The sequence below is a fragment of the Protopterus annectens genome, chromosome 15.part0 (genome assembly GCF_019279795.1).
Source record: "Protopterus annectens isolate FY-2018-M chromosome 15.part0, PAN1.0, whole genome shotgun sequence".
In the NCBI taxonomy this organism is placed as follows: domain Eukaryota; kingdom Metazoa; phylum Chordata; order Ceratodontiformes; family Protopteridae; genus Protopterus; species Protopterus annectens.
In genome coordinates this window covers 575341062-575413150 of record NC_056749.1, presented here as the reverse complement: position 1 = coordinate 575413150, position 72089 = coordinate 575341062, and the positions used below count along the sequence as shown (strand labels likewise).

The 72089-nt window shown below is 39.0% G+C and overlaps 1 protein-coding gene across 1 annotated transcript; it reads left to right on the top strand.

Annotated features, from left to right (window-relative positions):
• The first annotated feature begins 11546 nt into the window (after positions 1 to 11546).
• On the top strand, positions 11547 to 54964 carry LOC122789927 (cationic amino acid transporter 3-like). Its single transcript, XM_044057399.1, has 12 exons — positions 11547 to 11691; positions 25988 to 26385; positions 27829 to 27987; positions 30511 to 30691; positions 38830 to 38942; positions 39872 to 40094; positions 45422 to 45561; positions 47678 to 47780; positions 48100 to 48245; positions 48969 to 49135; positions 49587 to 49695; positions 53860 to 54964. Exons 2-12 carry the CDS (start codon positions 26016 to 26018, stop codon positions 53961 to 53963), a joined length of 1815 nt encoding a protein of 604 aa, XP_043913334.1. The 5' UTR covers positions 11547 to 11691; positions 25988 to 26015; the 3' UTR covers positions 53964 to 54964.
• The last annotated feature ends 17125 nt before the right edge of the window (positions 54965 to 72089 follow it).

Below are 72089 nucleotides of genomic sequence, written 5' to 3'. Positions count from 1 at the left end.
TCTGTTTATTAGTTCCATGATGATATGCTCCATAGCTTTGCAGACCAGGCTAGTCAGGCTTATAGGGCGATAGTTTCTGGGGTCCATTGTGGCACCACCTTTGTGGAGTGGGACCACTGTTGCTGTACGCCATTCCTTGGATACATATCCTGTAATAAGGCTGAGATTGAACAGTGACTTTATGTGAGGGTTCAGTACTTCTTGGAGCTCATGTAAGACGCAGCCTGGGACACCGTCCGGTCCCATTGATGCTGTGTTTTTTGCTTTGGAGAGGGCAGCTCTCACCTGTGCATCTGTGATGTCAGGGAGGCTACACTCTGTTGGGATAGACATTTGTTCTTTTGGGGGGGAAGGGGGGGAGAAGTTTGCACTGAACCTGTCTGCCAGGATGTTGGCAATGTCTGTAGGTTCAGTGTATTTTTTGTCATTTTGCACAAACTCAGAGCATATCTGGGAGTTGCCACCCAGGTTCCTGACATAACTAAAGAAAACCTTGTGATTATCTTTAGCGTCTTGTGCAATTTTTCTTTTGAAGCTGGCCTTAGATGATTTTATGAGGGATCATAGTTTCTTGCTAGTACTGGTCAGAGATGCCTTCCCTTTTTGGGATTTTGCTCTATCATGTAGTGGCTTCCTCCTTCTGTTGTATAGCTTATTTATGGCTGGGGTCCACCAGACAGGTCTCCTGCCTTTGGAGGAGTGAATCTTGGTTTTATTTGGGATAGCATGATCCATGCATTCCTGTAGGTGTCCATAGAATGTGTTTGTAAAGGATTCTGTGGTTTGGGCCGTATTTTCCACTGGCCCGGGGGCTTTGAAGGATTCCACCTTGGTTTTGAGAAATGTGAAGTTTACTTCTGAGAAGTTCTTCACTGTGGTTTCCTTGGCTGAGGGTGGGGACGGGATATGGATGTCCAGTGAGATTAATTTATGGTCAGATTTTACCAATGAGGGGTGTACCTCTGGTATGGAACACAGAGTCCCCATGTTGGTGATAATCAGGTCCAATATGTTTTCCCCTCTTGTGGGAGTGGTGCCCAGTTGTTCCATAGCATCTGAGTTTATAAATTCTAGTAACCGTTGGGCAAGGGTGTTGGGGCTTGAGTAGTGCTCCCAGTCTATGTTTGGGTAGTTGAAGTCACCCAATATAATGGTGTTTGGAGAGACCTTCATATTCTCCAGTGCTCTCAGGAAAGCCAAGTGGGGTTCCTGAGTTTGGGAGGGTGGTCTGTAGCAGGCTACAGTTTTGCCCACTGTTAGTTGCACATGGATGGTCTCCGATGCTTTGTGCAGTGCCACTAACCTGGAGATGTGGGTATCTTTGATGAATATGGATACTCCCCCTACTTTTGTGGTTCAGTCTGAGTTTTGGGGCCGAAAAGCATGGTATGAGGTATAACCTGGAAGTGCTGGGGTGCTCTCGGGAGCCTTGAACCAGGTTTCTGTTACTGCACAGATATCGATATTCTCCATACTGAGGAGAGCCTCAAGTGCGTGCATCTTGAGGTTTAGACTTTTGGCATTGAGCAGCATTACCCTTAGTTTCTTTTTCCTTGTGTTGTCTATGGAGGTGGGTTTGTCTTTTGAGCCTTGCCTAAAAAGGCACTATGGGGGTGGCAAGAGCCTTAGCCAGTATTCGAAAGCCCAGGGGTGACAGGTGCAAGCCATCCCTAACGAAGCAAAGTGGCTTGTCGAGCATGTCATCCCAGGCTGACAGACACTGGATCCCCTTTGAATGACACCAATACTTTAGCCATTTGTTAAAATTGATCATTTTGTCTTTATACTGTGGCATCATTCTTGGTGAGGGTAAGATGCTACTCAAGGTCAGGGTCATACCGGCCTGGGCTGCATGATCAGAGAGCTCCTCTATGTCTCTTTTCATGTAGTCCAGGGAGGTACGTCTCAGGTTATTCACACCAGCATGGACAATGACGGAGTCATATTTGTACTTGCTTTGGAGTGACCTGAGTGCTTGTGTTATGTGTCGGATCCTGGCACCTGACAGGCAGCTTACAGTGACCTTATCCTTGTTCAGCCTGGTAAGTGGGACGTCAGTGTGTCTGACAACAGAGTCACCTATTACAAGTGTATTAGGTGCGTTGTTTAGCCTTAAGGGCTGTGACTGTGTGGCACACTGACTTTGTGAACTATGTGATACATGGGTATTGTTGTGGGGTAGCGGTTGCTTGGATGTCTGCTTTGGAGGTCTCTGCTGCTTGGGCAGATTTTTATTTAGAGCCTCTGAGTATGTTTGTCTGTGTTCATGTGTTTGGTTTGCTGTTGCGATAGGTCTATGTGAGACTGGATTTGTGGTGTGTGTGTGGTTACCTTCTCCTCCTGACTGACTGCACCAGTACTGGGTTGAGAGAGCTCAGCCTTCAGTTTGGCTATATAGTTGCATCTCTCACATATATTTGAGCTTGTTGGGAGGAGGAGAGGGTGGTCTGTGTACATAAGGCAGTAGTAACATTGCCTCAAGATTCCCAGATTCACCAGCTGGACTGGAGATTAAACCCAAAACTGACTTTTGGACATGCCAGAATAGTATAAGGAACTACTTTTTGATTGATCAAAAAGGACCAATAGGGAGCCAAGTACTTAAAGGGAGTATAAGAGGGTGTAGTGCTTTTGTTTATTAGTGCTTACTTATAAGATTACTTATACGAGCAACTGCAGGGCTTTAGAATGAAAACAGAGTGCTTACTTTGAGATTTAGAACAGTTCTAAGGGAAAAAGTGAAGAGCAGACTTTGTGGAGCCGGGAATACTTTAAACCCGTTTAAGCGGCACTGCCCGATGCTCCGCTATGCGCAAAATCATGCAAAACCACGCAAATGCGGGTTTTAAAGCAGGGAATACACACACACACACACACACACACACACACACACACACACACACACACACACACACACACACACACAAATACAGTAAACTCTCAGTTAATCGGAACTCAAGCAACCAGCACAAAAAAATTGAAGAAATACAGTACAGTATGACAAATTCAATTCAATTTTCATATCTTGCACTTTCTGTCCCCCCCAACCAGGCTTTTAATTACTGTATTTCAATATTAAAATCAAATCAGTACAGTGTTTATGGTATGGTTTGGTATGGTATGGTATGGTATGGTATAGCGTACAGTATTAGTCAGGCCTTTTTTTAATAGTAACTCGCAAGCAACCAAAACTACAGTTATCCGGCATCAACCAGTCCCCATGGGTGCCAGTTAACTGAATGTTTACTGTATACACATGTACATATATGGATATAATCTACTTGTTTGAATGGCATTCTGTTCAGATATATTTTGTGATGAGTAAACACATGAATGGAATGGCTTTTGAATGCAATAACCGAGACACCTGTATTTTTTGCAAGATCACTGAATGCCAGAGATAGGGAAATTTCTCCCATCTCTGCATTGTTCAGTCTCATATATGGTATACTTAATTTAGCAGGGGTGTTGGGGTGTTTTTTTTCGATTAGCTTATTTTTTTTCTTTTAAAAGTTTTGCTTGATTAAACAAACATTATAGTGGTTGCTTTTGACAATTCATCATGAATATATATATATATATATATATATATATATATATATATATATATATATATATACACACACACACACACACACACACACACACACACACACACACACATACATATATATAGATATGGGTTCATGTCAAACCCACGACACGTTAAAATATCGAAAGTCACTACACCGAAACGAAACCATCAACATTGCAAAACATCGACAGTACAGGTATACGAAAGTACAGCGCTAACATGGGTCCTGCAAGGGGGAAGTAAAGGATATGGTATGATACTGTACCCATACTACTCCCCCCTTGCAGGACCCATGTTAGCGCTGTACTTTCGTATACCTGTACTGTCGATGTTTTGCAATGTCGATGGTTTCGTTTTGTGTAGTGACTTTCGATATTTTAACGTGTCGTGGGTTTGACATGAACCCATAGATATATATAGATATAGATAAACACACACACACACACACACCTATATATATATATATATATATATATATATATATATATATATATATATATATATATATATATATATATATATATATATATATATATATATAGATAGATAGATATAGATACACACACTCACAAATATATACATTCTCATTCAAATGGCTGGCATCTTATTTGGTTAACAAGTTTGTGTGGATGTAAAAATGAGTGACTGCACAAATATGGGAATGTTCATTTGTGTGAATCACATTTTGTTGAATTTAACTTTCATACAGTATAGATACAAAGGATTGTACAGTAAAATGAATGTTTGACTCTATAGATCAATGATTTGAAAATGTGTAAGATCACATTATAGTGGTTAGTATGTATGTATGTGTGAGTGTTCGCAGGTTAAGGTTAGAGTAAGTGCCAGGCAAGGGGACAGATTTACTATTGTGCCTGCTTGGTGCTGTGTGTGTGTTCTGTTTTATTTTGTTATGTGTAGTGGTACTGTTAAGGAAAGGGTTCTTGGTAATATAACGTGTAGGTTGACGTTAGGGGAAGGGGTACTATTAGATTTAGCACATATGAGTAAGGTGATACTGGAGCCGTCACTCATTTGTGTTGTTGACCAATTATGATTTAATCGTATATGTTCGGAAAAAAAAAACATGTTTTTGCATCCCCTTCAAATTATATATATATTCTAACTCTGAGATTGCACTACAGTGATAAAACGGTTCATTCCCAAACCGCAGGAACTCTGCAGTCTTGCACACTTCTCGACCATCTGTTTATTCAGTCAAATTGTACAGACTAAACAGATGCCGCCTATAAGTAAAATCGCTCATATGAAGCAGTTCCATAATTTTGCAGGAAAATGAATGACTGAAAAGGTGGAGATTTTTTAAAATGTGCAAGATCACATTATAGTGGTTAGTGTGTATGTGTGAATGTTCGTAGGTGAGGGTTATATTAAGGGTCAGATAAGGAGATACATTTAGCTTCATGCCTTTCTAGTGTTTGTGTTCTGTATCCTTTTGTCTTGTGTAGTGGTACTCTTAGGGGAAAGTGTCTTTAGTAACATAATGTGTAGGTTGGGGTTAGGAGCAAGGCTAGTGTTACATATAAATTACATGAGTAAGGTGGTGCAGGAGGTGTTACTCAATTCTACCTTTGACTATTCATGATGCAAGACATAAACACTGATATATGTGCAACTGGAATTGCTTCTTAATGATACCTAAGACTTCCATTCCCTATAATTCCTGATATTGCACTGCAAGCTTTATAATGCCGACAGCAAAAAGTTCTGATCCTGTTAGAAAAAACAGAAGCATTAACAGAGGATAAATCATTCCTAGAGAGCAGATGTTTGAGGTTCAAGTTGTTTTAATCACTATGAAATGCAAGCAAGCTTCAAAATGGAATTGCTGCCACTTAAGTATAGTAATGACATTGCTGGGATTTGTGATATAATTAGAAAGAACTAGAAAATCTTGACTTCTGATAACCATGTTAAACAGATTGTGGGGGAACAACCGAGGTTCTCTTTTAAAAACAACTTGAACCTTAAATGTCTGCTTTCTGGGAATGATTTATCCTCTGTAAATGCTCCTATTTTTTCTAACAGGATCAGAACTTTTTGCTGTCGACATTGTAAAGCTTGCAAGTACATTGCTATGGACAAGAGTTGTACACACCCCGTTACAGGCAAGATATGCCAACCAAAAATATATGCTAATTGTTGCACAGAGAATGTTGCATACCTTGCCAGATGTGATGCCTGGGCTAGTTTTTATGTAGGCAAGACTAACAGAAGATTGAAAGATCTCATCTTACAACACTTAAGTGACATAGACTAAAGAATAATAAGAACGCACTATTTCAACATAAGAACAGTTATCCACAACATGATTTTTCTTTTTTAGTCTTTCAGATCTGCAGATTGACCAGAAGAGGTGGTGATTTATGCAACTTCACTGAAGTTGCAGAAGCACAATGGATAGCAGATCTACAAGCTGATAAAGCTCCTGGTTTAAATACATACTTTCCTTTGAAGCCTGTGTTGAGAGAACACAGGCTTCAACATTGAGTTGTTATTGGTTTGGACTTGATTTTGGGTTGGTTTCGACTGGCCAATGACATTCTGGATGAAGAAGGTGTGGTCCAAATGGCATCATTTGATTGGTTGTTATGTTCTATTTAATTACTTTTTTTTTGTGAATGACGATCCGATGAAGGAAGTTTTTGAAAGCGCTTATTCACTCTTTTATGTTTTTATGCATGTTTTAGCCACAGGTTTTAATTAAATTCATGCTCACATCCTTGGGAGTCTTATTTGGTCTTGTCTTTACGATTGTTTGTTTGGTGGATCCGGACAGACTTCTTGACTTCGTTAGTTGGTGTATTTTTCTTCCTCATTTATCTATATATTACAAAACATCTAACCACTGATCAATAGCAATTCCAATAAAGGTGAGCATTTTAGCTTTCTCCTTTTAAATAATACAAACATTCCAGAACATTACTCATGCCTTAGAGACCATAGTCTATTTAATATAAAACTTGATTCCTTCAAATTCAGAAATAATTCTTACATCACTCACCTCATTGAAAATGTCTTTGTCTACAGATGTACTAGTTAAAATTAAATGCCTTATTTCAATTTTAAAACTGTCCCCATTAACTGATCACATAGCAGCTCTCTCATCTAACATTCCTTCATTTTTTTCTAGCTTTTTGTTTTCTTTTTATGTTATGCTTAATTACTCTTTGCATTATAACTTTAACATCTTCAGTTCCAGATGTTCCTACCATACTTTACTTCCCTCACTTTGCAAACAGTCATATCCATTTTCTACTTCTACTTTTTCTCCATACCTTTCAGTTGTCCCTAATTTTGTATAAAGTCCCTGATTTTGACTTATGTTTTGCCCTGCCCCTTGTATTTTGTTCCTGGTAACCTACTGAGAACTACAATGAGCCATGTAAGACACTGGAGTTTCATACTTCCTACTGTTCAGAAAATACATGCTGATGCAAAATATGTCATTCTATCAACTTTTTACATGAATTGGAATAACATTTTAAGAATTGTCCCTGATTCCACTTTGTCTCCTTTTATTTTTGGCTTTGCTCCAAGTTCTTTAACAAATAGAGAAGTATGTTTCTCTTTTACTCTCTTGAACTTCTTTCATTACTTTTTTTTAGCTGTGCAAACTCACCTTGAGCATTTCATTGATTTCTGATGTGCATCCCTGCACATTTTCTAGTTCTGCAAATCAGTATTAGTTACTGAAGAATTTCACGTTATCAAATCACAGCTGGAACTCATACCTCGTAAACTCTTAGAGCAAGACATCTGGACAAAGCCATAAATAAAAGTGGGACAAAGGTCCAAAAATTGGGGCAAGTTTTAAATATCGGGCTTACAAACTTAGAATGTTAATGGAATAACAGGTTTTGCATTAGCATGAGTTTTCTGAAGGGCATGAAGTCTGAAACTCAAATCTCTGTCATTTTCCAACTTCAGTCTTTAATGATTTGCCACTAATTTGCCTGAGAAACACAATTTTATGAAAAACAGACCAAAAATATGAGGCAAAACTCTGGACATTCTCTGAAAATCTGTACATTTGAGAGGTATGCTGAAACTTCAGATAGCAGACTCCCCAGCAAAAAAAAAAAAAAAATAAAACAACACTGATCAACACTGCCAGGGAAACCTAAACATAATCCCAAGAGTTGCCACTATTCATTAAATTTTCCCTGTGTTATTTTAAACTGGAAAGACTGGCATAGCTGTCAAAATCTTTATCTGTAATTATAATTTATTTATTTGTTTTTTTGTTTACCAAGAAAGTCTGACTGGGTTACATAACCCATGGTGAAAAACTCCAAGAAAAAGCAGATATAAAATACAGTATGCTTAGACAAACTGCAGAGAAAGGATAGCATACAAAATAATGATATTCATTAAAAATTGAATAAGCAGGAATGGATCTATTATTCAACGGTATAGTGTGATGTAAGTTTTAGAAAGTGACATTGGTGCAAGTTGCAGAGCATCAGTGGTGGAAGAAATTATTAGCACAAATCATATCTCTCAAACTCTTAGCACAAAAAATCTGGACAAAGCTAAAATTAATGGGGGGACAAAACCCCAAAAATAAGGACAAAATATAAATATTGCTCTTATAAACTTAGAAAGTTGCTAGAACAAAAGGTATTTTGTTACTGTGCATTTTCGGAAGCCTATGAGGTCTGAAATTCGAATGTTAGTCATTATTTAGTAAATTCAGACTTCACTGATTTATCCCAAAAATCCAGAAAACCACAAATTTCATGAGGAACAGACCAAAATATGTGGCAAAAAATGTGGATAGTTGAAAGTTATGGTACAAGTGTGCATTACTACGAATTACATTTACAAGAAATGTGTTTCTGAAATAATCAGGCAAAACAGGCATGCATTTAGGATGCCTTAAAATGTCTTCACTAAAAAACTGGCAGGATAACAACATTTGAAATATTTTTTTTTCTCTGTGAAAAACAGAAAATTTAAAACTGTAGATTGTAAATAATGATTGCAATTTTCATGGTATTGTCCCACAATACCTCTCAATTGTCCATATTTTCATAGAATGTCCAGATTTGTGCCACATGTTTTTGTTTCTCATAAAATCTGTGTTTTCAGGTAAATCACAGAGGACTGAATTCACTGAATTATTAAACACATTTGAGTTTCACACTTCAAATCCTTCAGAAAATACTCCATAATGCAAAACCTGCTATTCTGTTTAAAAATTGTCCCTAATGTTGGGTGGAAAAAACAATCAGGTAAAGTCAAATACAGGTAGGCCCCAGATAAATCACTGGTCAAAACACCCCAATAGAAAGATTTTGCTGTCTTCTGGCTAAGCACAAAACATGCATAGGTACAAAGGTAAATTTTCTTTAAAGCTGTTAGCTATTCAGTGACTATTATTTAGCAAAGCTTCACTAAGCACGAATGAATGTTTGTGGCCCCAAAGTATAGAAGAGATGAAACAGAGGCACAAACCATGCCAGGTGCTAGTGACTTTGGCATCAAATTTGTGCTAATGGGCACCCACAACACAGAGTGACTGCACTCCTACCACAACTGCTGCAGCTGTAAATCAATTGTATGTTATTATGCTAATGTTATCACCTGTCTTTCTTTGTGAGGGACACAATCCCTCTTTGGGCAGTTGTGTACTGCAGAAAAAACTAAAAAATGGCAAATGTCCTGAGATTTTGGGACAAAAAATATTTCCAAAGTTTTCTTAAATAGTTGCATAAAACATTTATTTTCTATCTGAAGCAGACAAATGTAATGGAATAGCATAAACAATTCTAAAATTACAAGAATTAACTTTTATTTGGGGAAAAAGGTGAAGTTCTGTACTTTGCAGTGGCCATGGGTATGTTTTGTCTTGCAAAAAAGTACCACTTTGGGCATTTGAAAAGGTGGCAGTCCTATAAACGTTGCTCATTAAGTCTTAAAACTTCTATGCTCCAGTGTTCCACACAGAAAGGGTTTGCCACACATGACAAATTCAACTGAATACTACTGAATCATGTTAATGCATCAAAATAACTCATTTTAAAAAATTAAGAAAATGTTAATAACCAAGCTGTGAGCTTCCTAGTTGAAGCTAGTAGCAAGAACTTCACATTTTTCCCATTTGTTCTGCCACATTGAGATATGGGAGACATTATCCACATTTTAGAAATGGAAGGCTGAAAGCTATGCTGTTAATAATACCCTTTATGAGGCCCGTATAACATTATACATTACATCAGTTGGTAGTCCGTTTAAATTCCCATTATTTCACTACCTGCGGAAATGTTGTAGCGTCAGCACCTCTGGTGCCTGCATAAAGTTGAACTGCTCTTCAACATGCTCACTTCTACCATCGCAGATACATGAACCTGTTCATGTCGAGGCTTGTCACCAGATTCCCGAATGCACTCCTAAATTCAACATTTAAAGCTAGACATGTTTTAATTTGTCATTTATTTAAAAAGTGTACTAATAAAAAAGAGGGAAAAAAACAGTTCAGAAATAGGTTAGACTAGAAACTGGAATACATAGAAAATGGCATCTGGCCAGATGAGTGAGTGTCATACCTCTCAAGTGTACCTCATTACAAGGAACGTACCTCATTTGGTGTCTTCAAAAGTTTATGTTCCTCAAAGTTCCACATTGAAAGAGTCTGTCACACATTCAGTGTTAGGAATTTTTTTAAGTGAAATCCATGGTAAATAGAAATTAATCATATTAATTCATTAAAGGATCTTCTTTATAAGTAAAACCAGTATATTTTAACCATCATATGACCTTCCTAGTTGAAATTGTTAGTAAGCCATTAGTATGTGTTCCACATTTTGTCCATTTGTTCCACATTATGAAGGCAAGTGTTCCTCATTTTGGAGATGGAAGGTTGAGAGCTATATGTCCCCACCCACACTCCCCCAAATCTCTCTCTCGCTGTGTGCCATTGTCATCCACACCATTCCGTCATATTTTATTATTGCTTCATGTTGTTGTGTCTTTCGGCTTTTACCGGTTAGGGGTTGCCACAGCGGAACTGCGGTCCGCTAATGATTGGCGGTGGATTTGTACGTGCCGAGTTGCTAGCCCTGACTCACAACCTTCAATGAAGGTATGCCCATTCACGCATGTCTCCACACAGAAGGCGCTCTAGCTGAGAATCGAATAGGACGTCTTATTGTGAGACGACAACGCTACCGCAGCACCACCACTGCAGTTGCTTCATGTGACGCCCCAAAAAATGTCAGATGATGATTTGCCAGCATAGCTCTCAAACCTCTTAGAGCAGGAAATCTGGACAAAGCAATACACAAAAGTGGAACAAAGGCCAAAAAATAGGGACAATTTTTAAAAATTGCTCTTACAAACTTAGAAAGTTGATAGAATAACAGGCACAGTTCTCAACCTTCCATTTCCAAAATGAGGAACACTGGCCATGATAATGTGGAAAAAATGGGCAAAATGTGGAACACATACCAACTGCTTACAAACAACTTCAACTAGGAACGTCATATGATGGTTAAAATATGCTGCTTTTACTTATAAAACGATCTTTTAATGAATTAATACGATTCAGTTCTATTTACCATGGATATCAGCAAAAAAAATCCTAGCACTGAATCAGTGACAGGCCCTTTTAATGTGGAACTTTGAGGAACATGAACTTTTTAAGACCCCAAATGAGGTACGTTCCTCGTAATGAGGTTCACTTGAGAGGTATTTGCAGGCTTTGTATTAGCATGAGTTTTCTGAAGGGTATGAAGTCTGAAACTCAAATGGACATCATTATTTTCTAACTTCAGTCTTTAATGATTTGCCACTAACTTACTTGCCAGAAAAAAACAAAAGTAAGAAGAGGCAAAAATCTGGGCAATCTCTGAAAACCTGTACACTTGCGAGGTACGTTTGCCAGTTTCGATTCAGTCTGCCAACACACTCTCATGCGTCACGGTGACGTCACCAATATATACTATTACTACAATCCTGCCCTGCCTTCCCACGTCTAAATAACAGACTGTCTGTAGTACAAAGTGTGGATGTTTATTTAACTTTAACCACTGTAGTTAGAGGTCCCGCTCTGCCCCTGGCCCTTCATCTTGCTAGCGATTTGAGAAAGACAGGTATGTATGTCTTTTGTTAACAAAGAGGGATTATAGGTCTGAGTTATGGGGTACAATGTGGTTCTGCCTAACACGCACTATTACTACTCTGTAAGCGTGAGTAAGACAGAATTTAGAAAAATGCATACTATCATAATGTTTTTGTAGCGGTGCCTGGATGTATGTTGATCTGAAGATGTGCATACAACTAAGTGAACGATGATGGGGTGCCAAGCTTTCGCACCCATTCGGTGGTGGCAGTAAGGACAACGACAATGGGTGGTAATAGGTAGCATGGCTACAATACCACCGGTACAGTTTGTTTAAACTTGCGGCTCCTGTTGCTCTCTGTTATTAGCGATGTATTCTCAGATTAACACATTTTGGCTAAGGAAGGTAGGTGATCGTGCCCGGTATGTTAAGAGCTGTCTAAACTTATGTCATTTTAGGGAAGTTAATACTACTGTAAAAACTGCACTGTATGTTTCTGGGGAATAGGAATATTCCCCCCAAAACCGAGTTTTATAGTTCTAAGGGATAGAAATGCCTCTTTAAAACTGCATTTTAGGTGCAACATGCTGAAAATGACACTGAGGTAATGCTTGCAGACTTGTATACACTTTTAATAGTACACGGGTTGTGGAGCAGTACGAAGTCAGGACAAGACGGATATTTGTGATAACGTTCGTTCGTCTTCTGGTGTGACAAGACAAGAGTTTTGTCTGTTGGCGTGGTCAGTTGTTGTTGCTTAAATGTTCTTCTTGCAGCCAAGACTGAGTGAGGTTTGTTGCAATCCTTTTATGTTGAATAAAATATTTGAAAAAATAGCGGGGAGTAAGGCATTGTATTAGAAAAGTATTCATCTGAATACATTGCAAGACTGTAGTCTGATGGGGACACTGGGAAGCAAAATTTCAGATCAAGTTGAAAGCTGCGTAATAATTACAGTCGCGTATTTCCTCGTGAATGACACAGTGGAGTAATACTATACTAACTATTTAACTATTTTACAAAGTTAATGCTTCAAATCATTGCTTCTATTCATATATTCTGACATCTGGTGTGTTAAGAACAATCTTTTCTGTCTAGAACTCCCTTGAATCTTATATTTGTGTTTATTGGTGTGTCAGGGGAAGGATAGCCATTCCCCCCACCGAAAAAAAAACCAGGGAAATCTGAACCTTAGTAAATAATTGCCTTCAAAAGCTGTCTGGCCAGGTAGCATTTTAATTTTGAGGTGCTAAGTATTGAAAGGAACAAAACATTTTTCTCATAGCTCATCCCATATACTAACTGTGCATTCTTATTTTAAATGCAGTTTGAAGCATAATGTTAAACTTAATCAGGCTTCTGTAATCCCAGTTTTAAATCCCAGTGCCAAAGAAAGGTGGGGATACAGAAACTGTATTGCTTCATGTTTTTTGTATTTACAAGGATGTTAGCACTTTCTGTTTTAAGGGTCTTGACAATTAACTTGTTCACGTAAGTTAATATGTATTCTGATTCTTATGATTTATAATTTTTATGCTGTCCCAACCCCCCATGCCCGAACTTTGCTGCCCTTTGTGTAGGACATCCTCACATTGTAAATGGCGGTTTTCACTTCATTGGGTGATGTCATAATCTGCATTAGTCACATCTCCTCAACAGGGTATGCTAAAATGTTACTGAATGGCATTGTTATTGTGGACATGTGCAATGCGATGTTAAACACTGTGAAATTTCTACACACAGAAACCAATCACCAGTTGAGTTCTCCAGGTTTCTGTGCTGGGACCTGTCCTGTTTGACATCTACTTTTCTGAAGTAAACATCAATACCAAAGGGCTCTGGCTGACTACGTTTGTAGACTGCAAGCTAGGAGTAGTCACTGAATCCCCAAATGACTTAGCATCTATATCACATTATCGAAATGTGAAAATATCGAACGGCTGAAATATCGAATATGCCGTTCATTGAAGCCGTTCTTGTCCCACTAATTATATATACCAACTCCAAGATCACACTACAGTGAAGAAAGGGTAAATTTTCTGATCCTCACTGTACAGCGATCTCACAAAAAACATTTTGATGAACAGCATATTCAATATTTCAGCCTTTCGATATTGTCACTTTTCAGTAATGTGATATAGACCCATGACTGCGCCATCCAGAAGGAAGGTTTGTCTCAAACAAATAACTGGTGCCAAAATCATGGACTGAAACTAAATGTCAAAAATACATTACTGTAGAATTTGGGAAGTTATCTACCCCAAGGAACTACCACAGTGGCAATACACTCCTAGGGTTGACCTAGTTGTTCAAAATTTAGTAATATGTGTGGACAGTGGCCTATCTTTTGACCAACATGTGTCTCTTGTTGCAAGAAAGTCTTTCTGTATTGCACAACTTATAAACAAAGGGATTGTGTCTAGATCTAGAGACATCATTGCCCCCTTACTCAGTCCTCATTAGCTCAGTAATTAAATATAATGCCCCCTTTGGCATGTATCTGTCCAGACACATGCAACAACTGGAACACTCACAGAGATACTTCACTAAAAGAATACAAGGCCAGAATGACATGTCCTACATTGACAGACCTAAAGCCCTGTCTCTATACTCTGTATCCTAGAGACTGTCAGAGGTGACTTGTGTCTGGCATACAAGATGACCTCCAACCCATTACAGATGAATTTAATGTACATATGGTATCATAAATAATCAGTCTAGGGGTCTAAACCTCATTTGCAACATAAATAGAATGGTTTGGAGGGACAGGTATACCTCGCAGAGGACACCACTGCTATGGAATAGACTCCCAGCCACATAAAACAAAGTTTATCCCTGTCCATATTCAAGTGCACCTCAGTTCTATGGAAAGTGAACAGAAAATTTACTCTAGCAGACCCCCTGTACTACTAATGGACAGAGGCACCTCCTAAATGCTGTATCCCATGCGTGATGTGATGATGTGAGGTATTGCCATCTATGTCAGGGAGAATAGGGCAGTGCATGTATAACATATGCTAGCATAGTTAGCTGGAGTTTTGTAAATAATTTTGTGTCATTTGACTATCACACTGACTTGTACAGATGCCTGTGTTAAAAATGCATCAACAGTATTATTATAACTGATTAAATATATATCTAACAAAAAAAATTCTGGAAAGGAAGAGTAGACATTTTTGAAATTGTTCTGCAATTTTCAAATACTGCAGCAGATCTTAGCAAACTTCTGAGTGTGTGTTGTATCAGAGTCAGGTGATCAAATGTTATGTCATTCTATAACCACCACTGAGAGAATGGAACACATACATCAGCTTGCATTGTTTTGTTTTCTTTGGAACCTGATATAAACATCTATGACAGTTATCACAGTTAGTTGTTAGTAGATTTAATTTCAGAGTAAGTTGGAAGCTCATCACCTTGCCTTGTGGAAGTAAGCATCTCAGCATCTAATCTTACCTTGCTGTATTAACCAAGGTAGCTAGGGAACAGCTATTCTTTAAACAGTCAGGAAATGCAGTGAGATTAGTTAGGTGGTGTTTTTCTGCATCTGTTTGAATCTGTCTAACTGTGTTATTTTTGTTTCTCCTGTGATTGGAATTCTGGTGTTTATTGTACTTAGATATTTAGTATTTTTATGGTTTCTATTTTATTATTTATTATTAAATATTTTTATACCTTTCATTGTGGCTGGTTTTTCAGTGGTTACTTTTAACATCTTGAGAGTACTTGTGCTTATTTTAGTGACACCTTGGCCACTCCCAAAAGCATGGCTGCTTTGGTTACATTCTACCATTTATGTTAGTGTTGATGTTACTCACTATAATTGGATACTCTTGTAAGAGCCTGAGAGTATTTGACTGGTGATAGCGAGGTTACCTTATAGTCTGGGCAGAAGGGGCATAGCTAGTAAATCTGTACTAGCCTTTCCCAGGCGTGTGTGTGTGTGTGTGTGTGTGTGTGTGTGTGTGTGTCAAATACCTAGGTTTGTCAGTTACTTAGAAGTGAACACAGTGTCCTAAAGTGAGTCTCGTTTGGGATCTGGAGAGAGAGAGAGTCCAGTCCAAGTGGAGTGTGTTTCCTGTCTGCTCTTGGGGGTAATTGCGTTTGATGCTGAGAGCTGTATTTGAATATAGTGTGTAAATCCATTCCTGTTTTTAGTGACCGTCTGTCACCAGTGTTAGTGGTGAGGATTGAGGCTCCTTGATTACTGGCCCGGAATAAAGAGGCCATCACATATTAATGGCAGAGCGATGGGATATTAATTGAACTTCAGTAGCCTGTGTGCAGTTGTCACTTAAGGTGTGTGTACTTTTAACAGCCGCAAAGTAAATATTCAGATTTTCATTTTCACAACAGTTTTATTTATTTTTTGTTAGTTTAGTTTAGTCAGAGAAAGCAGGCAAAGATGTCAACAAAGGATTATGGTAAGCTCACAAAGAACCAGTTGGCTAAAGTGTGCAAAGCCAAAGGACTGGTGCATGCTAACTGGACTAAAGAAGAACTGATTTTAGCTTTAATTGCAGCTGCAGTCAAGACCAGTGGCCAGGAGGGCAACCAGTCTGGTTCTGGGAATGTGCTGTCTTCAGAAACAGGACAATTCACCTTTTCCTCAGAGGACTTAAAAATCTGTCTGGAGTTAGAGACTTGAACTGGAGGCCAAACATTTGCAGATTGAGGAAAAAGAGAGACTGCATCATTGGGAGACTGAAGAGGAGAGGCAGTGTCAACATGAGTCTGAAGAGAGACTGTAGTATTTAGAGATCTAAGAGAGACTGTGGCATTTGGCGGCTGAAGAAAAGGAGAGGCAGCATCAGCATGAGAGAGAAGTGCTGACCCTTGGCCAGGGTTATGGAGGTAATGGGGAAGGGAATAACCAAACTCCAGAAGCAATACAGGTCAATACATTTCTTCCACAATTTGCAGAGGGAGATGACTTTGATAGTTTTATTCATACATTTGAAAGAGTATGTAAACAGTATAATGTTGACCAAGAACTCTGGGTACAGTTCCTGACCCCCTTACTCCATGGTAAAGCTGTAACTGCTGTTTCTATATTGTCTGATACTGATTGTTTAAACTATGAAAGTGTAAAACAATGTTTATTGACTTGTTATAAATTAACACTAGAAGCTTACAGAAAAAAACATTTGTGATAGATGAAAGGCAGGTGAAAGTGTATGCAATTATATTGCTGAGTTAAACACTTATTTTCATAGGTGGATGAGTGGGTGTAAGGTCACCACTTTTGAAAGACTGGCAGACCTCTTGGTGAGAGAACAAGCCATTAGTACTTTGCTTGAGGACATGAGAATCTGGTTGGTAGACCAGGAGTGCAACTCTGCAGATGAGCTGGGGAGAAAGGGGGATCTCTACGTAGCAATCAAGGTATCACTGCAGAAGAAGGGGATACCCAGTGCTGTTCATGAATATAAGAGAACCCATGGTGGGCAGCCTAAATCACCCTAACAGAGTCTACCAGTAACAGGGGAAGCCGCCAGTTCAGGTACATGGCCAGGATCAGGGGTTAGATGTTTTAAATGTAACCATGGGAGCCATGTAGCACAGAAATGTCCACCAAAGCAAGGTGGGGAACAAAAAGTGAGGGAGCCAGCAAGTACAAATAACAGTGTGCCAGTAGTAAGTTGTCTGGAAACAACAGGGGTACCAAACTATCACTGAAGTTTGTATCCTATCTTAGTGTGTGCAAGACAGGCCACTTCTAAGAGAAAGACAGCCTTTGACATAACTGTTGTGAAGCCTGCAGTGATTAAAGAAGAGCAGTACATGCTTGGGCAGTCCACTCTAATCAGAGTTTTAGGAGGGATCCCATTCCAAATACCTTTAGCCAGGGTTCAGATGTGTTGATAGGGAATGATTTTGATAATTCAGTACCTTATGTGTATGCAGTTATATGCAGGAGACAGGCATGTAGGTCTGGTAGGCTGGGAGAGACCCAGACAGACCCCACACCTGAAGTTGGGGCTGGTGATGTGGCTATTTCAGGGAGGGAGCTACCCTGTAGCAGTGAGCCTGAAAGTGAGCCACAGCTCCTGGTAAGTACTGATGTTCCCATGGACAGGGTGACTGCAAGGACAGAGGTGTGTGGTAGTACCCAGGCTGGCAGTGGCGCACTGCTGTCAGAAGATACTAGGCTTCCTGTGGAAGGGGAGCTGGGAGGGGGTCACAAAAGTGGAGTTGAGACAGGCTCAGCTTTTGGACCCTGCCTTATGAAGCTTGAGGGAGGTAGCTAAGGAGGCACCTGATGCTAAAGGAAAAAGAGAGTTTGCATTCTGGAACAAAGGGTTACTGTGTAGAGAGTGGACCCCTGAGAGAGGGCTTGAGGGTGAGGTAATACAGCAGGTGGTAGTGCCCTGACCCTACAATCTGGCACTTCTAGCCATAGCCCATGACATTCCTTTTGCAGGTCATATGGGCATAAAGCATACCAAGAGACATATTATGCAGATCTTTTATTGGCCTGGGATAGCAAAGGATGCAACAGGACACTGCATGACCTGTAAGCAGTGCCAAAAGGTAGGCAAGGCAGGGACAAAGTCAAGGCTGCGTTGATCCCTTTGCCTGTGATTGAGGAGCCTTTTCTGATGCTAGTTATGGACATTGTGGGGCCTCAGACTACCCAAGTTCCAGAGAGAAGAAGTATGACCTGGTGGTAGTAGATTATGCTACTAGATACCCTAGGGCAGTGGCTCTACACTCCATCGAGGCAGAGAAGGTGGCAAATTATTTGTTAGAGATTTTTAGCAGAGCAAGGGTCCTGACAGAAATACTGACTGAAAGAGTTGCCTGTTTCATGTCACATCTGCTGGTTTGTCTGTGGAAGGAAGGTCTGGTATGGCATGAATGCTCAAGCCTGAGTGTATGCTGTGGAACAGCAGGTTATGGTGCTCATTGCTCTCAGACATAATAAGTTGCAGGCAGCTTGTGAGGGACTCTTCAAAGTGGTAAGAAAAGTCTATTATGTTAATTATATGGTAAACCTACTAGGCAGGAGGAAGAAACACAAATCGTACTGTGCTAACATAATGAAGCCTCACCATATCAGGGAGGTTCTGGGAAGACTGCAAAGGGCAGGGTTGACCATTAAGCCCAGTAAGTGTCAGATGGGCATAGCAGAGCCTGCCAAAGTGGAAGCTATTCAGGCGTGGCCTGTCCCTGCTTCCAAAAAGCATGTGAGGGCATTCTTGGGGACAGCGGGGTAATATAGAAAGTTTGTTCCCAATTATAGTACAATAACTGCTCCCATTACAGACCTGACAAGGAAAAACAGGTTGGATAAGATAGTGTGGACAGAAGCCTATGAGCAAGCATTCCAAAAGCTTAAAGGGTCTTTGGGAGGACCTCCTTTGTTAGCTAGCCCAGATTACAGCAATTTCAATGGAGATGGACTGTCAAGACAGGTTACAGGTAAATGTGTTCCCAGAAAGGCCCATTTCTGTCAAGCAACGTTTTTCCAGGGTCACTTAAAAAACTAGCTTGAGTCTTCAAAAGGGGGGGTATGTGACTGCCTCTCTTTACCCTGGGCCAGTAATCAAGGAGCCTCAATCCTCATCACTGAGATCAATGAGAGACGGTCACTAAAAACAGGAATGCATTTACACAGCATTTTCAAATGCAGCTGTCTGCATCAAACACGGTTTCCTCTAAGAGCACACAGGGAACATGCTCCACCGGGACTGGACTCTCTCTCTCTCCAGATCCCAAACAAGACTCACTTTAGAGCACTCTGTCCCTGTTCTAAGTAGCTAACTCACCCACATCTAGGTATTTGATTCGCTCATACACACACACACACACAATGTATAATATATATATATATATATGTGTGTGTGTGTGTGTGTATATATATATATATATATATATATATATATATATATATATATATATGCACACACACACACAAACACACACACACACACACACACACACACACACACACACACACACATATTAATCAATACTAACATAAATGGTAGAGTAATCAAATCAAATCAACAAGGCTTTTGGGAGTGGCCAAGGCATCACTCAAATAAGCAAATAAGCACAAGTGCTCTTAAGATGTTAAAAGTAACCTGTAAAAGACCAGCCATGATAAAAGCTATGAAATGTTTAATAATAAATAATAAAATAGAAACCATAAAAATGCTAAGTATCTAAGTACAGTATACAAGAAACATACAAGTTTCAATTACAGAAGAAATAAAAATAACACAGCTGGACAGATTTAAACAGATGTAGAAAAACACTATTAAACTAATTGCATTGTATTTCCTGACTGACTAAAGAATAATTGTTCCCTAGCAAACTCAGTTAATACAGTAAGGCAAGATTAGATGCTGAGATGCTTACTTCAACAAGGCAAGGTGCTGAACTCAACTAAGAACTAACAGTAATAACTGTCACAGATTTTATATCAGGTTCCAAAGAAAACAAAACAAGCTTCTGTGTGAGTTCCATCGTCTCAGTACTAGTTGTGGAATGACATCACATTTAATCACCCGACTCTGGTATAATACACATTCAGAGTTTTGCTAAGATCTGTTGCAGTATTTGAAAATGATAGAACAATTTCAAAAACTTCTACTCTTCCCTTCCATAATTCTTTGTTTAAATATATATATATATTTAATCAGTTATAACAACACTGTTGATACATTTTAACACAAGCATCTATAAGAGTCAGTGTGATAGTAAAATTACACAAAATTACTTACAAACTATGCTGGCATATGTTACACATGCACTGCCCTATTCTCCCTGGCATAGATGGCAATACCTCTCATCATCAAACATGGGTCTCCTCAAATTATCTGTGTTATGATCAAAATTATTATCTTTAGGGATAATCTATAATTATCAACCATGGGATGGATAAGCCCAGTTTCTCAAACCAAATGGATAAATCTGAGCACAGAAAGGGAAATTATACAGGCTTAAAATAGCCTGCAATGTCAGCTAGCCTAATACTTACTTATGGACATATGAACAACAGCACTTCGTCCAGGGCTCAGCAGGCTAATTTAAAAGTCTGTGTGTTATAGAGCAAGTTTAAAAGAAGGCTAGATTGTGGGGTGTGAGGATGGAGTGGGTATAGTTCAAGTGAAAGAGACACAGAGGCACAGGTGCATAAGAAGGGGAATAAATATTTCAGGTCAGTACAAGCCAGTAGGAAATTAGCTAATTGTCTGGGATACCTGAGGGTTGATCACTGTTTTGGCATAACTTCCTGCTGAGGGAGATTAAACACTTTGTGTTCATTTTAGGTTATACCAAGGATGATTTTTTTAATTCTTCAGGAAATGTAATTGTAAAGCTATGCACTTTTAAACAAGATATAGACAAATGGAGCAGTTCCCCCCAAAAAGTTCAGTATTTAAACCGTGTTGTCTAATGTAAACATTATCTCCTCTTTCTACCTAATGGTTAGGAAAGGTTCACATTCCAAGTGTGGTGTGTTTTGCTCCAGTAGTTCAGAGCACACTGCAGTAAGTTTTGTCTCTTATATCAGATTGTGGAAACATGCCTAAAATTCAAGGGCTGGTTCAGGATGATGGAAAGATGTGTAGGCCAATGGAGGAAGAGAAGTATTTCTTTGCTGATCTGGTTGTTCCTCAGTTTTTAATGGAAAATGCAGATAGCTTGGTTATGACTTGTTCCTTGCCTTTTTCAACATCTGAAGTGCTACATGCATTTTAATGGGAGAGACGGGAGGTATCTGATTATTACATAGATCTGATTTGTTTGATTTTTATTAGCAAGAGAGTTTGCATAATATTGTGGATTTTTTTAATTTAAAGAGGTAGGGGAGTCATTACAAGTCAGTGCAGGACATGCAAAAGTTACCTAGAGTTTACCTTCCTTGAAAAACAAGCATCTGTGTGTACACTACAGAAATCTTGGAGGAACTGGTCTTTTTTTTTGTCCACATTTCCCTGCTTGATATTCTTATCATATCCTTAGGTTTGGTATTCAAAAATTGTTACTTAACAAAATGAAGCTAATTATTGTTTTATTATTTGGGACTGTTAGCTAGCTTGGCTAGTAGAAATGTCAGTGGTACATTAGCCAATATGAGAGCCTTGTTTGTCAGGCAGTGAAGTTTATCTTTCCTGCTATACTGGAGAAAGCAACATTATTTGATTTGATTTTTCTTTCCTCAGAACTACTGGCATGGACTGAAACAATAACAGCAGCTGTTAACATGTCTGGCTGTAAGGCTTCTTCTGTGCTATGATGGAACAGGATACAGACTCACTACATATGCTAATACATCAGAGGCAGTAATGGTTGCTTGCTGTATATAGAAGCAGTACCTTCTAATCTGATTTCACAATGTCTCAATTGTCTTGTTTCATGATTTCTGTGTTCAGAGGGACTGCATAAGAGACTTGCACTCCTCCCTTATTAAAAAAGTCATAAGTATGTGCAAGGAAAATGTGTTTAATGGATTTTGCAAATGATTAAGAATGGATATTAGCACAGAAATCTCAATATTTTGATGGATACTTTTAGATAGGTGAATAAGCATCATAATCTGCCATGTATCCCTCTGTTTAATAAGAATATGTTGGAATATGACAGAAGATTTTTTTTTTGGTTAGCATGTTTAAGTGCAGAGTGTTAGCAGCACAAAAACACGAGTCATATATTTGCCAGCCAAGCCTAGAGTGACTGTTAGCCCACATTGTGTGAATGAGAAACACAATGGCAACAGTGCCACATACTTTACCTCTTTTATTATAGACTGCTGCTGATTAGCATATTTAGGTTAACAAATGTGTGTGTGTGTGTGTGTGTGTGTGTGTGTTTGCATAAAAGCGTGTCGTCTATTGGCAGGTCCTGGATTGTTCCTTCTGGCTTTTTGGTCTTTATCATCATGTGGTAGGATGCACTTACATGTGGGCAGGGGATGAATGGTAACCAAACAATGGCATTCAAGCTGCTGAAAAAAAACAACAGTATACCACGATAAAAAGCAGAAATTCAATGTGATCAACAGCCAGATGTCTAGAAAACAAAACAATCCAGCATACAAGGCAGTCACATAACTAAAAATCAAATTCCACCAAGACAGAGTTGGAACAGTCACCTTAAAACAACACAAATGAGACAATCAGTTTTTAGTTGAATGCTTTCATTCTTTAATAAATACTCACAGTAAGAACTTCTTCAGATGTTGATTGTTCCAGCGCTGTCTTGGTTGAATTTGATTTTTGAAGTTTAAACAACCAGATGTCACTGCTTTTTATCATGATAGCCTGAATGGTGTTAGTTTGAATAAGTTTTCTTTTATAACCTTTCTTTTAATGTGGTGAACTTCATAGCACTTTCCAAAGAACAGAGGTTGCACACAGGTGTAGTAACTAATCACAATTCCTAGGGATAGTTATGTTCCTGGTTTTGGGGGAATATATTCTTGCAGTCAGTTTTATTGGTTGTGGCCTGCTGGGTGTAGAGTAATTAGTGGATATCTGACATGTGGTGATTATTGAAGACTACCTTTGGGAAACAGTATTGCAACTGAATGTGTTAGCTCTGTCTTGCTTTTCAAGCATGTTGGTTCATGGGGGGTGTACATGTCTAAAGTTTGCACTATAGAATGAAATGTTCTTTACTCCTGTCATCAGAACTGGCTTCATGGCACTGAGATAAGGAAAATTAGTTTGAATAAACATGGAGAAACTGAAGCACCAAGTTGGGGTAGGTACACCTGGCACCACTGCTGATTGGCAGTGATACTAGAATGCATTTTGATCAGCTCTGTAATACTTGAGATTTAGAGCCTTGCAAAGCTTCCAGATAGCCATTGCAATCAGTCAGCCTGCCAGCAGTATTACTCATCAAGTTCTGGCTACTCACATCTTTACTACTGCTTTTTCCTGCAAGTACCTGGGTTTGCATAAAGGACAGAACACACTGAAACAATATCAGCAAATGCATTTTCCATGTTTGGATAATGTGTTCTGATGTACTTATTATTGACATCATCATACATAACAGAATACTCAGTAATAGAGTTAGAAAGTGATGATTTAGGGCAACTTTGTGTGTGTGTGTGTGTGTGTGTGTGTGTGTGTGTGTGTGTGTGTGTGTGTGTGTGTGTGTAGGTAGATATAAAACATATTTGTGTATATGGACGTGTGTATATGTAAATATATATGTATGTGTGCCTTGGAGCAATCTGGACAAAGCCATAAATACTAGGGGCATTAAGGCCCAAAAATAAGGATATATATATTTTTTAACATTGCTCTTATAAACTTACAAAGTTGACAGAGTTAAAGTCCTCAACATTGTTCCAGAACAATTTTTAGGAAATGAGCAAAAAAAAAAAAACTCTATGCATACATATATATGTATATATACATGCATATATATGTATATATATATATATATATATATATATATATATATATATATATATATATATAGATATACTGAGTAAAACTTTTGCTGAGCTGGAAGGAACAGAGGAGCCAGGTACCTGTTAGACAATCAAGTCACTTTTAGTGAGTTTTCCACATCTTAATGCATTTTAATATAGTTTTGAGCACTTTTGTTCACTAGAATGGTGAAAATTTAACTACTTCAGAAAATGTGGAGTACTGGCTAAGTACTAGATTAAATAGAATAGAGGAGCTCTGTGAGCGGAAGAGGGGTGGGCTGATCTTATCTTGTCCATTTAAGGATATATATGTATATGTGCGTATAATTATAAAAACAGATTCATGGGTTTAACCCTTTTATACTATTCTAACTAGATTTCTTGTGAAAAATTTAGTAGATTCATTGATATTTACTTAAAGTTAAGCCAGTTTGTTTTGATGGGAGCTGCTGCCCTGCAACACACACACACACACACACACACACACACACACACACACACACACACACACACACACACCTTGCAAAAGTAGAAATCGTATTTTTTGACAATGTGTTCAAAAAGGCTATTCACCTCTGCTCTCTGTTGCACAGTGGCTTGAAGAAACTATAGTCAGTCATAACGCTGATAAAGCAGAGTAAACAGAACAGCTCGTCTACACCAGTGTAGGACACTTCACATTAAATGGCGTATCACAGGAGTGGCCTTAGGTCAACTGGTGCCCTAGGCAAAAGGGCTCCACAGCATCCCCTACCACACCACCTGGTGCCCCCATCCTGGCCTACCTACACCAAATAAATACTGGAAAAGCGCCCCTAATAGAGCAGCGCCCTAGGCGGCCGCCTAGTTGGCCTATGCCTAAGGCCGGCCATGGGCGTATGATTGCAGAACATCTTGATTGGACCAATTTCTTATAAGCATGGATAATTGTTACATTCTGTCACAGACAATATAAAATGGGCTTATAAATTGCCCCTCCCCTAACATGTAAACAAAGGAGGTGTGCAGTAATGTAGTGCAACACTCACCAACCTCTTAATCCTTCCACTTAAAGGCAGGAAATATTGGTGTAAGCATTCTCAAACAGTAAAAGCCTTCTAGAGTGAGTGGGGGAAGGAGGTCTGAAATAATATTTTAGTGAAAAATGTAGCTTTAAATATCTATAGCAAAAAATTAAGCCAGATGGTAAATATAGAATTATTTGTTTGGTTTCTTGCTATCTGGAATAAATATGTAATGCACACAATTCTAGATAAATATAATACAGCATGATTTGTCTGGGTTAATGGTACAAAACTAGTAATCTGTGTGCAAGGAAAGTTCAGACACATATATAGATTTAGGAAAATTGTGGTAGAATCATTATAAAGGAAACTGTACAAAACTGTTCCATGAGCCCCAAAGTCAGTATAAAGAAATAATAAGTATACATGTGTGGTAAAGATTTATTGATGCACTGTAATAGCATTATGGTCTGGCTCAATAAATAACATTAAATCTCTGGAAAAATGTTATGCATAATATGCAATTATCTAGAAAGAGGACACCTCCTTTGCAAATGGTAAAGCAATATATAAAGAACTTGATGATTTCTATTTGACTGTAAATGAAGATTTGTTGTTATGTATATGTGCCCTTTAATGTGGTTCACAACACCTGACTTTTTTTTTAAACCTTTCATCAGTATTGTTATAGACTTGTTATAAAATTGTTGCTAACTTTGCTATTTGAAACACACATCTGATAAATGCCATTTTGCCAGTTAGGCACACAGTTTGTTAATCTTTAAGTCTGGGCTGGGGACAAGTGTATTATGTGCTCATTTTAAATAAAATGTGGACTATAGCAAGAAAACTGGTTTATAACATTTATGGGATAATCTGTCTTAATATGTTCTTTACTTTTATGTTTATATTTCTGCAGAAAGAGAAACTTAAAAGATCCTGAAAAGATGGCCACTAGAAAGGTAGCTGAATTTGGAAAGAAGCTGATCCGTAGACAGAAGATGGACTGCAGCATGAAAGAGACCCGCTTTGCCCGCTGCCTGACCACCCTGGACCTAATTGCCCTGGGGATAGGAAGTACTCTTGGTGCAGGGGTCTATGTGTTAGTAGGGGAGGTAGCCAGGGACAAAGCGGGTCCTGCTATTGTGCTCTCTTTTCTGACTGCTGCAATTGCCTCCGTACCTGCAGGGCTCTGCTATGCTGAACTTGGGGCCCGGGTCCCCAAAACTGGGTCTGCCTACTTGTACAGCTATGTCACTGTTGGAGAAATTTGGGCATATATCATAGGATGGAATCTAATACTTTCTTATGTAATAGGTAAGTAAAGAAGATGAGATGCACTGATTTCTAAACAACTTAATTGCAGCATAAAAGTAAGGGTTTGAAATGTGAAGATTGAGCTGGCTTGCCACATGTCTAGCGGTACCACCAGAGAGTTTAAATTGATTTTGACAAGCACTACAAAGTTGTACTGAATTGTTCTATCTTCATAGTTGCACAGCTCAGGGATGAAGGGCACATTCTTCTTTTAGAGTTGCATTACCTCCCGGTTCTGGCATATTTTGCTATTTTGATTATTTTTAAAAGACCGAACATTGGTATATTGTCTGAGATTTATAATGGAATACTCAAACAATATGTGCAATTTTGAAACTAGTAGCCAAACTGGCACATTCACCATGAAATAGACCATATATGGAGCTGATGGAAAATCTGTTCAAGGGGTGCATACCTTTAAATATGTGACGGGGGAGGCTGTAATGTACACTGACACATACCTTAATTTAATGCTGTATGCAGCAAGAAAAAAAATACAGAACTCTGTTGTGCAGCCTTAAGATATTTTTGCAATGAGAAAGGTGGACTGAATCTTGAAAGCTGAATTTTCAGTATGCATCTCTTAATAAAGATTGCATTAGTAGGTAATACCAAAATTTTGACATATTCTTCAACCAAATCTTTTTTGCTTCAGAGAGAGAGAGAGACAAGAACTGCAGGGTTCTTTCTTGCTTATATGTGGCAGTGTCCTGTATCTGTGAGTGCTGGCCTCAAGCTGCCATGCATCTTTCTTTTAAAACTGTAGTGTCTTGTTAACTGCCTTTTTAACTTGCATTTCTTTTGAAGGTAAGGATGAAGACTCTTCTACTGCACTGTTGCCCTAATCTTAGGTGGCTAAAAATAAGCTTATACTTTGAGACAACATTCAGTGGCCTTTCCCAAAACATGGAGTAAAAAAGGGAGATGTCCTTGAACTTTCCAAGTTTATGTAGTGTGCTGCTGTCGTATAGATTAGGTTATTATGCTGTAGGAATTTCCCAATATATAAAAATCATGGGAGTATGCTCCCAAAACATCCTCCACTGGGGGTGGAATGTGTGTGTGTTAGACTTGGTTTGTGGTCTACCTACACCACAGCCTGAGCTCCATCTCTGTTTGCTTGGGGTAAGGACAGTGATGTTTCCTGACATCTGCATGTTGTTTCTTTGTGTAGTAACACAATAAAATGTTTTGCACTATCAAGCAGTGAGGAGGGCTGTTATGTTTGGTTCTGCTTTAGAATACTATCTGCTTTTACCAAGGTCTGATTAACTATATGAAAGGCGTCCAATTAACTATATGAAAGGCTTTTGTTCAATATCCATTTATCAAACAAATATTTCTGGTCTGATTTTAGTATTGGAAGAAAATAATCATTTAAGTGTGCTGCCGTTTTTAAACTGTTTAGCAGCATTTTCCACTTTTATATCTTCTTTCAATCAGGCACAGCGAGTGTCGCCAGAGCATGGAGTTCAACTTTCGACAATCTGGTTGAGAAAAAAATTTCAAGCTTCTTTGAAGGACACATCTCTGTGAATGTACCAGGGGTTCTAGCAAAATATCCAGATATATTTGCTGCAATACTGATTATGCTTCTGACAGGTCAGTAGAATGTCTGTAATTTTTTTTGTGCCGTAGTTCTTGCGCATCGATCCTTGTGAACATTTGCTTGTCTGGTTTCTTACCTCAGCTAATGATGTAGAGTCACTTCACTCTTACTCATGTCATTGGTCACTGTGAAGTTTCTGTTTGACACTGAGGTCCAGCTGTAGAATAATTCAGCATCTGCATGGGTTTTATTTCTTTTTTATATTAGTCAGTGACATCTGCTTGCAGGCTTTACTTTGCAATGAATATCTTTTGGCACTTCAGATTCAATTGCAAAATGAGTTAGGATCCTGGGAAAGCTGATGGATTGATAATCATTTTTGTAGCATTTTCCCTTCATCTGTACTAACTGCACATCCACAGATGCAAACATGTCTGTTTGTACTGAAAGTAAAGGGCTTAGACCAAAGGTCCACAAAAGTAATACCTTTCATATGTAAAAAGAGTATTCCATTTCCTATTGCAGTGTTTTATAAAAATGTACATGTTTTTTTCCCACAGTGCTTATATAAAGGTTGGGAGGGTGGCCTAATGGTTAAGGTGTTTACCTTACAAAGACAAGGTGCAGGGTTTGAGTCTCACAAGGGATAATTGGCTAGGCTTAAAAAATGGTTCACAAGGGCAGTTAGCCTAGTACTATTCTATTATATATATATATATATATATATATATATATATATATATATATTCACTTCATAATCTCGAAATACTGAAACATCGAATTTCAGTATCTCGAAACTATGAAACCGAATCCACAAAACACCGAAACTACAAAACCCTGAGCCCCAAACCATGCAATTCAAAACACCAAATACTAAACTATACATACACCACAACACCCACATCACAACATAAACAAACAAAAACTACACACATACACAACTCATACACACATAAGCAGGGGGGCAAGCCCCCTTGCACCCCCCTACTTATATATACTAACTCCGAGATTGCATAAACAGGAAACAAAAGCAAACTCACACATGCGCATTCTCCAGTCCGTCACACACACATCAAACAAATCAGCACACTCAAACACACTCTAACCACCACTCAAATCCCTTACAAAGCACTCACTTAGCTGACAAATCACCTAGATACACACACGGCACAGCGCACCATAAACACACAATCCCGGACATCACGTAGCGTAAGGCCATAACTGCAAATTTGAGATATTCAAATTCGTGATTATGAACTTTTGCTATTTTAAACATTTGGGTTTATAGTCTCAGGATTCTGAAATTCGACATTTCAGTATTTCAAGATTATAAACGGCGGCTTATATATATATATATATATATATATATATATATATATATATATATTATTTTGTACTTTAAAAAACTGTAGAATGTGACATGCACGGTACTTCCTGGTACAATGTATGGTACTGTTAGCAAGCTTAATCACATTTAGTCCAAATTTTCTGCTATTTAGAAAGTGAAAATTAAGTAAGAAGCAGTCTTTGGAGGACCATGTTGTAACCACTAAAGAATTGGGGTTAGTACTTTCAGGATATGAGGTTTGATAGTGCAGATCTTAAGCAGGTTCAAAATTGACTGCTCTGATGATTTTAATAGTTTTCTGTATATGGTACATACACACCTACTCACCTACATGAATTTGGATCCATTTTGTAAACAGGAAAAACAGACCTGTAATTCTATAGCATTCATATTTTTGAGGCAAAAAATAATTTGAAGTACATTGTGTTTCACAGCAAAATGTATGCTATTTTAGACTGTAAATGTCATCTTAATGTCTTTGGCTGTTACACATACAGTTGCTTTAGCATTTTGTGGCAGAATGAGGAAAGGAAAATAAATAGTGGATGTTTGTGAAGCTTGTATAGCCTAAATTTGGGAACGTATAACAAATGTGTAACACAGTTGACTTTTAATGTTTTTACTTCTTTCTTGAAATAATTTTTTTCTATACATCATTTGCTACATTATAGGCATCAAATACACAATTTTTTGGACACTAATTATATCATTTCTATTCATCATTTATTACCATGTTTATAAGTTATACATTTTTTGAGTTCATGTAGATGCTTTGACTTCTGTCTACCAGTATCCATACTGGAGCCATTGTATGTATATCAGTCTTACGAGAACTTATTTTTCTGTCAGAGGATTATAGTATTTCCGATAAGGAGTTAACACTTGATGAAGGAAAATGGCATGTTATTAATAGAGATGCAAACGGCTAACCAGGAAGGGCAGTACACAAAGCATGGACTAAAACATATATTTTTCAAGACCAGTTAAATGTTAAGGCAAGACACATATCTTAGAAGTCAGGAGGAGGGCAAATAATCTGTCCTGTTCATGATGAACAAAACAGTTGGTGATAGTGTGGTGCAGAACCATTTTTGGGAAATAGGCTTGAAGTATGACAGTTGGGTGTTTTTAACTGGCACAGTCACATGTTTGATGTGAACTCATAACTTTCAATAAGAAACTGTTGCTCTGATGTGCCTGACATTTCCTTTTTTCCTTTTATCCATAGCCTTGTTGGCGTTTGGTGTCAGTGAATCTGCATTTGTTAATAAGTGCTTCACTGCGGTAAATTTGTTCGCTCTTTCTTTCGTCATCATTTCTGGATTTGTTAAAGGAGATTTCAAGAACTGGAAACTGACACAGGATGACTACTTTGACAACATGGCCAACTCCACTGTCAGTAACTCCAGGTAAACAGCTTATGATAATGAAGTTCTTACTGTCTACATAAAGTTGATTGCTGTATGCTTTAGACACTTTGTCTAATTTGTTTTGGGTTTTCAACTTCTTTGTTTAGCTCTTTTTGACTTGCTGCAGCCGTAAAAGTTTTCCTTGGCATTGAACCAGCTTAAATAGTTGTTTCTTTGTCAATTGCTATTCTTGAGTCCTTATATGGGGACAGACCTGACCAACAGTGCCATTTGTGGTTAGTCATTTAACACTTTCATTTTAACCAGTAGGGCATTTGGTTGTACTTAATCAGGAAACCTAGGCATTGTTGAATGGTGTAGGAACGGTGAATCAAGAATGTCTTAAGTTTCCTGTTGTCAACATTTTGCTAGCTCAGGGCTGTCTACATCATGCATTGACTTTACTTTGGACGTGGAGAGTTTTATCTTCTCCCTCTTCTCTGAGGTTGTGGAACCTCGTCATGGGTAGTTTTAGAAATTGTGAATGCAGGGGGGCTTGCCCTCACATTAGGAAGTGCAGGGTAGCTTACATGAAAATGTGTGTGTGTGTGTGTGTGTGTGTGTGTGTGTGTGTGTGTGTGTGTGTGTGTGTGCGTGCTTAGTGACCTTGGGAGTGTCACTGTTTTGAGACTGTGCCCTCATGAGACTTTAGATGTTTTAACTTCATCTCATATTGATTAAATAGCACATGATTAATCACAATACACCTTATGGGCATGGGAGGATGGCATAATGGTTAAGGTGTTTACCTTACAGACGCAAGGTGCATGGTTTGATTCTCACATGGGGTAATTGGCTAGGCTTGAAATGACTCACAGGGGCAGTTAGCCTAGTATGAGCCTATGTCTTGGTTTCTAGCTCATTTTAACAGAGCAGATGGAGAACTGCTTCATTTGATGCCATCCAACAATAAAAATAATTGTTTTAATGTCTGGCATTATAGTATTCAGTGTGGGGACAGTTGCTTGTAAAAAAAAACAATAATTTTAGTAACTAGTTTACTAGTTCAAAATTACTGGTCTCCCACCAGGACACAAGTGCTCTTTAGCAATTGAATTCTGCTAGCTGAGTATACTCAAGTAACTCTGCAGTCCGCGGCTACCACCCCACCCATACAATCTAAGAAGGAATCAGTACTGCAGAGCTAAACAAGGATATACATTTCAGCCTGAAGAGCAGGGTCAGTCCACCCAGGCATTCTACTTGGCACACTCAAGTAACTCTGCAGTCTGCGGCTACCATCTCACCCATACAATCTAAGATGGAATCAGTACTGCAGAACTAAACAAGGATATATATTTTGAGCTTCAAGAGCAGGAGCACACTCAAGCAACTCTGCAGTCTGTGACTACCACCCCGCCCATACAATCTAAGAAGGAATCAGTACTGCAGAACTAAACAAGGATATACATTTTGAGCCTCAAGAGCAGGGTCAGTCCACCCAGGCATTCTACTTGTACATATGTGTTATGAGAGTGAAGCTATAACATTAGCAGTTTTTCTTAGTAGTTCACAGTGTGCTAATAAAACTGACTGTTGTAGCCTTGTGTCCCCCCCCCCCAGCTAGTGCAGAAATCCTAACTGTCCAATAGAGTGTATACATTTAATTCAGATCTCTGGGATTAAATTAACAATCAAGCAGCCCTCTCAGTGCTTTCTGCCTTAGTTTGTAACACTTGAGCCCCACATGTTTATTTGCATCTCTATACATTCCCTTTCATTGCTAATGTATCTCCCTACTCTAATCTGTGCACAAACTGGCTACTAATAAGCAAGTCAATGTGAAGACACACTTCCAACCTTAATAAACATTGCGGTCTCTTCTCTCCTTCACTTTACAATTAAAGTTTGAATTATTATTCACCCTCTCTGAGGCCTTCACTGACAGATTTCCACTGATTGCCTCTCTGGTTTCGCTGGTTGCTTTGCATTCCACCTGGTTTACACCCCTTGTGCTATCCCCCTCCCCCAATACTAAGTCTATATTAGAATCCTGCTGACCATGGCGCCATCTTTAAATTACTAGTCTCCCACCAGGACAAAGTGCTCTTCAGCAATTGAATTCTGCTTGCTGGTAAGCCATTAGACCTCAGGCATTTGTTTAAAGTGTTCAGATTTGTAAAGTAACACTACCTTTTTGCTGCCCATTACTCTTGTCTTGGTGCTGTCATTATTCCTGTCTTGGTGGGCTCTGGTTTCACTGGTTTCTTTGCATTCCACCTGGTTTACACCCCTTGTGCTATCCCCCTTGTAAAGTAACACTTACTTTTTGGTGCCCATTACTCTTGTCTTGGTGCTGCCCATTACTGTTGTCTTGGTGGGCTCTCGTTTCACTGGTTTCTTTGCATTCCACCCAGTTTACACCCCTTGTGCTATCCCCCTCCCCCAATACTAAGTCTATATTAGAATCCTGCTGATGTCTTGGTGGGCTCTGCCCCACTTCGTTTACCCTTGCTATCGCTTGGGTCTCTCTGCTCCCCTGCCCTGCCCACAATTCCCTCCCTCCCCCACTACCTCTACATTTATAGTAATCACAAACACACCCACAGCTCAACCTCACATCACCTCCACCAATCACAGCTCCTCAAGTTAGATCACATTACACCACACCCACTTGCTACACCACAAAATACTCCCAAACACTCTCTTTCCCGCTAGGCATTATTACATCACCCCGCACTACTTACCCTTCCACATCTAGTGCAATCCTATAATTCCTATCCACACCTCCACCTAGAACCAACTTAAACTTTATAACCATGACTATCACACAACTAAGTCTAGTCTGTCTTCTCATAATTCTTTATAACTCCACAAGTTATCACTCTAGCAATATCCCTAAACTTAGCAGCACAACACTATATTATGCACTCTCATATACAGACACCGCACATATCTGCTCACAATTGTTCAAGAACTACATAACAGACCAATTCAGAACTAAATACATATGCTCTCATTCCTACTCCAAAAAAACACAATAGTTTCTCACACTCATCACCAAACTCCAACATCTGTATCACCATTTTAACACCAGGCTCACCATAAGTGGGGACATCTACCCCAACCCAGGCCCAAATCCACCCTGTCCAACACTAACTGCTGCAACACAAATGTCAGGACATAACACCCCCACTATCTTTATCCCTGGACAAATCAATGACAGCAGCAAAACTAACCATCTTTTAATGCTAAATATTAATATTAGAAGTATCAAAAATAAAATACCTGAACTCCAGGCCACAATAACACACTACTCCCCAGACATAGTTGCTTTAACAGAAACCTGGCTAAATAAAAACATAGCTAACTCAGCATTTCTCCCTACTGGCTACAATATCATTAGACAAGACAGACCACTTTGTAAAGGGGGTGGAACTGCCTTACTGTATAAGTTCAACTTAACTGTACATCAGTTACCAAACTCCTACCCCTCTCCCAATAATTGGGACATACTTATCTCACAACTTCAACTTCATCTTAAAAAGGTCATCACCACAATTGTGATCTATATTCCACCTGGTAATACACCTGCTAGCCTTGAAGACTTCTTATCCTGGTGTTCTTCCACATACTTATAAGAAACCCTTATTCTTGAGGATTTCAACCTAGATTGGTTCACCTGTTTATCAGAACCACCAAGTAATCTAATAAATCTCAATGGCTACCAGCAGCTAGTCCAAAATCCAGCTAGATGTGATAAAAAATCTAAAAAGGAATCCATCCTTGACTGGGTCATAACTAACAACCCTACATTGTACCCTGACACAGGCAGTTTCCCAGACACATTAAGTGACCACAACATAATATACTTTATATTCAGTAGAACAAGCATATGCAAAACCACTAACTATAAATCCACTAGAAACACAAAAAATGTATTTCCTGAGGTCCTCAATACTTTACTCTGTAATTGTGACTGGACCCCCCCATAAAAACCTTCCCACTTGACCAGGCTGTAGCATATTTCAACAAAACATTTCTACAACACCTAGACACTGTCGCTCCATTGCGCAAAATCAAGGTTAGAACCTCTACTAACCCCTGGCTCAGTAAAGAAACCAAACAAATCCTCAAGTCCAGAGACACTGCCTGGTTTTACTATCAAAAAGCCAAAGAAATACAAAGCCTAAATAAGTACCAAGAACTGCGTAACTGTGGAAAAAAGTGCATTAGGCTGGACAAAAAAATTCTACTACACGACATTACAAACTAAATACCAACACAACCCCCCAAAAGTTTGTAAAAATGTAAACCAGCTACTAAAACCCACCCAAAAGGCTACCCCCAAACCAACCACCCCTGACACTAAAGTTTCCATCGAAACACAATTCAACTCCCACTTTGTGAACTCAATTCTATCCTTAGTATTTCAGGACAGTTCCAACCTGACTATCCCCCCAGCACAAATAACACTAATACAAGCTTTACCCTCAAAACAGTTTCCACCACTTCAATCAAAAGCATGCTCTCCAAACGAAAAACCTCATCAACAGCAACCAACCTACTCCTCAGCTATTTCTAGAAACTCACAGCACATGCTATTGCTATCCCAATCTCCACTCTCATAAACAGATCAGTTGTTGAAATCTATGTGCCCAAACTCTGGAAAATATCCTTTGTTACACCCATACATAAAGGCGGGACCTCCACTGAACTTAATACCTACAGACCCATTGCTTTACTCTCCCACTGGCTAAAATCCTAGAATAATGCATCCATACCCAGGTGCCAAAATATCTCCTAGACAGCAACATCTTGTCACCTACTCAAGATGGTTGCAGACCTGCCCATAGTACCACTACAGCCCTCCTGTGCTTCACAGACACAGTAAACCATCTCAAAAATGAAGGCCTGCAGGTGTCAACTCTTTTTTTGGATATGTCCAAAGCATTTGACACAGTCTTGCATCAAATTCTGCTAAACAAACTAAACCAATATCACCTATCAAATTCCACTCTTACCTGGTTCCAAAGCTACTTAATTGACAGGTACCAAGCTGTAAAATGGGAAAATTCTATCTTTCCTCAGCTGCCCATAACTATAGGAGTCCCACAGGGTTCTATCTTAGGACCACTACTATTCACAGTCTTCACAAATGACCTCCATACCTCCACACAGCATGCATATATCATTCAGTATACAGACAATACTACCTTAATCTGTGCTGCACAAAACATTCCCACTCTCCTGCAAACAACTCAGCTAGCATTCTCTGGCATTGAAAACTACCTTACCAAAGCCCAATTTATCCTCAATCCAAAGAAAACTCAGCTTCTGATTATAACCAGTTCTAACAAAAAACACTGATAACAGTCTATTCACTATCTACTCCACAAATGCTACTCCAGTCGCCCCAGTGGCACAGGGTAAGCTATTGGGAATAACCATTGACTCCCACCTAAAACTAGATAGTTATCTCATCTTAACTATTAAAAAAGTAAATGCCAAACTGGGATCACTCTACTGTATCAAACAATTTCTTACCAACAACACAAGATCAGCCATTGCTCGCTCCCAACTTCTATCCACCCCTACTCTATGCATCTCCCATTCTGACTAATCTTAACAAAACTGAACTAAGCATAATGGAAGCCTGCTATAACAGAATTGCCCGCTTTGCAACTTGCTCATATAGAACTCATCAGTGTACTGCGTTGAGACAGCTCTACTGGCTTGAACTGCCCAACTTCCTAACCTACAATCAGCTCTGCCTCTGTCATTCTATCTCTTACCTCCCCAATAAGTTCCTGCCCTCAAACCTAGTACAGCATCACTCACCCAAAAGGCCTCTTAGATCATCAAGCAAACTACTACTAGAAGTCACCAACAGCTACAATAGTTTTGGAGACACACTATATAGTAGTTCAGTGGCTAAAAAATGGAACTCTCTCCCCACTATCATACAAAACACATTGTCCAAAGCCTCCTTTAAAAACCTCATTAGGCAACACCTCAAGCAAAGTTGGCAGTGTCATGACTGCTCCCCAGGCTAGAGAAAGGTACACATACTAAACCTAGAGTACTTGATAATAGTTTTCACTCTTACTCACAAACACTGGCTAATGTACAATGTATGTACTGTACCTGTGTACTATGCATGCATTCTATCTATGTTCCAAATTTCATCTGTACACAACAAATCTATTAATTAACTTTATTTTTATTTATTTTTAAATTAATATTTTCTTGTTTGTTCTCTCCACTGTAACTGTTGATGTGCTGCATACCACTGTAAAAACATGTCTATTGCAATTTGTGTGTATACATGTCTAAATATCTAAATGTACCTGTAATTTTTCTATGTGGAGGTTTTCTCCCCTGGCCTCTGCTGAAAAGGGCCTTTACGGCTCAGTAAGACACCCCCAGTTAACAAATGTAAAATAAAAATAAATAAAAAAAATAGCTACTTGGATGGGATCCAGGCCTGCAGGTGTCAACTCTTTTTTTGGATATGTCCAAAGCATTTGACACAGTCTTGCATCAAATTCTGCTAAACAAACTAAACCAATATCACCTATCAAATTCCACTCTTACCTGGTTCCAAAGCTACTTAATTGACAGGTACCAAGCTGTAAAATGGGAAAATTCTATCTTTCCTCAGCTGCCCATAACTATAGGAGTCCCACAGGGTTCTATCTTAGGACCACTACTATTCACAGTCTTCACAAATGACCTCCATACCTCCACACAGCATGCATATATCATTCAGTATACAGACAATACTACCTTAATCTGTGCTGCACAAAACATTCCCACTCTCCTGCAAACAACTCAGCTAGCATTCTCTGGCATTGAAAACTACCTTACCAAAGCCCAATTTATCCTCAATCCAAAGAAAACTCAGCTTCTGATTATAACCAGTTCTAACAAAAAACACTGATAACAGTCTATTCACTATCTACTCCACAAATGCTACTCCAGTCGCCCCAGTGGCACAGGGTAAGCTATTGGGAATAACCATTGACTCCCACCTAAAACTAGATAGTTATCTCATCTTAACTATTAAAAAAGTAAATGCCAAACTGGGATCACTCTACTGTATCAAACAATTTCTTACCAACAACACAAGATCAGCCATTGCTCGCTCCCAACTTCTATCCACCCCTACTCTATGCATCTCCCATTCTGACTAATCTTAACAAAACTGAACTAAGCATAATGGAAGCCTGCTATAACAGAATTGCCCGCTTTGCAACTTGCTCATATAGAACTCATCAGTGTACTGCTTTGAGACAGCTCTACTGGCTTGAACTGCCCAACTTCCTAACCTACAATCAGCTCTGCCTCTGTCATTCTATCTCTTACCTCCCCAATAAGTTCCTGCCCTCAAACCTAGTACAGCATCACTCACCCAAAAGGCCTCTTAGATCATCAAGCAAACTACTACTAGAAGTCACCAACAGCTACAATAGTTTTGGAGACACACTATATAGTAGTTCAGTGGCTAAAAAATGGAACTCTCTCCCCACTATCATACAAAACACATTGTCCAAAGCCTCCTTTAAAAACCTCATTAGGCAACACCTCAAGCAAAGTTGGCAGTGTCATGACTGCTCCCCAGGCTAGAGAAAGGTACACATACTAAACCTAGAGTACTTGATAATAGTTTTCACTCTTACTCACAAACACTGGCTAATGTACAATGTATGTACTGTACCTGTGTACTATGCATGTATTCTACCTATGTTCCAAATTTCATCTGTACACAACAAATCTATTAATTAACTTTATTTTTATTTATTTTTAAATTAATATTTTCTTGTTTGTTCTCTCCACTGTAACTGTTGATGTGCTGCATACCACTGTAAAAACATGTCTATTGCAATTTGTGTGTATACATGTCTAAATATCTAAATGTACCTGTAATTTTTCTATGTGGAGGTTTTCTCCCCTGGCCTCTGCTGAAAAAGGGCCTTTACGGCTCAGTAAGACACCCCCAGTTAACAAATGTAAAATAAAAATAAATAAAAAAAATAGCTACTTGGATGGGATCCAGTGAATTGTAATGTTATAGTAGCATGAAGGTATTTTGCTTGTTCTACTCTGGAATTTTTACAATTTTTGAGTCTAGTTGTTAAAGCAAAGAATATGGTGTGTTCTTTGATATTGACTTTACACTATGTTTGTATCTGCAGCTTTGGCGAGGTGGGTGCGGGTGGTTTTGCACCTTTTGGATTCCAGGGGATTCTAACAGGATCTGCGACCTGCTTCTATGCCTTTGTGGGATTTGACTGCATTGCTACAACAGGTAGGTCACCAAAGTGAACACTAGCTAGTAGAGGTGGGCTGAGATGGTTGCTGCCGTTAATCACCAGTGGCCTTAGATAAAACACTGTAATATTGTGTAGCCATTATTAAGCAGTGTAATGCTTAGATGAAGTATTTGAAATACATTGCATAAATGACTTCCAAACGTGAAACTAATCTTCAGTTGTGTATTTGGCTAATTTCCCCATATTATACTAATAGAAGCAGAGATGTAGAGATTACTGACAGAGGTTTCTTGCTAAATTGTCATCCCTGAGCTCCTTGTTTGATATGGGCAAGAGGGTTCAGATGTTGCTACCCACTCAATGAGCGGTACAGAGAGAACTTAAAATAACTAAATGGCATAACATGCCGCATAGCAAAATATACTTTTGCAAGAATTAACAAAAAGGAGTAGACAATAGTACAGAATTATAGCATGGCAGAATTAATATGGTACTGAGCTACATAGAAGTGCATCATACACAAACACAATATTAAGTAACATTGCAGGCAGTATATTCATGGCAGCTAAAAGTGTGACATTTAACTGGCGTGTTTAATATGGCATCTGGTAAAACCTGCAATACAGATAGGCTTTGAGCACTTTGGATTCTACAGGACTGTTTTAGCTGTTGAAAAGTTGGCAGAGAGCACAGTATATTGGCACCTTCATGCTGAGAATGTAGACTACAAGATGGTGATATGTAGTGAGTAAGAAGGTAAATCTACTTGAAGATGAGTTCTGTAAATAAGAACCAAAATATCTATTAGTGGACAGCCATTCCACGTTCTTTGGAATGTCACACAAGTTTTTGAATGAATGTGTGAATTTTGTTCAGTGGTATGTATGCTTATGAACATAAATCTCTGTTATTTGTGGTTCATTTTCAATCCAAGACTATCATGTTTTTCTCTTTCACTTACTAGGAGAAGAGGCCAAAACCCCACAGCGCTCCATTCCTATTGGAATCATTGTATCATTGCTGATCTGCTCTTTGGCTTACTTTGGAGTGTCTGCTGCTCTGACCCTCATGATGCCATATTATATGCTAAACAAAGAAAGTCCCCTTCCTGAGGCATTCAGTTATATTGACTGGGACCCAGCCCGTTACGCTGTAGCAGTCGGATCTCTGTGTGCTCTATCTACCAGGTAGGATGATTGTCTTAAATTCCTCGTGTGCCGTTTCTTCACACTACAGTGTTTTTTTTCTTTGTATTTTCCCTCTTTTGTTTTAGTGACCTGTAGTTTTCTCATAGGTTTGTTGATCAGAAAGCGTACTTTTGCCAAAGCTAAGAATCATTGGCAGAATATTTTCTTTTTGTATACTGGCCTGATTTTCTAGATGTCCTTCCATTTACTGTTGCATATATTCATAACACGATGGAATCTCCTGCCAATGGCGGCCTAACGTCAGGCCAGTATACTAAAGCCTTTAGATTACTTTAAGCTATGTAATACATCATGTGTATGCTCCTTGTGTAGCATAGGGCATAAATATGATGTTCAGACATACCATCCTCAGATTTCAGTGCCACCAGTCCAAATGCCATCTCTTGCTTGTCGGTCTCAATGCCTGTTCCGTTGTTGGTTCACCAATGTGTTGCAGATAAGTGCCCTGTTGGTGTTTTGTTTTACTCTTTATTTTATTATTTTGCTGGTTGTGGGGTTGCATGTCCTCCAAGAAGGGTAAATGCCATTGTGGGAGACAGATACCTCATAAAGACTGCCATGAACAGTGTCTGTTTTGCCTTGGCATCTTGTATGACCATACGGCCTGTTCTGTCAGGCCTTTGTTCCTAAGACCCTTCATAGTAGACTTTCTTCTTTGGTGCTTTATCTTGAAAACTAAAGTCTTAAGCTTCTTGCTAAGGACATGATGGAGGGACTTCCCATTCCAAGGGACAGCTGTCTGTGAAGAAGAAGACCAACAAACCTACACTGGACTCTTCTTTTGTTTAGCCTCTGCTGTATGTCTCTCTTGAGGTGAGTGAATACCCGGCTTTACTGTTGGATTCCTCTGCTACAATCAGGTTGGAGGCTGGCTGGGACCCAACTTTAATGACTTCCAAGGAGACACTGCAGACATCTGCTTTGGACTTTCATGGGGAACCATGGCTGATTATCTCTGAGGGGGCTAGGGGTGTTCCTCAAATCTTAGTCAAAGAAGAAGCCCCTAATACTGTTATTGAATGCTGTCCTGGGAATCCCTTGCTTACTCTTCTCAGATTCCCTCTCCATTGGATTATGGCTTTGAGGAGGAGGAATCTACAAGTCCTGTTACTCCCTTTGAAGAGTTTTCCTTTGGGGACACAATATGTAGGATGATGGACTTCTTTAAATTAGATTGTGCTCAGGACACAAAAAAGGTATTATGAGTTACTACAGATAGATTCTCCAAGACCATTTACTATTTCTCCTGTCTTTGCTGCCTTGCTGGACACATTTAAGGCTCCAGACTCTCAGCTCATTGCCCCCAAGAAACCTGATAGAGTCTATAGGTTGCCCGAGGACTTTAAGTTCTTGTACAGGTGTTCTTCTGCTGACCCCTCGGTGGTGTCTGTAGCTTCTGACAAGCCATCTCAATTGTTTCCTTCTAAGTGACTGCCTTTTGATAAATAAAGCAGAACCATGGAAAGGCTGCTCTACATGGTTTATACCTCTGCTACCTTTGCTTTTAGGGCTATTAATTACAGAACCATATGTCCAGATACTTGTTGGCTGTCCTTTCCCAGGCCTGTCAGTTTATTTCTGACCTTTTAGACTCTGAGGATAAAACTTCTACCCTTTCCCTGTTAAGGACTTCCTCCCAGGTGGCTCATCATTCCATCAAGTGTCGTTATGATGCAGTAGATGCATCATCTAGGGCTGCTGCTTTTAGGTCAGTAATAAAGAGGTATTCTTGGTTTCAGCTTTAACCTTTGTCTGATGATATCAAGGCTAAGTTTGATGGATGCCCCTCTAGAAAATAAACACTTGTTTGATGAAGCTGCTGCTTATTTATTTAAGTCCCTTCAGGATAAGGGCAAGGCTTTACAGGAACTTAAACTTGTATGTTTCTCCTGTGCCTAAGTTTCAGAGAAATTACCCCAGTAAGTCAGATTTTGTTCATAGGTAATCTCGCCCTCCTCCTAAGGGTAAAAAGGGTGGTAAGAGGTTCCTCTTGTGAAGGCTACTCAGACTTCTGTGCCTCAGAAGTCTCCTTTTCTTGATAAACCAGGTGCTCTCTGACTATCATATTCCTCCCAGCCACTTTCCTCTTTGTATTTGCCTCTCTCTCCTTGTTTCCAGGGGTGCGTCAGGATTTTTTGACTCATGGTACTATTCAGGAGGTGCCTGGGTCCCAAAGGGGGAGGGGTTTTTACTCTAGAATGTTTTTAGTGCCCAGGAAAGAGGGTACTTGGAGACCAATTCTAGACCTCTCTCATCTAAACACTTATCTGAATGTGCTCTCCTTCTGAATGTTGTCCCTTCAGACTTTGTTTCCTCTTTTCCTTCCCCAGGCTTATATGGTGTCTCTGGATCTGAAGGATGCTTATCTCCACATCCCTATTCATCCACTTTTCAGGAAGTTTAAACTTCTCTGTTGCTTCCTGGCATTTTCATTTATCTGCTTTGCCCTTTGGCCTTTCTACTGCCTCAGGGGTATTCACCAAATGCCTCGCTCTTGTGATTGCTTTTTACAGGCTTCACGGGATCCAAGTCTTTCCTTACTTGAATGACTTCTTGTTTCAGGCATCCTTTCTAGAGATCTTGTTGCAAAATCTTTATTTTGCCATTTCTCTTCTGCAAAGCCTGGGGTTCACAATTAACTTTAGAAAGTCTTTTCTGACTCCTTCTCAGGACCATGTTTTTCTGGGGTGCAGGATCCAGACTGTGCCTATGCTGGCATCCCTGCCTCCTCCCAAAGCCTTAACACTCATTTCCTTCTCTCACACTCATCTTCCTTGGCCTCTGTCACAGCCAGGGAGTTTCTGAGAGCTCTGGGGTTCATGACATCGACCATCCTTATGCTCCCTCTGGCCATACTCAACATGAGAAAATTTCAGTGGTTTCTGAGTCAGTCTGGCTTCAACATGCGAATGTCCTAGAATTTGTAGTTCCTCTTCTACCTTGTCTCAAGAAGGCACTTCACTGGTGGATTCAGCACTTGTCTCTAAATCCGGGGCTCTCTTTTCACCCCCCCCTTCCATCTCATTCTACTACAGCTGTGCCTTCTTTTGGCTCTTTTTTCAAGGGTTCGGATACTAACTCTATTCTTGAGGCAGCTACCTGGACTTCTGTGCATACATTTACCAAGCACTACAAGTTGGATGGAATCTCCAGAACTACAGCTGGTTTTGCTAGGGTCATCCTTCATGGCTTCTTAGAGGGCTGTGCTGGTCCTTTCTCTTCCCTCTCTTCTTCCTGACCTTTGGCACTCTCCCTAGTGTAATGAATACTGCAACAGTGAAATGGAAGGACAAGATACAGTTGTGTAAAATCTTACCATAACCGTAGATATCCTTCTCTTCACTGTTGCAGTATTCACTCCCTCCCTCCTCTCCCTGGTCCATTTCTCTTCTGGATTCTTCTGGATGTACTCACTGCTACTTTTTTCCTTGGACTAGTGATCCTACTGAGGCTTTCATTATGTCTGGATGTCATCTTAATGCCCTATGCTACATGAGGAGCATATGTGTGATGCACAGCGTACCTTAAAGCAACCTGAAGACTTTGGTATACTGGCTGGATGTCAGGCTGCCCTTGGCAGGGGCTTTCCTAGTGTTATGAATACTACAACGGTGAAGAGAAGGACATTTACCACTATGGTAAGATTTAACACACATGTACTTTTGTTGTATAGGAAAGTCATTGACAGTTCGGTCACATCGTTCACAGAACAAGGCTGGATGAGGTAGCTGATAGGTGGAGGGGTAAAGGCCTCCCAGCAGGGAGGGAAAAATGCCAAGTGAAATACCCCTGTGGAGGCAGCAATGCGGGCACCTGTGGAGGAGCCGCAGTGTTACAGATCTATTGTCTCAAAAAGAGCAGCTCTTTTGCTAGGGAGGCCCCTTTAGCACTAGGAGTGTGTGGTGACGTCCACTTGGGTCAGGCCTAGGCTGCCAGGCAGAAGCCCACCTTACTGGAATGTGTGACCGAAGCCCTGAGGAAGAAACAGTAGAAAAAACAGTGGAAACAAAGTTGTAACCCCCAGATGCCAAGAGAGCCTTGTGGGTTAGTGGTTCCTCTCAGTGGGCCAGTGGTCACAGTCGCTGGTGCTACAGAAATCTCAGCAAAAATCTCAGTAAAACCTTCACCCCTGGTGTTTGGGTGGGCAGGTCAATGGTACAAGCAAAATCAGGCAGAATCAACATGTAGACGAAGACAATGCAGATGAGACAAAGAAGATGTAGATCAAATCTCTCAAGTAGTCCTTTAGTTTATTAGAGCCACCATAGGGCAGTTCCAGACATGCATATTTCTTACATACAGCATAGTAGGAATGTTAGACTATTGGAAATACAGGGTTGTCTACCAAAGTGATATCCATAAAGATTAGGGTATCTATCAAAAATCCAATGCAAGAGAAATGCAAGTTATTGAGTTTGAGGAAATCCAACTTTCTAGCCATCTAACCTAATGCACGTGACAGGGTCTTATATTTCATTTGTGAAATTATCTTTTATTGAAACATTTGAAATCTCTTGTGCATTTTTCTTTTATTAGTTATGGTTTTAAAGCACCTTTCGGGCTTGCATGGTCTTGTATGTGATGTTGATTTGAACAGCTTCTACATGTAAAGTATTCCATGATTTATAGCAGAGTAAGTGTATTCTTTGTATATATAGTACAGAGTGTGTAGAAATGTGGTTTACTTTGAAGATCTTTTATGCAAAATGATTTATATTATACTCTCACACACTCATTATTTTTAATTGATTTTAATCCCCTCAAAATGACGCCTTAACTACAAAAGGTACTCCTCTCTTTCTTATTTTTCCCTTTATGCTTAACTTTGGTTCTAAACGATTTTTTATAGCTAAACATTTTACATTGTCCTCTGATATACCATGAAACCATGATATCAAATTATTTAATTTTTACCATTTTTATTCCCATGAAAATACATACATTTTGTCTGTGTATTTGCTGAAAGAGAATTTTTTTTGTTATCTGTATTTCAGCATTTTATGAAAATGTATGCAGTTTGAGGTTATTTATCTAATAAGACAAAACAATTGTTTTAAATGAATGTAGACAGACATGTATTTTTAGAAAACAAAAGAGCATTGTTTTATTTTCCTAAAATGTAAACTTGAGCATGGCACCTAGTTCTGCAGTAGTTTTTGCCTAAAGGTAAACTGCAGAGGTTACATACAAGTAACCTTCATGCAAAACACCAAAGAATGACAGTGGAAGTAGCATGAGTTAAGAGGCAGAGTTTGGTCCAAGATGGAAGGCATTACATGTCTGAGTTCTTCCATTTCCTTTATCAGCTTGCTGGGATCTATGTTACCAATGCCACGTATAATCTATGCCATGGCAGAAGATGGACTGCTTTTCCGATTCCTGTCCAATGTCAATAAGAAGACAAAAACACCAGTGATTGCAACAATTGCTTCAAGTGTTGTGTCAGGTGAGGCCCAAGCACAGTTTCACTCTGTGCTCTGTCCTTCTCTCTTGTCTCTGTATCTTTTCCCCTTTAATTCTATTATGGAGGGGTGTGTGTTGCTAAAGCATTTACATTTTATGCAATTATTGCTTGATGAGGGTAGCATTTTAATGGAGGTAAGATGGATGGTGTTATTGTCTTTGTTTTAAGTCACTCTTTCTTCAAAAAAATACTTGTGCATTTGATGTAACCAGTGGGGGTGTTCCTTCTGGCATGCACACACACTGTTATGTGACCATGGAAGTAACTGCAATTTCATAAGTGGAGTGTATGTGTGTGTGTGTGTGTGTGTGTGGGGGGGGGGGGTCTGGGAGACACAGACCCCCTCCCTCATTATTCAGGTTTTCATTAATACAATGCAGATCAGTAGAGTTACTGATGTTTTAACAAAATTCTCAGTTATTGGAATTCTGTTTTGTAGTGTGGTTTGACCATGAGGCAGTAGTTTTTGGAGGAGTCTTCAAGGCACAGATCCCTCCAAAAAAGTTGTCCCAGGGTGTCACCAGCAGTGGTGGTGGTGGTGGGTTGAAAAAATCTGGACTTTTATTTTGGTTTTCATTGATACAACATGGGACAGTAGGGTTACTCTTTTAACAAAAGTCCATATTAATTGAGATTGTTGTTTTTTTACGGTGTTGATGTGACCCAGAGGCAGTCGTTTTTTGGAGATGGTAGTACCCCCCCTTACATAATTATAATCACAAGGCTCACTGCAGTACTGTCTGAAAACCACAAAATGACATTGAACTGTTATGTTTAAGGTACATATTTTAAGTCTCATATCATCAGCATTAATGCTTCAGATCTCATTATCTAAGATGTTATGTATAAGTTACATATTTTAAATCTCAACACGATCAGCATTACAGTAGAGACCACATTGTTTATATAAGAAACAGAGCCTTCTGTAATTCTGCCTCAAAACTTAACAGCTAATGTGATGGTGGATTCATGGAAACAAAACAATTGGAATGTGTGGAGTCCTTGGAACTAGGGCCAGATTCAGTAACACCTACACTAACTGTACACAGGCTGTATTCAAGAACATCCCTATCACATGTTTTGTGCTTTCTAATCACTCAGGAAGATTGCACTATGTACATGTAGTCTACACTTTGTGGTAACCTTTATGAATCTCTCAAAATATTTAAGTCTGCAAGAAAATCAGTAGGAAATCTAAAATTAGGAAGATGAAAATTACACTTGTGTTGTTTGTTTACTCAGAGTGGAGTACACTTAATGTACACTTAGTGTAGGCACTAATGAATCCCAGGGATGACTATACTTTGCCATTTTTATGAATAGTGCTACATTTGATGAGACATAAAGTGCTGGCTGAAGTGGTTAGTAAAGGCTAACTGTGACTGCAAAGTAAACACGTGGTGATTACTTATCTAAACGTCTCTATCTTAAATGTTTACCTTTGTACTTCATTCTTAATATGTCATATTTTGTCATTATACAGAGACTTTTCTGTGCTTAGTGTTAACTAATTATTTTTTCTGTGTTTTATGTAAATACCATATTGTGTAAAGTTTTTTTGAAAACTGTCATTTTTTTTTTTGTTTAGTGTGAAGTTGCACTATGCTCTGATTTAATTAACATGTTAGTTAATATGGCTGTTTTAATTTGCAGGTTGCCTGCATTGTGGATCCCACCTCATGACCTACAGTGTAGGGTGGGGGGCTGTACATGAGAGGATAAACCAGGAAGAGAACATGACCATATCTGCCTTGGGTACCATTGTCATGTTCTTTCGAGGTGGAATATGTTTTTCGCAGCTTTGGGTTCTCATTCAGCAGGACTGGAACTGTCTTTCTGTGGCCATAGAATAGTAAAACAAATTCAAATGGGATGAAAAGCAGTTGGGAATAAGGTGCCTGCCCACTGTACTTTAGCAACATGAGAGGGGACCGTATGTTAGTGTTAAAGCATTTACATTCCCTACACCCTGTGTATTTTTTTTCTTCATGGCCTGTTAGTGGTTGATGTGGTTTAAAAAGCTATGAGTGTTTGTGTTAGTGCATTTGACATATTTTTCTTTAAGGTTCACTGACTGCTGGTTTGCTTTGTCTTGCAGTTGTGATGGCATGCCTATTCGATCTAAAGGCTCTTGTGGATTTAATGTCTATTGGAACTCTCTTAGCTTATACCCTTGTTGCTGTCTGTGTTCTGATTCTCAGGTATGGGACAAATATCTCCTGCATGGTGGTGAGGTATTACTATGATGCTCATATTTAAAACCCAGAAGCTGATGTATTTTTGGTGTCAATATACATTCTCTTTGATAAATGAAATGAGGTGTACTACCCACAGGTATGAGTTGATGTGAAGGTCACTGCATAGTAGAGACTTGTTTGATGTTGCAGATGGAGAATTTGAGACTGTAACCTATTTTAGAATCTCCACACAGCTCATTGGTCAGTAGCATAGGCTAAACTGTCATGCAGACACTTCATGTGTAGTCGTTAGGAATGACAGTGGTTTGTTTCCTCACTGCAGGTATCAGCCTGACCAGAACACTTCAGAGCACAATGCCAGCATGGAGAGAGATGAACAGATCACTCTAAAGTCATTATTTTTTCCCAACAATGAAAATCCACTAGCATCCACTGGGCGTTTAGTTTACTTTTGTGCAGCAGTAATGTGTAAGTATTGCAGAAATATTTGCATAGTTATCTGTATTGATAATTAGACCAGTCTACTTTGGCTGTAACTTTTATAATTTTTACACCTGGTTATATAATGGGATGCTAAATGGAAGTTAGTGTCCTGACATTCTCAAGGACAGAGAATGGTGGGAGACTGAATTAACTAGAAATTCTCAAAGCACAGAGACACAAATCCTGATTCACAGACAAGAATCTGCATGACTGCACTTGACTGAAAGTGTCCAGTTGAGGGTGGAGTAAAGCCTCTTACAATCTATAGTTTTGATACAATATTACTTCAGGGAATGATATACTTGTGGCTCAAAACACATTTTTCAGATCATGCATAGTTTGCAAGACAGGAGGTTGGCAACCTTGACTATCCATCTGTACATGATGATGTAACCAATTATAATCCATGCAGTGTATTAAAACAAGAAACAAAACATACAAAGTGATATAAACTACTACGCCCGACCCATGTGTTTGTCAACAACATCTAAGGGCTGGTAATTGTGACTAGTGATGGAGGAGTATTCGCATATATAGTTTAGGCAAGGTATTCTGGTTTGTGTATTCAGTGGTTTGCATCAATCCCCAAACTTAGAAATTCCTTGTAAAGGTTAATGATTATGATTTGATGAAGAAAAACATCTCAGTTGTTTATCAACAGTTACTTTTGTTCTGTGTTTTCAGATGTGTTTTTTATTTATCTTCTAGGCACTTTAATCACAGTGTTGTGTGTTGTTCTGGCGTTGTGCTCTAAACCGATTCTAAACGGATGCCCAGGGTGGATTGCTGTGTTGGTAGTTTTGATTGTTCTCATTGGAGTTGTTACTGCTGTAGTGTGGAGGCAGCCAGAAAGCAAAGTGTACCTCAGCTTCAAGGTAAGGAAGTACGCATAATGTGGCCTTTTACAAACAGTCATGGTAATCTGGATTTGGTTTAATTAAATTAAATGCAGTTTCCAGTTAAACAGTAAATGGAGACAGGCTTATCAAACTTAGCCTTCTCCATACAAGTGCAAAGATTTTGCTGCTAGCAATAGTTTCTTTGTTGTAAAGTCACATCCCTGATTTTTCTAAGGTGAAGTTACTACTTTTTACTGAAGAACACATTTCTGATTAAATGACTCTTGGGGTCCCCTCACCCAAAATGGCCATTACTTTTGCTGGAGCTCCTGTCAAAAGATTTCCTGACGGGATGAAAAGTACATCTCCTTTGATTAATGTGTAGATTAGTATTAACATATCTGTAAACTAGTTATGCAGTAAATTACTTTGAAAGTACTTGTGGTAACCAGGAGTAACTTTGGTCTGACACTTTTCTGTTCTGTAGGTTCCTTTACTGCCCATTCTTCCAATAATAAGTGTGTTTGTGAACCTCTACCTCATGATGCAGCTAGATTTAGCTACCTGGGCCCGATTTGGTGTCTGGATGTTAACAGGTAAATATTTGTACATTTCAGTAGATTAAGTTTTTAGAAATGTTTGTAACTTCTTCTGGTGATAGAAAAGAGTTGGTGTCTTCCTTTCTGTTACTAAAGCAATATACTGTGTTGTCATAGCAGACCTCATTTGATTAATTAATGTAGAGCTCCCTATTTGATCAGAGTGAGCTGTTTTGCACAGTTTATATAAGTGCACTAACAAGTCTGAGTGGTGTTCATGTATTTTGTTTTAATTTTCAAGTTGCTAACCTGTTCTGTAAACATGTGTCTTTCAGAATTACAGAGGACTGGTGATTATGGGCAATGACCAGTATGAAACTAGAATGTTAAAAGTCTTGAATAGTGAAATTTATATGAGATCTAGTGTCAACGAGATGAACATTGTATATAATAAAATGCATTCCTTTTTTAGGGATTTGTTGATTGAAGGCATGGTTAGTATGGACATCTATAATTATTTGATGGCCCTGAACCCGAAAATACCTAACTTGTTTGGGTTACCTAAACTTCACAAAAACCTTCAGGATCCCCCCCTATGAGAGCCTTAGTTAATGCAAAATCTTCCATCACATATGCTTGTTCTAAGTATGTAGATTATATTTTAAAGACGTATGTGGTTAAGGAAGACCAGATTTGCAAGGATTATTGGGCTTTTTAAAAAGCAGTGGATAGGTTTGAGTTCCAAGACAATGTAATATTTTTAACTATAGTCGTCATTGACCTATATTTTTCTGTTCCACATGATGTAGGTTTAGAGTATGTAACAGAAGGACTGTTATTTTATGGGGCAGATAGTAAAGAAATTTGATTAATTCAGGAGATGCTGGATGTTATTTTGAACAGTAATTTTGTCAAGTTCAACAGTGAAATTTACAAACAGGTGGTTGGTGTAGCGATGGGTTCCCCGTGTGGAGCGAGCTACGCTAACTTAGTGTTGTCCCATTGGGAGTTTGAGAATATTTTAAAAAAAGAAGTGTACAAGAAGGTGAAGTTATACAATAGGTATTTGGATGATATCTTTACTATGTTTGAAGGTAATGAACATGAAGCAAAGGTGTTTGTAGAGTATTTGAATAACAGTACTCCCTTCCTGAGGTTTACTTATACCTTTCATGAAGACACTATTAACTTCCTTGATGTAGATTTTAAAAAAGACTTGGTTGGAAAGAAGTATTTGGCTAAGATTTGCAGGAAACCTATGTACTCAAACACTCTTTTACATTTTACCAATTGTCACCCTTTCTATCAGAAAAGGTCTGTCTTAAAAGGTCAATTAGTAAGAGCAGCTCGGATGACAACTGAGATTAACACTTTTGAAGATGAATGTAGTTTGTTAAGAAATTTGTTTTTGAGTAGAGGTTATCCTGAAAGTTTAGTGTTTGAATTGATAGGTGAAGTACGGCACAAAAGACTTTGTGGGACTTACAGCCCAGTTTTATCTAGAAGACCTCAGAATACCAGTGGAGGGGGTGTAAACAGTATAGAACTCACCACTATTCTCCACTTGCCTTTGGACAGTGTGGATGAGTCTGATAAACCATTTTTTAAAAAAAGTTTTATTACACCTTTTTGTACAGAAGCAGGTAAGATTAGTAATATTTTAAGAAGGAACTGGAATTTACTGTTACATGAAAGAGACTTAGAGGAGAAGGTGGGTACTTACCCTACTATAATTTTCAGGAAGGGTAGGAATTTGAAGAACATAGTCAAAACCAACGTTAGGAAGTTCCACAGGATTGAGGGTACTTACAAATGTGAATCTTGTAATTACTGTAGGTATATTGGTACAGGTACTAGTTTTATGGTTAACCACTATGTTTATAAGGCTAGAGGTAGATACAACTGTAACTCTAAATCAGTGGTTTATTTAGCTTCCTGTCAGTCATGCCCAGCATTTTATGTTGGGAAGACTGACAGGAAGCGTAAAGAAAGGATTTATGAACATATTTATCACATTAAGAAGAACAGCAACACTAATGCATTGGCAAGACACTGTAATGAGTACCCGACCAACCATTTTTGGTTTAAAATTATTGATCAGGTAGTTACAGATGGAAAAGGTGGACCTTGTCAGTTGTTGTTAGAAAAGTGCGAATTTTTATGGCAGCTGAGGTTAAATTCTTACACTTTGCCTGGTTTTGAGATTACTTCTTTGTCTTGCATTTTAAAGTTGAAAAGTTTTGCTTTGGTAGATTTTTCCTTTTTCTTATTAATTAATTTTTCTCTCATTATTGCACGTGATTAGTTAATTATTTATTTATTTTATACTTATTTTTATTTATTAACAAATTAACCTATTTTACACAAAGTAGGTAAGACTTGGTAGTATTATATTATTTTTTGTTTCTTTACATGTTATTGCAATGTAATTTATGATGTATGGGACTGTCTTTCCATGTGGGTGGTGGAATATTAATGTATTTTTTAAGTTTTATACACTTTTACAACTTTTTAACATCTTCCACAATGTATTTGTGATGTACCTTTAAATTTTCCAATGAATGCTGGTGTATTAAGCATATGAGCAGATTGGTTTGGAATTGGCACTTTTTGTTTTTAAAAAGGTTGTTGCATTGTTTTTATATGTTTGTCTGATGAAGTCTACTAATTTGGGTAGATGAAAAGCGCTTCACTACATTAAAAAGTCCATTTGGTGGTTTAGAGACTACTCGGTGGCTGTTTTTGTATTTTTCAAGAATTACAGAGGTGTTGTCCTTAGTTTTGAGTGGTCCTCCAAACTAGTCTGTTATGGTGAGCAAGAGACATAACTATAATATTTTCTTCATCAAGGTAATTTATGCAGCACACGTTTGTATGCCTAGTACCACAAGCAGTACTGCAAATAGTCAATCATGGAAAGGAGCATTGGGAAAAAAATGTTATCTATATTGTAAAAGTAAGCAACAAAGTCAATGGATAGCTGCTGCATCATTGGCTTTAATAATAATTGGTATAGCCTGGCAGAATAATCGCAGTATAATTGCTGTGACTGGAAAATAACTGCAAATAATATGGTGAAGAGTTCCAAGTGTTGGGGGGGGGGGGGCTGCACCTTACAGTAAATCACTAAGGAAGCAATTTTAGACCTTGGATGTATTCTGTCCAGGACATTCAAAGCAGGAGACCTCCATATGTGTTACAGGAAGATATTTTCTCAGAATGTGACTGGTGCAGTTATGTAGGAATGCATTATTTTGTTTGTAATGGCAAAAATTTATCTTGTTGAGTTGTAAGCTAAAGTTGTGGCATAAGGAGGTGAGACAATGTCAATACCGCTGTTTTTGTTGTTTACTGTAGCTGCCAGTTTGATATGAAGTATTCGTTAGAGTATTTTCAACCAATTTTCATGAGTTCATTCATACTAAATGAAATCTCCATATTATTTATGGCCTAAAGTCTCAGCCTTAATGGGGGTCTATATCAGTTCATCAAAACATCTGAAGTTGGAACACCATATGTTCGAACTTCAAACCATGAACTGCAAAAACATCGAAGTCTTAAAACAGTGATTTTTTTTCCCCAGGAAACACACACACGCAACAGAAACACACCAAAACAACATCAATCTACATACATACACTCAAAATCCTACATCTAACCTTACACTAAACTGTACATACACTACTACCTATCCACTTACCTTAACCCAAACCCTAACCCTAAGGTCCATCACTATCACAAATTCACCTGACCCGCGCCCTAACCCTAACTCACCTATCCCGCCCTAACCCTAAAGTCTTTTACTATTGCACACCCACCACACCCACACCTTAACCCTAACTCACCTAACTTGCACCTTAACACTAACATCTCCACAATCGCACACTTACCTGAACCCAACCCGTAACTTCTCACCACAGTCCTGATACTCGAGAAGCCACAGAAACGGCCCACTGAATTCTTTCCCTGGGAAAGAATTTGGTGGGCTGCGGCTTTGCGATTACCAGTGTTCGAACTTTACAGTTCGAGCATCTGGTATTCAATATTCAGCCGTTTCGACGGACTGATATAAACCCCCTTAATGTAGTATGTTACAAAATAAGACTAGCAAGTATTTGGAGGTAAACTATATATAACATTGCTGTAATTGTTATTATTTAGGGTTCCTAATCTACTTTATCCAGAAATTGCATATAATGTGATTTTATATTTTTTCTCTAGGGCTCCTGATTTACTTTCTGTATGGAATGTGGCATAGTTTTGATGATAAGACTTCCAATGGCAAGGAACCTACTCTTCATTTCAGAGATCCAAGTTATATGTGACCTAATCCACCTGATTTAAATACATCACGGCTGGCAAAAGTTGGTCTGTAAGCTGCACATTTGTCAAGGATAAATCATAGCTGCCCTAGACAGGTATGGAGTTGCATCAACAGAACCAAGCTGGAGACAATACTGCAGTGCCCTGTCATAAGAAGAATGGGCTTGTCCTTCACTCCAGTCATTGTGTCTGAGAAAGTTCATCCAGTGTGAATCATTTTTCAAAGTGACTGATTCCAAACTTCATTAAAGTTTACATGCTGAAAGCTATCCATCACACTTTTAAAATTGCTAAGAGTATCTGATGTCCTTTTCATTCTTCCTCACTGATGGGTTACGAAGCATATCCTCGGATCAGACTCAGCTGCATTTTCCAGACTTCAGACCCTATATCTTGAGCTTCTTTCTCTTCCCATGATGCACTATGCTACCTCTGACTCCTCAGATTTCATTTGCCACTAGAAGTGGACAGATGGAAGATTTCTGTGTCTCAAGCTGTGAGGGATTCTTTAATTCATCCTTTGGTATGAGTTTATTGTCTAAAATATCTGCCATTTCCTACCTCCCTCCAAGATTCTGGTTACCCAGTTTTTTTGTGCTATGTCTCATGGTGTTTTTCCTGTGATTTTGATCGGTTGGCCATCTGGAAGTCACAAAAGTCCGGATATGTATCACGTGTAATGGATTGTCATGGAATACTCAGGTTCTTGCCTTCCCTTTTTAGTCCATTCTGTATGGGTTTATGTTTTTTTAATAATCACTGGAATTATTTGAGGATTGAATAATGTTGTGTTGTGTGTTGAGTTTCTGACTTCAAACTCCTCCCTATATATATATATATATATATATATATATATATATATATATATATATATATGTATGTGTGTGTGTGTGTACATATACAGATTTTTGCAAAATATTGGTGTTTCTGGCCTAGTGTTTCTGCTCCATTTCCATTCACAAAGATGTGCGTTTCTGGCAAAAAATTAAAAGTTTGAAGTTGAGAAATAGCGACTGACTTGTTTTTCAGATGTGAGTGGTGCAGCGGATTGCGGTTGGCATTTGCTTCCCTGTCTGAATTTCAACCTTTGTGTCCTTCAGAGCATTCACAAGACCTCTTGTTCTAGTGTTTAAGAAGTGGAGAGCTATGGTCTTGCTGATTTCCATTGGGCTCAATCTCAATAGAAGAAGAAGAGAAACAGAGTCAAAATGGGGAACTTGGATCCAAGGCCTTGGATTCTAAGTTCCTAGGGGCTTCCTTCAGATCCCAAGCTCTCTCCAGGTCTGATAGTTTTGGTCCCTGTAATGGTTCCATCCATATACTGGTCTACCTCATCAGATCCTAAGACTTCGGATCCGATTAACATTGTTTTTTTTTCCTTTTTATGCAATGCCAACTTCCCTGAGTTGTTGGTTTCAGTAAACTCCTTCATATCCTCGGACATCAAAAATCTGGACAAAAGCCCATGAAAAATAGGTACAAATCCGTATGCTGATTAACATAACATTTGCATACATAATTATGTAACCCCCACCCACTCCAATGGAATTGTGGGATACCAACTTTCAAACACAGACTGAAGAACAGACAACCAAAATATGGCCCCAGACCATGTAGTAAATGACAACCATTTTTTTTAGATGTGTAGTAATGATGTTCACTGGGAAGGAAGAAGATGATAAACCTTAGAATTTTGTTTTTGGTGACTTGCAGTATGAGGGTTTTGTGGTAAAAGTAGGGCATTTGATGGTAGTCAATATTCTAATCTTAGTAAAAGAATATTATAGTTTGCTAGGACCTCCAAAAGTCATTCTCCATGGCCTTCTGATCAGTGGCATAGCTAGAGTTTGTGCTGCCCGGGGCTGTCTTTGAGCTTGCCGCCCTTCTCAGAAAATCATGGTTGAATTGGCCCACCCATACACAGCCTTCCCCCCTGCAGCCATTCCAATGTCCCATTACTTGGCTATTTAGCCCCATTTGCCATAAACACTGTAATGTGCATACTGCTTTACTACTACAATGATTATTTGGACTTCATTTAAAACTTTTATTTTACATTTTATAGCACAAACACTAATAGACATCTGCTAAACAAAGGAATACAGTCTCACAATGAAAATAGACTTAGTATTACAACTTCTCTGCCATTGAAACTCACATTCATTGAAACAGCATTGAAACCCACATTCAAAGAAAATGCATCTGGCCGGTGGCAGATAAAGATTACTTTTGGGCTGTTTTCAAATCATAGGCCACTTGCACATGAAACATGCATGTGCTCTTTGATAACACCTTCCTGATTGTATTAAATTATATTCCTTGTATATTACAGCATACTTGTTAGACCATGTTTTAAATTTATTGTTTTGAACATTTTTCCAGTAAGCAATGAAACAAAATGCATGAACCAATAATGACAAAACTACCCAATTCAGAAAATTTCAATCATAAAAGTCTACTCATATTTCTACAATCCACCAGCATCAGTAAATATGCACAGTCTCTGCAGAAATAAAAGTCATCTAAATAATTCCACATTAAAGTGATCTGTTAATAATGAAGAGGTTGCTGCTAGCAAACAACTTTATATTTCATCATTTCATCTACAAATAAAGTGCGTCTTGACCTTGAGGAATAAATTGCCTATGTTACATTAAAAAATGATAAGCTAGTAATATTGCAATAGGGAATGGATAGCAGATCATACAGTACCAGCAATCCATCTATATACTGTGGGAGTAGAACCCACAGTCTTCTGCATCAAGAGCAAGTATTGTACCTGTTGTGCTACTAACAACACAAACAAACTTAGCATAAGCAGCACTAAACATCTCTCCCCCCGAAGAACTATGCAGCACAAGAAATTTGGAAAAAGCCAAAATTTATTGGGTGGGAGGGGGGGGTGATAACGTCCCAAAACCAGGGACACATTTTAACCATTGCTTGTATAATCTTAGAAAAGTTGCTAGAATAAAATGTATTGTGTTAGCATGCGTTTCCTGAAAGAGAGGAAGACCAAAACTTAAATGGCTATCATTATTTAGTGAATTCAGTTCTCACTGATTTGTGAGAAAAACACAAATTTTAAGAGGAACAGAGCAACAGTATGAGCCAAACATTCCAGACATTCTGTGAAAATCTGGACAGTTGAAAGCTATGGTCGCTCAACTCTTTGAATCAGAAGTGGTGGTTTGGATAGAGAAGTCAGGCTCTTGCTCCTTGTACCTAAGGTACAGGGTTTAAAACTGAGTAACACTAACCACCAGTTATAACTATTTTACACACACACACACACACACACATACACACACACACACACACACACACACACACACACACACACACACACACACATACACACCTTCAGTAATAAGAAGCAAAATCTGTGAATTGTACACTTGCAATAATAATAAGCATGTGGCAGCAATAAGACACACACACACACACACACACACACACACACACACACACACACACACACACACACACACACACACACACACACACACACACTTGCAATAAAAGAGTGAACACTCATTCATGAATTCTGGCAGTGGCAGCAATAATGAGCAAACTCCCCTTATTTTAGCAATCCGTAACTTTCTCATTGGCAGCTGCAGCTTGAGAATTGTAACTTGTACTGTATTTAAAAAAAATTGCATGGCAGGAAGAACAGGACTAGACTGAAAAAACAACAGTTCTAAAAGTGCTGCCTGCTCTCACCCCCCAAGCTAAATATTGACCATTAATTGTAATGTATGTGTTTTTTTTTCTTTTTACTTACATGCAGGAGGACGAGAAAGGAATGGATATGGAATGGATTCTATTATTTCATGAGGGCATGCGTGGACTGACTCTTCTGCAGAAATTAACTAACTTAAATAAAACTGTGCACAGTGCACACAGTACAGCTTCAGTCTAGAGTCCGCTCTGCTCCCTTGCTGCTGCTACTTCCAAATTACAGAGACATTCCGAGAGTCTCTGTACAAGTGGGACACCAGGCAGTCCTCTGCTTCATTAAGCTGATGCCACCATGCATGCCCCTGCACATTGATGCTATGATGCATAGTGATATCATCCATTATTTAAACTAGTAAATAAAAAATTTAAACAAAAAGGAAAAAAAAATCAAGGAAAATTTTGGAATTGAAGGGGGCCACTCAGGAATTTGTGGCACCCCCATTATTTTGACCTTAAAACCAGTAAGTACCAAGGAATTTGGTATGGTTGAGAGGTATGTCCTGAGACTAGACCTGAAGTTCTCCAAGTGACCACAGAGAACTTAGATGTTCTCAGATCTGACTTCTTTGGATCAAGAGCCTCTGCATGGGTGTGATTTGCTTCAATTCCAAGGCACTGCTCAGATCCGACTACCTTACATTTCTTTGTGACTCCTTCAGAAAACCCACTGGAGAGCTTATATGTTCTCGCGTTTGATTTTCTGTTCAGATCCGGAGATTTTGAGTAGCTGTGGTTAGCTTCTGATCAGAGGCACTCCTCGAATCCGATGACCTTACAGTTTCCTTGTTTATGCCTGTTTCAGAAAATCTATGAATGAACCTGATGGACTCCATGTCCCACAGAGAGCTTAACAATCTTGGATCTAGCATTTTCAGACCTGGAGCTTCTGGGTAGCTGTGGTTTGCTTAGTATCCAAAGCACTCCTTGGATTCAGTGACCTTACGGTTCCTTGGTTGTTCCTCCTTCAAGAATCCATACTAATGCAAAACTGGTTATTCTATCAATTGATATACTGTAAGAGCAATATCTTAAAATGGTCCCTGTTTTTAGGGCCTTTGTCCTCTTTGGATCCTAAGCCTAGAATTTGACAGGTTAATGTTGGCATTTCTTGGATCCGAACCTCTTTCAGATCTGAACTGTTAAGCCAGTACAGTTTCTAGCAAAACCTTTTCGGATCCTAAACCTAGGAACTGACAGGTTGGTAACAGGCATTTCTTGAATACTAACTCATTCGGATTCGAACTGTTGAGCCGGTGCAGCTTCTTGGGATCCAAAGCATCCTCTTTGAAACTCCTCGGAGGTGGAGTTCGAACAAAATATTGTAGACATTAAACCAAGAGTGTCCAAGATTGAACAGCAGGTGATACAGCATAAGAAGAAAAAGTTTGCACGAGATGTAAATGATTACAGCATGGGGAAGATTTTTTCTTGGCAGTATAACTTTAAGAGGGGTGTGGTAGATCTGCTGGTAAAAACAGCAGAAGCAGATCCTGCGACCTTAGGTACACTTCCGTTTCCTCTGTGGATACCTGCTCGGCGGGAAGAAAGAGCGTCTCTGTTGAAGAACTAAATACAGATGGTACATCGGGTTCGAACAATGTCCAGGAAACAGCTGTGTCTGTTAAAGACAGATCGAATCAAAGAAAAGGGCGCAATCAGCGCTTTCAAGCCAGGGGAGGTATGAAATGATTGGGTGCTACATTCTCCTGGAACTGGTAAACATAAACTTTCTGCTGGCGGACTTGATAAATCCAATGTGTATGCAGATTGTAATCATGTGTTTTTTGACCATATTGAACATTATGCAGGTGAGGATTTAAACATCATTAATTTATCTGACTTGGAAGTTACTGACAGTATGAAAATTGTTTTGTGTAAGGGAACTAAATTTCTACCAACTCATATTCCGTCTCTGGCAGAAATAATGTCAGAGATTAAGGAATTTTGTAGAAAATTACATCTTAAAGTTTTCTTTTCAAACATGGATAAAAAAACAATTTTTTCTGCTGATGAAATGAATGATGATTCTTTGTTGGAAAGCTCTTTGATGGATTTATCTATACATGAAAATGAAATGATAGATATTTACTCTGATTCACAAGAGAGCTCCAATTTTTCTCTAGGTTTTGAATATCACACAGGATATGGGAAGTTTGATATTCCTAAAGTACCCTATATCAGTGAATTCATTCCTCCAAAAACAAATAACAGCATTATTATTTTTGAGAGGACATTAAGCAAACAAATTAGTAAGGAATTTGGGTTGTTTAAAAAGCATCCTAGAGAGTATAATCTTCCAAAAGAAGAACGGCAAGCATTATGTGACATTAGAAAGAGCAGTAATAACTACGTTTTTACAGAATCTGACAAGGGTGGAAATTGGCTTATTTTCTCAAGGGAGAAATATAATTCCATAGTTTCGGACTTGTTATCTGATAGAAATACTTATATGCACTTCCTCACAAACCCTAGGGCAGAATTTAATACTGCCATATATGAGCTCTTGGAAAAGGGCGAACGCCTAGGATTTTTTACATCTGGGGATGTTAAAATGTTATTTATAAAAAATCCTAAGGATGCTAGATTTTTTATTATACCAAAAATACATAAGGATTTAAGAAATCCACCAGGGCATCCGATTGTTTCAGGGAGAGATGCTTTTTCACAAAATGTTGGCATATTTTTGGATTATGTATTAAAATGTCATTTGCAGAGAATTTCCTCACATGTTAAAAATACTAGAGATGTTTGTGAATGTTTCAAAGGGATGATTTGGCAGGATGATTTCTATTGGGCCAGTGTAGATGTTAAATCCTTGTATACCTGCATTAATATTAAATGGGGACTTGAAGCAATTAGTAAACTTTTGGGAGAAGGACCACGGACATCTTTTATTGTATGCCTATTAGAATTCTGCCTTACACATAATTATTTTGAATTTGAAAAAAAATATTTTTTGCAAAAGGATGGTACTGCGATGGGTGCCTGCTTTGCTCCATCTTATGTTATTATTTTTATGGGATATTTTGAAAATTTGTTTGTTTATCCCAGTAGTTTTTTTTTCAGAATAATGTGGTTAAATATAAAAGATTTATTGATGACCTCTTATTTTTATGCAAAGGAGACCCTATGGAATTTGAAGAATTTATTTCTAGTTTAAAATCTAACCCCTGTGGTTTAGATTTTACCTTTAATTTAGGTAGGAAAATAATTCAGTATTTAGATGTGGAGTTTTATGTAGGGACAAATGGGGGAATACAGCATAAACCCTTTCATAAGACCACTGCGGTCAATAATTTCTTACATGCGTCAAGTATGCATAGCTTCCATCTAATTGAATCTTTACCATTTGGGGAATTTAAACATATAGCGGGTAATACTTCGGATAAAGAGAAAATTAAAGTGGAATTTGATCATATTTGTGAAAAATTAGGATAGATAGAGCTGAAGTAGAAAATGAGTTGGGGCTGGTTTATTATGGTTCATCAGATGAAGTTAATAGTTTTGTAGGCAGGAAAAGGGGTAAAGTATGAAAAAATAGAAGTTAATAAAAAAAAATAATATATTTTTTGTCAACAGATTTTCAGCCTTTTCCCCTATATTAAGAAAAGTGGTTTTGGATTTGTGGCCCATTATTCTTAATGATGAAACTTTGAAAGAAAAAAATGTCACTTGATTAACTGATGTTAATTAATTATGTGATTGGTGGTGTATATATACTGGTTTCTGAGATTGTTAATTATTCCATGTGAAGGCGAAGGCCGAGGTACCAGAATCGTAATAAAGAAAATTTATATCCAGTTTGGCTGCTATTTTCATATTTGGAGAAGTTTTGTTTCAAAGAGGAGCATTTTATAGCTTTTTAGTGTGTTTTCTGGTGATCCAAAGCATCCCTCAGATCTGACAGCTTTACTGTCTGTTGTTTTTTCTTTCAGCATGGAGGTTTGGTCACTTCCCCCCTGTCACGGCTTCCATAGGTGCTCAACCAGTATGTTTTTTCTTGCCTATTATTGTCCTTGGAGATGTTGTTCCCCCACAGCTGGAATTCTGAAACCAACCCTGCCCTCCTTCCTTGAAGGCTTTACCTTGCTGGCCATTCTTTCCAATTAATTGTCTCATTCACAGAACCGAAATTGGTCAAAGTTGCTCTATGTAGATTATCACTGTGGGCCCATTCCACTAAATTTATGGCTATAAAACAGATAAAATACCGGGCTACAGCATATTCTCTATGTCTTGTCTCCACTCCCTTTCCTACTTGATAAACAGGGTCTCTCAGGAGGTGAAATGGTGCATTGCTTCTCAGAATCAGACCGTCTTGGACTTCTTGCCTATTCTGAGCTCTAGTGACTCTATAGATGTGCCCGCTGAATCTGCTGGTCTGTTTCAGGGTGGTTGTGTTCCTAGGAGGTTAAGTGTTGGAGCATGGGCGCCAGAAGCAGAGGTGCTCTGCAGAACCAGGGCTTCATAGAACCTTCTCTGACAGACCCTATCAGTGCTCCCAAAGTGCTGTCCAACTACCCATCTATGGACATAGTCAGGGGACTTTCTTTCATGGCACCTGGATGCCTGGACCAGCTCAACAAACAATACCTGGGTGCTAAGCATAATATCTAGAAGTTATTAAATTTTTTTTGTTTCTCTTTTTGGATCTAAACTCTCTCTCTCTCTCTCTTTCTCTCTCTCTATATATATATATACATATATATATATATTTTTTAATGAGTTGTTTTTAAATGAGCTGTTTTTAAATAATATGTATTATGTTTATTCATGAATTGTGCTTCTAAGATTTAAAGAAGATGTCTCTTTAATATGGTAGGTTGTATAAATTAATTATGTTAATAATGTGGCAATATATAGAGCAATTAATTGATTTGTTTTTCATAGATTCTGATGAAGTCTAGAAAGGACCATGAAGTAGGCGAAAGTGCTTAACCATTCCTTTACAGTGTTTTTTGTTTGTATGTTGAACTTTTATAATAAATCGTGATGTTATTTCGGATTTGGACATTCTTGAGCAGCCGTGTGTTGTATTTTGTTGGATTATGCTGCTACTACCTTTGTATTTTGGTTTGGTAGTCCTTAGATCTCACCATCAAAAAACTGGATTTCATACTCTCTCAACAAAAGCACTTTATTTCAGGTAGTTCTGACCACAGTCTGAACTGAGTATTTTTCTTATCTTGCACAAGTTTCTTTACACACTGTCATCGGTAGGCAAGGTTACTTTGAACATGAGTTTTCTCCTATTCTGATTCAATATGTCCAAGTATGTTGATGGTGCACCTGGCAATATTTCATACGAGGAAGCTTCAGTTTACAAAATTTATCTGCACCAAGGGGTACTTACAGGTTTTATGCAAAATGACATTAGTATGGTACATAAGCTAGTGAAAATCAGTCTTGTCAACTTTGCAGAATGTCGTAGCATTCCACGTCCTGTACGGTAAATGAGTAACCACCCCATGTGAATTCATGAGACTGAACATTGTGGTATTTTGGTACATGTTTTCAATTGGATGTTCGGACTGGTACTTGAATGGTGGCAGAATTATCAGGTCTTTCTTTATTTGATAAATGTCACCAAGTGCCCCTAGACAAAGATGTGCAGATTCTTTATTTTCTAACAAGAACCATCCATTTGCATCTGAGTGTTCTGTAGCAAGCAATGAAGGTGAATATTCAAATGATTTTGAGAGCCTCTTTCTGGCTGATACCTCTATGATTCTCCCATCTTAACCAGTTTACTTTCATTTTCCATTCGAGAAAGATCTGCCTGAAGAGAAAAAGAAACTTCTTTATTCAAGCCCACTGTCTGTGAGCTTCACATCTTGGAGTTTAATGTTTTTATTCTTGATAGTTCTGATTTCTGTACTGATGTGTCTAAAATTTTGAATGAAACCACAAAACCAAACACTAGCAGACTTTATCAGAATGGAAGGGATTCTCCTGTTGGCACTAATATAAAGATGTTTCCATTTTATAAATAAAATTGCCTGCAGTCTTTGATTAATCATCTTTATCAGCAGGGGTTCATTACTTAACAGTGAAAAGACCAATAATGTGTTTGCAATGGGATTCTCCAGTTGTTTATTTGTGTATGGCAAAGATTTTAAACTGTGTTCTTAATCTCAGATCCCGGTGAAAGAAATCTCGACTCTTCTTTGGAAATCACACACACACACACACACACACACACACACACACACACACACACACACACACACACACACACACACACACACACACATATTTTAGAAATTCAACTTGAAAAACAGCTTTGCTGTTACGTTGGCCATGGCATACTCTGAGCTTTGGTTACTTATGTTTTTTGAACCCCTTGTATAATGCTTAGACAAGATGGGATTTCACTGTCCATGAATCCCTTATTTACACCTAGGTTTATTTTCAACTCAAGAATTTATTAACTGGATATATAGTCTGGTCCTGCTTTCCTCTTCAGACATGACCCAGATGCAGTAAGAGTTACAAACCACTCCTATTATACTGAGCAAACATCTTTTAGTGAAACCATTCCTATTTGTGAATTACATCAAAATGTATCCTAAACAAGCACAGTAAACATGAAAATCATGTTTAAGTGGATACTGAACAATGTGCTAGAGACTTCACGGTAGAATTCATTTTATAGTAATGAGAAGATTGTAGAGAACGTTATTTAATTGAGGTACAGTATTTAGTAGCAGTTGTTTGAGATTATGAAAACAGAGATAGCTATGAAAGTGACCATTTACTTTTATACGAACTATTTCAGCAGAAAGCAGTGTGGCTGCAGGTGATGAGAGGATTCATTTGCAGCATAGGTGTCCTTACCCTTTCTCTTTAAAGCATATGCACCACGAACAGCCATTTCAGTGAATTTTTTCTTAGGGGGAAAAATGTTTGGCCATCATCAGGAATTTTCCCTTTTCCCCACTGTAGTGTGATCTTGCATTTGTTATATTTAGTTAGGGGGGTGTGGGGTCGAAGAACCCACAATTTGGAGGGTTTTAAATTTTGTGTTTTAGGTTGGTCAAGTGTTTTTTCCCCCCTAGGAAAAAATTTGCTGGAATGGCCAAGTAGTTAGACTTCGCTGGTTAGCATTTGGCAAAGAGCCTTTCACTGAAAGAGGTTTTCGTGGCTGTAATACAGACCCATTTCAGTCTGGTGAGTGAAGATTGTTCCAGTTGGTAGGGGACAGTTTTTGAGAAGCTTTTTTCTCCTATGTTGACCCCAAGGGGTTGGCAATAAATAGTAAATATTTTCTTGTCCTGATGTTATAAGGAGGTGGAGTGGATTTGAGCTGAGGTTTTCTACTGAGGGAAGTGCAGAAACTACTGTTTAGTGCTATAAATATGAGAGAAAGAGAAAAAGAGATGTCTTACTAATAAATTGGTACTGCTAAACAAAAATCAGTCCAGAAACAAAAAGAAAAGCTTGCTTGCTACCATTAAAGGAGTTTTATTATTCGTGGTTTTGGTGCAAGCTTTTCGTTTTGTTTCTTAAATATGAGAAAAGACAGCAGGAGAATGGACCTTGCCATAATTGGTAGCCAGTTAGCTTTCTAGTGGGATATGCAGTGATGTATGAGTTGAAACGAGATATTAATAAAATTGGGTTATGTCATTTCAGGTCATTTGGAATCGAATGTTATAGGACAAGTTAAGTGAGATATTAGGTAGGGCATATTTGATTCTGAGGATGAGGACAATTTTTACTGTGGGGGTGAAATGCTCAGTGGTAGAGGCATAGCTAGAGCCGGGTGAAGGGGTGCCTGCCTGGGAAGCAAAGCGTTAGGGATGGTAGTGCAGCAGCAGCATTCAGAAATGAATGCCGATACTGTATTTCACAAGAGCTGTTCTTTTTTCATCCGCAACTTGCAGTTGAGGTTGGCACCAGAATGGAAAAATGCACAGCTACACGGGACAGTATATAATATAACCAAAGTTCTGGCGATAGAGCAAGAGGCTTTTAACTGTACAATAACTTTAGCTATGCAGGCATCTGTATAGTTTTCGAAATATAGTGTTGGGTCAAGTTTGCAGTAAAGGTACTTGCATTCCCCTATGGGTTGAATGGATTAATTGCTCATTGTATTTATTTGTAGAGGGTTATTTTTGCATAATCTTTAGTGAGTGCCAAAGAATATTGTACCAGTTTTTGAGCCACTTCTCATGAGTCAGTTTGATTAGGTTTATAGGTTCATAGGTAGATACTAGGTTATCTGCCCTAGGGCATTTATAAGCCTAGCCAGAGTGTATTTGGCTTTCGCCTCCCTATTAGATTAGCCTACTGTGCCTCTGTAAAGTAGGTCACAGAAGGTACCCTTTTAAGATTAGTTTACTGTGCCTCTGTCTAGCAGGGACACAGGAGAGATCCCAGGGGTGAATTTGCGATTTCCCATCCACATGTCCAAATTTCGCTTGAAGAGGGTCACCGAGGGGCTATGTCTAACATGAATTGGGATTCTATTCCAGAGTGAGGGGAGACTCTGGGAAATGAATCTGTCCCTCCAGTATGTCCTATTTATTTTTGTGCTGAGGTTTAGGTCCCTGGAGCGTGTAGCTCTAAGGGACTTGGATTTTTGAGGTGGAGCATGTCCATTAATTATGGGTTTGACATGGCTTTGTACGTCAGGCATAGATCACCTCTGAGTAGGCGGTAAGCAACTGAGTAGAGCTGGAGATTCTTTAGTCGAGCTGCATAGGAAATTTGTTTGTAGCCCATGATCCTCTTGGTGAGGTACTTTTGGGGTCTCTCCATTTGCTGCAGGTGTCGGGTATGGTACATCCCAAAAGGGGCATTGTATTCAATTATGGGCCTGATGAGTGACGAGTAGAGGGGCACAATGACCTCTCTTGATCTAGATGCGAACCCTTTCGTGATAAGGTGGGCTATATAGAAGGTCTTTCTAACCACTTTGGCCACGTGATTATCAAAGGAGAGATTACTATCTATGTTGGTCCCCAAATCTCTAATTACTTCTTCCATACTTAATGGATTACCACCTATGTGGTAATTTGTGGGCACCTTGTTTTTCCCAAAGGGGATGACTATGGACTTTTTAGCATTTAGCTTGAGGCCTTGGCTCTGGCACCAAGCATCCATCTCTGTGAGACCCTTTTGGAGGATGCTTGTGTCAGCTGGAGATTCAATTATGGCCCCTAGTTTGCAGTCATCTGCGAACTTTGTCAGCCATTTATCCCCCCGTGTTAGCCTGAACCTCAGAGAAGTATATACCGAACAAGAGAGGTCCCAGAACTGAGCCCTGTGGGATGCCACTTGTAACTGGTTTGGATTCGGACATGGAACCTGCGATTCTGACCATGTGGGTTCTGTCTCTGAGCCAGTTTGCGACCCATCTTGTGATATAGGGGTTGATATCTAAGCTGATAAGCTTATTTATGATGCCCGAGTGTTGTATTGTGTCGAAGGCTTTTGCGAGGTCCTGGTAGGCTGTGTGGACTACCTTGCCCTCATCTATGGCTTTGGTAACTGTTTCAAAGAAATCAACTAGGTTTAAGAGGCAAGATCTGCCCTTAACAAAGCCAAATTGGGTAGGGTCCAGTGTCTGGAGGCTCCCAATGTCTTTGTTTATGAGTTCCATGATAATACGCTCCATAACTTTACAGACCAGACTAGTCAGGCTTATGGGGCGATAGTTTCTGGGGTCCATTGTGGCACCACCTTTGTGGAGTGGGACCACTGTAGCTGTACGCCATTCTTTGGGTACATATCCTGTAGTAAGGCTAAGTTTGAACAGTGACTTAATGTGAGGGTTCAGTTCTTCTTGGAGCTCATGTAAGACACAGCCTGGGACACCGTCCGGTCCCACAGATGCTGTGTTTTTTGCTTTGGAGAGGGCAGCTTTCACCTGTGCATCTGTGATGTCAGGGAGGTTACATTCAGTTGGGATAGGCATTTGCTCCTTTGGGTGGAGGGGGGGGAGTTTGTTCTGAATCTGTCTGCCAGGATGTTGGCTATGTCTGTAGGTTCGGTATATTTTGTACCGTTATGCAACAATTCAGAGCATATCTGGGAGTGTCCGCCCATGTTCCTGACATATCTAAAGAAGGCCTTGTGATTATCTTTAGTGTCTAGGGCAATTTTTCTTTCAAAACTGGCCTTTGATGATTTTGTGAGGGATCGAAGTTTCTTGCTAATACTGATCAGAGATGCCTTCCCTTTTTGGGATTTTGCTCTGTCATGTAGTAGCTTCCTCCTTCTGTTGTATAGCTTATTTAAGGCCGGGGTTCACCAGACCAGTTTCCTGTTTTTGGAGGAGTGAGTCTTGGTTTTATTTGGGATAGCACGATCCATGCATTCCTGCAGGTGCTCATAGAATGCATTTGTAAAGGATTCTGCGGATTGGGCTGTATTATCCTCTGGCCCAGGGGCTTTGAAGGATTCCACCTCAGTCTTGAGAAGTGCAAAGCTGGCTTTTGAGAAATTCTTTACAGTGATTTCCTTGGCTGGGGGTGGGGACGGGATATGGATGTCCAGGGAAATTTGTTTATGGTCTGATCTTACCAATGAGGGGTTTACCTCTGGTGTGGAACATAGAGTCCTCATGTTGGTGATGACCAGGTCCAATATGTTGTTCCCTCCTGTGGGAGTGGTGACCAGTTGTTCCATTGCATTAGAGTTTATAAGTTCAAGAAACTGTTGGGCGAGGGTGTTTGGGCTTGAGTAGTTTTCTCAGTCAATGTTTGGGTAGTTAAAGTCACCCAATAACATAGTGTTTGGAGAGACCTTCATATTCTCCAGTATTCTCAGGAATGCCAAGTGGGGTTCCTGTAATAGGGAGGGTGTTCTGTAGCAGGCTACAAACTGAAAGGCAGTTTTGCCTGCTGTTAGTTGCACATGGATGGTTTCCGATGCTTCGTGCAGTGCCACTAACCTGGAGGTGTAGTATCTTTGATGAATATAGATACTCCACATCCTTTTGTGCTTTGGTCCGAGTTTTGGGGCCGAAACGTATGGTATGAGTTATAACCTGGTAGTGCTGGGGTGTTCTCAGGAGCCTTGAACCAGGTTTCTGTTACTGCACAGACATCGATTTTCTCCATACTGAGGAGAGCCTCGAGTGCGTGCATCTTGAGGTTTAGACTTCTGGCATTGAGTAGCATTACCTTTAGTTTTTTTATCCTTGGGATGTCTATGGTGGTGGGTTTGTTCTTTGAGCCTTGCCTAAAAAAGGCACTGTGGGGGTGGCAAGAGCCTGGGCCAGTATACAAAAGCCTAAGAGTGACAGGTGCAAGCCGCCCCTAGCGAAGCAATGTGGCTTGTCGAGCATGTCATCCCAGACTGACAGACACTGGATCCCCTTTGAATGACACCAATACTTTAGCCAATTGTTGAAACTGATCATTTTGTCTTTATACTGTGGCATCATTCTTGGTGAGGGCAAGATGCTACTCAAGGTCAGGGTCATACCAGCCTTGGCTACATGGTCAGAGAGCTCCTCTATGTCTCTTTTCATGTAGTCCAGGGAGGTACATCTCAGGTCATTCACACCAGCATGGACAATGATGGAGTCATACTTGTACTTGCTTTGGAGTGACCTGAGTGCTTGCATTATGTGGCGGATCCTGGCACCCAACAGGCAGCTTACAGTGACCTTCTCCTTGTTCAGTCTGGTGAGTGGGATGTCAGTGTGCCGGACAATAGAGTCCCCTACAACAAGTGTATTTGGTGTGTTGTTTGGCCTTAAGGGCTGTGACTGTGAGGCACACTGATTTTGTGAGATATGTGATTCATGGGTATTGTTGAGGGGTGGCTGTTGCTTGGATATCTGCTTAGGAGGTCTTTGCTGTTTAGGCAGATTTTTATTTAGAGCCTCCGAGTATGTTTTTGTGTGTTTATGTGTTGAGTATGCAGATGCAATAGGTCTGTGTGAAACTGGATTTGTGGTGTGGGTGGTTACCTTTTCCTCCTGACTGACTGTGCCAGTCTTGGGTTTTGAGAGCTCTGCCTCCAGTTTGGCTGTGTAACTGCATCTCTCACATGTATTAGAGTTTGTTGGAAAGAGGAGAGGGTTGTCTGTATACATAAGGCAATTGTAACATTGCCTCAAAATTCCCAGATTCACCAGCTGGACTGGAGAGTAACCTTGAAACTGATCCTTGGACATACCAGATTAGTACAGGGAACTGTTTTTTTTACTGATCAGATTAGGGAAGGGAACTGATTTTTCACTTGATCAGGAAGGACCAATCGGGAGTCTAATACTTATGAGAAGTCAAGGAGGGTGTAGTGCTTTAGTTAGTTAGTGTTTCCTTATAAGAGCTGAGCAAGTGCAGGGCTTTAGAAAGAGAATAGAGTGATTACTTTGAGAGTTTGAACAGTTGTAAGAGAAAAAGTGAAGAGCAGACTTTGTGGAGCCTGGAATAGTTTAAAACTGTTTAGGCGGCGCTGCCCGACGCTGCTCAGTGCGCAAAACCTCACAAAAAGAGAGTTGTAGGGTTTTAAGAGAGAGAGATCAAGGAGTTTAGAATTGACCCAAAATGGCCAATAAAACTACAGCTTCTAGGTAGTAACCACTCCTCTAGGGACAGGCAGGCTGTTCAGTGTTAACCACTCCCACTGGTGAACACAGAGACTTCCCTTTAGCCCAAGCAAGCACTGGCCTTCTAGAAACTTCCAAACAGTTCAGAACAGCAAATCTGTAACTGAACTTTCTTAAGTTTCAGAAAGTGGGAAAAAAGCAAGATTTTTTTGTTTTGTTTTTCTTTTTGTTGTAGTTGAAAGGTAGCAGAGATACACAAGCAGCAAAATAATCACAACAGTGCAATAAATGACCCTACACTTGAGTGCTAGGCCAAAATCATGTAAAATGCAGTTTTTAGAGAAAAAAAGATTTTAAATTAAGTGCAACACAGGAAATGCAGTAAACAGGCTCTAGATGTGTTTCAAGTACTGTTACTGTTACAGATATAAACTTTAGCAAGCTGGAAAATGCCAAAAGGTAGGCGGCAAAGCAGTAAAACTTAACAAAAAATCAGAAGAAAATACTTAAAATCACAACAGTGGCTCCTTTTCTTCTCTCAGCGTTTTCTCCCCGTGGTAGGTGCTTCAGCAACTAGCAAGCCTGAAAAGACGCCAAAACCACGAGGCAGCTTGGTTTTAAGAAAGACAGATCAAGGAGTTTAGAATTGACCCAAAATGGCCAATAAAACTACAGCTTCTAGGTAGTAACCACTCCTCCAGGAAAGGCACTTACATAATTAAAGTCTCTTTGAATCCTTTTTCATACTAATCTGTGGTCCTTCATGTGCATTTCTGCAGCATTATGCCATCTGCATAGATATTTGCTGTGGTAATATTAATTAAGTTCATTGATGAATAGTGATAATAGAATTTGTCCAGAAATGTAGCCCTAAAGGATGCCTGATGAAAGGGTGCCTACTTGTCAGAATGTAGTATAAATATTCTGTTTGTCATATAGCTGCTGAACCAGCACACTGGTACCAAATCCAACTGATATAAGCTTCTTTAACTTATTATATCTGAGTGACGGCTCCAGGTGCATCTGCAGTTAACTCTTACGTCTAGGCATCAAATATTGCTTGTTCATATTTGCATCAATAATTCAAAGCCGTGCAATCTACAAGGTTTTAAGAGAATTCATCTTAAAGCTTACATGATGGCAAACTCAACTGCATTACTACTTGACTTCTGTCTAGTGCAGGTAAAGTGATATTAACTGTGTTTTTATGATATTAATTTATATAGATATAATTTTCATATTTTTCTAAATATATCAACAACCAAGTAACACAGATAGAACTCTTTAGTCTCCTGTGAAAGCTGTCAGCTAGATGAATAAAATGTTACTGACAGTATGTGTGTGACTTGAGTGGTTGCTGATATTGTAAGTTGTTTACAAAATATTACAAAGGTAATAGTTACTGTGACTTATAAAATTCAGTTTAAGACGTAGAACCTAAAGAATACTACCTATATAAAATTAGTTTGTGCTGAAGGGCTTGCCATTTATACTTTCATAACCCCTATGGTTCCAGAGATATGAACATTTGTTTGAAATGTTAAGACATACTTTAATTCTGTCAAAAGGCTTAGGCTCCACCCATTGTAAGTTACAGTGCAAACGTCCTGATCTCCATTGGAGTGAATGAGTTAATAAGATGTTGTGATTTATGCTCTGAAGGGCTCAATACACATATAGAGTTCAAATCAAATGTATGGGTGAATTTATTTAGTTAGTGACAGTACATATAACTTGTGATAGTAGTCAGGCCATTTCTGAAGTCAGGTTGTGAATCAGTAAATAAACCTTGTATCTGATGTTGTCAGTTTTCAATCTTTCCTCAACTGATGGGTTTGGATCCGAACTGCTGGGTCCAACTCAACTGTTGCAAAAG

Coding starts and splice junctions, on each gene's coding strand:
- LOC122789927 (XM_044057399.1), top strand. CDS start 26,016: ATGGCCACTAGAAAGGTAGCTGAATTTGGAAAGAAGCTGATCCGTAGA. Junction 26,386..27,828: donor AATACTTTCTTATGTAATAG/GTAAGTAAAGAA, acceptor TCTTTCAATCAG/GCACAGCGAGTGTCGCCAGA. Junction 47,781..48,099: donor GTCTGTGTTCTGATTCTCAG/GTATGGGACAAA, acceptor TCCTCACTGCAG/GTATCAGCCTGACCAGAACA.